The sequence below is a fragment of the Thamnophis sirtalis genome, unplaced genomic scaffold (genome assembly GCF_051295495.1).
Source record: "Thamnophis sirtalis isolate CommonGarterSnake01/CBP01778 unplaced genomic scaffold, rThaSir2_p1.2 scaffold_3, whole genome shotgun sequence".
NCBI classification, from domain to species: domain Eukaryota; kingdom Metazoa; phylum Chordata; class Lepidosauria; order Squamata; family Natricidae; genus Thamnophis; species Thamnophis sirtalis.
This window is the reverse complement of record NW_028261383.1, coordinates 152,111,727-152,183,815: the sequence shown is the minus strand read 5'-3', so window position 1 is coordinate 152,183,815 and position 72,089 is coordinate 152,111,727. Positions and strand designations below refer to the sequence as shown.

General features: G+C 39.3%; 2 protein-coding genes and 1 non-coding gene across 4 annotated transcripts in view; all 3 read left to right on the top strand.

Annotated features, from left to right (window-relative positions):
* Positions 1-25,242: 25,242 nt before the first annotated feature.
* Positions 25,243-53,701, top strand: TAC3 (tachykinin precursor 3). 2 transcript variants are annotated; one of them, XM_087707876.1, is made up of 8 exons: positions 25,243-25,572; positions 27,217-27,387; positions 36,041-36,171; positions 46,203-46,311; positions 48,135-48,164; positions 50,086-50,139; positions 51,977-52,051; positions 53,198-53,701. In XM_087707876.1, exons 3-7 carry the CDS (start codon positions 36,058-36,060, stop codon positions 52,048-52,050), a joined length of 381 nt encoding a protein of 126 aa, XP_087564002.1. In that variant the 5' UTR covers positions 25,243-25,572; positions 27,217-27,387; positions 36,041-36,057; the 3' UTR covers position 52,051; positions 53,198-53,701. The 2 variants fall into 2 exon arrangements, with proteins under 2 accessions (XP_087564002.1, XP_087564003.1); XM_087707877.1 differs by lacking the exon at positions 27,217-27,387.
* LOC148048255 (U6 spliceosomal RNA) lies at positions 37,466-37,568 on the top strand. The gene has a single exon (XR_015696201.1). It is a non-coding gene; the product is annotated as a U6 spliceosomal RNA (small nuclear RNA).
* A 13,567-nt stretch (positions 53,702-67,268) lies between the features above and the next one.
* The window catches only part of ZBTB39 (zinc finger and BTB domain containing 39), an 8,566-nt gene continuing 3,745 nt past the window's right edge, over positions 67,269-72,089 (top strand). The window contains exons 1-2 of the mRNA XM_014059730.2: positions 67,269-67,387; positions 68,933-72,089. The exon at positions 68,933-72,089 is cut by the window's right edge and continues 3,745 nt beyond it. Of these exons, the coding sequence (XP_013915205.2) occupies positions 69,031-71,130 (2,100 nt within the window). The 5' untranslated portion in view covers positions 67,269-67,387; positions 68,933-69,030 and the 3' untranslated portion in view covers positions 71,131-72,089. The remainder of the gene's footprint in view (positions 67,388-68,932) is intronic.

Below are 72,089 nucleotides of genomic sequence, written 5' to 3'. Positions count from 1 at the left end.
GTTTCTTTCCCTTCCTCTGAATTGCCCTTCTGCTTAGCACCTAGAAATGAAGGATTTGAGAAAAAGTGAGTACTTTGTCTTCCACCAGGCACGATCAAACATAAGAAACAGAACATTCTGAAATACTTTCAGCATTCTAGATTTGTTTTTATCCAGCAGCTGAAATCCTCATCCACTGACAGTTTCAACATGACAGAAGCATCTTCGTATTTTATTGCTATACACATTTTCCTTCTTTATAATTTTCACTTCGGAAGAGAAACCAGTTTTGCCTTTGAGATGAGTAATGTCAGTGTCATCGTTTTTACTTTTTTTTTTAAAGATAACAATTTATAACCATAAAATCTTATACAGTGATACTTTGATACTCCCCATTAATTGGTTCCAGGAGGCTCAATGAGTACCAAAAACAATGGGTACCAAACATTTTTCTCCCATAAGGAATAATGTAGTGAGTCACAAGGCAGCTGACACAGATATGTTATAGCTTGTGCATGTGTACCAAACAAATGATGAGTAGTGGGACAAAATTTTCATGTCAAAATGCACTGAGTGCCAAATTCGATGAGTTTCAAAGCAGTTGAATACCGAGGTATCACTACGAAGTAAAAAAAGAAAAAAGAAAGGAAAAGTGAAAAAAAGAAAAAAATGTAAAACCCCCCCACAAAATAATAAAATAAAAATACAGTAATAAAGAATGAAGCAAAATATTTTAACATTGGACATATTGAAAGATATGTTTGCATAATGGGTCCAGAAGTTAATTTTAAGAGTTTTTGCCTCTGTAAACCATCTGTATTTAAGAGATATGATGAAAAAGGAACGATTATTACCAGACATGATTTAGACCAGGCGTGCCAAACTCGCTTCATCACAGTGATGTCATGTGATGTATCGTGACTTTTCCCCCCTTCGCTAAACTGGGCGTGGGCGCATGATGCATCCGGCCCGTGGGCCACAAGTTTAACAGCCTTAATTTAGACTGATTTGAAAGTAGTTTTTAAAATGACAGACTAAAAGAATGGTATGGAAAAATATGTTGTAGTGGACATATAAAAGAAACTGACTGATGTTTTAATAATTAAAAAGGATATACAAATAATCTAAGAGAATGACCCAGATAATTTCCTTATATTGAAGTTACAAAAGAACTTGTTAAAGCTTTGAAGAATTTTGTGAGACAGGCATTGTTTTTACAATGGGGATCTCTATGGCTTTTCAGTAACTGATTGTTTACCTAGGGTGGCATTCTGGCTATGCTTGTGGCTGCTGTGCCCAAAAATCTTTTTGAATATTGGGGAGAATCAAGATTCCTGTTTAATCCTCCTCATCTTAAAAACTATACAATATCTTCTGTCATGGCTTTAGTAAGCTTCTATAGTTTAATATTTTGTGAGAAACGTTCAGCAACACTGTTAGCACGCAAGGGAGGAGAAAAGGTTGTTTATAGCTCTTTGATTTAAATGCTTTTCCCGCAAACTTTGTAATCAGTTGGAAATGGTGTCTTCAAGTTACATTTACCAAATTCTTTTCTAACTCCAACTTAAGCTCCAGGTCCCTCACGAAGTATGTAAAAGTGTTCTGACCTAGGTTTCCCAAGAGCATGAAGTAAACTCCTGGTCCCGACAAAAAACCCTTTTATTAATTTACTGTGAATTCTGCTCATTCACGTATAGCAAAGTCTTTCAAGGGAGGATTTATAGTCACAGACCTTATATGGCTTGGAGCTGCCAGGCCTATATCTGCAAAACTTGGCAAGGAGTCTTGGAGAGTTATGAACCAATTAAGCAAACTAATTGTCTCCTGCAAACTCCACTCCCCATTTGCTCCTCTTTTATTTCCTCTGGGAGGGGTCATTCATCGTCCACCTGTGGCCTTACTTACTGTTCTTTAACTGTTCCCTTTGACTGGCAATTGCGCATGTGTACACTGGGAACAGGCTCCAGATGTTCATCCGCCTCACTGATGTCTGACTCTGAAGGCAGCTGATCACTGGCATATGGCTCTGCCCCCCCCTCTGCCTCCGACACAGAGCCCTCATCAGAGCCTTCCCAGACTCCAGGATTGTCCCATGTTCCTCCCCAACTCCTCACTATCTGAATCTGTTACCAGCTCCACTGGCTGCTGGCGAGCAACAACAAAAGGAGAGTTGAGCGCTGTAAATGTTAAATATTATGAAAAACATATCAGTTCTCCCTCATTCTTATTTTAACCCATATTGAGTCAGCAGCCTGAGAAGCTTGCAAGCTATTTAGCATGATCGCTTCAATCTTAATATATAGATACGTATTTATTCACTTTATCTTCCATTTCTTCCAAGAACTCTTTTTTAAATCACAACAACTCTGCAAGATAGGTTGGGCTGAGAAATTGTGATGAATCCAGAGTCACCCAGTATGTTTCCTTGCCTAATTGTGGGCTTAAAACTGAGTCTCTTTGTTTCTGGGCCAACATCTTAACTCCTACGCTACACTGGCTGTTATGTCTATCTACACAACAGATGACATAGTGTTGATAACATTCATCAGTAGGCAATGTGCTGCCCCAGCATACCCAGCCTTTGATGCTAGAAGATTCTAGGTTCCCTCTATGTTTAGATTGTCTTAATTTATACTAGGCAACCAGTGACCCTGTCAGGACTGCAGTTATATCCCTTTTAGGATCTTTGGCCTGCCACACTCTCTCTTATTTCATTATGCTGTTTCATTAGTGTAGTAGTTGGGAGTGGGGAATAGAAAGGAGTAGAATTGTGGAATGTGTTGTTGTCATTCTTTTCTAGAAGCCCAAGATCATCTTTTGTCTCCACACCTCTGCATCTGACCGGAACCAGTTGGGTGGAGATGCCAGTGTGGGAGCAGAAGATTGGACCATGTGATGGATTTGTGGGTGTGGGGACAAGATCATGAACTTTCAACTGGGTGGAAATCCTAGGTAACTTCAGAATTGGGATTCCACAGATGTACCAAGATGTCTGATTTATTAAATTGGAACTTTAAGGATAGTTTTGCCTTGGACTCTGATTTAATTCTGCATGATACTTGGAACGCTGACAGACCCATTGGATCATTGGTTCAGAGTTATTTCCTAACCTAAACAGAGAAACAGAAGGAGGTGGAGGTAAAAAAGCTGTGGGAGTGGGAGCTGGACTAACAACTACAAGAGCTTTAATTCTTCTAGTTAGAATACAGATAGATCAGGTTGGGTTTCCAATCTACATGGGATTTTCTAATAAAAACTTGTCTTGTTTTTAAATGATAAACGACACTCTTTGAAATCCTTCTGTTAATTGAGCTATTTGTTTTATTATTAATTTTCTGCACCTATATTCTGCCATATAAAATTACTGTCACATACCCCCCCCCTTCCTGCATCTCTGTGTTAGGAAGAACATAGGTATCTCCTGCGTTTTGGGTTTTTATTGGAGCAATTGACTTTCCACCCTGTTTCCTGCTTCCCATCTTGCATTCAGCCAGCGATCGAGGACTCCTGAACAAGTTTTCAGGATGGTGACAACCCCATAATTGATGTAACTGCTGGCAGTCTGGGCTAAATGTACATTGAGAATGCAGAAGGAACACACCTCGAGCTGTGATACCTTGTGATGTGTCACAGTTTAAGGTGTGTTTCTAGAATGATCATAGGTATCTCATATCTGGTTTCTTTATGTATAAGGAAAATAGGCAGCCAGTAATATTTCTTAAAATAGCATCAGCTGTCCCTTGCATGTCTCCAGAATTAATTCCAAATAAAAACAATTCAGGCTGAATATCACTTTCATGATGATAGTGACCAGTCACACTTTAATTGAACATACAGTATAATGTGGGTTTATCAAGAAGAGCCTAAGATGTCTCTGGAATGTACTAATGGGATGAAAATGTCTGTCCATCTCATCACTTGCTAAAGCAATAACTTTCCAGTTAATATAGGAGGAAAGGGATTTGTTTATCTCTTTGTTTATCTCTTTCCATGCAAATATGTACAAGTGCTTCCCAGCTTTTGCTGTAGCAAATGATTATCTGTCTGAAACACTATTGTCCTACTGAGCTGCATGTTGCTTTGCTTTGTGTAGAACAGTGGACTATCAAAGCATATTCAACCTAAGTCATCTTCCTTTCTGTTCTAGTTTGGATATTTGAAGTCAATGGAACATATGGAATTGCTAGGAAGGGAAGAGGAGAAGGGAAGTACTTCAGAGGGGACGGCATACTTCAGAACAGGAGTAATAGAAACAATCATGTAAAATGGGAAACCCACAAGAGTTAAAGCTGCTCAACTGACAATAGCTCTTCTGAATAAAAATTGAGGTGTCAGAATTGATAATACTAGCGGAAACTTAGCTCACTGGCTTTCTTGGTTGTCTGAATCTGATGAATTTCCAGGTGGAAAAATGTTATATTAATTTCAAACTGTGAGAGATTGGGTTGATAACAGAAACTCCTGAAAATACATGAAGTTTTGAGTTGCGTTTGCCTGGACTGTAGGTGAGGGTAAACTATTATTCTGTAAATCTCTGCTTTGGAGACTATGAAGAGGCACTTGGTTAATCTTACCTTTAATTTTTTTCTACAGTTTTCTTTATTTCTTAACAAAAATCCAAAGGTAAGAGGCAGAACTAGCTCTGGGAAGTTTATCCTTCTATCAGTTCAGTGTCATCCTTGAGTTCCCTCTTTTTCTATATTCTTTTTCACCATTAGCACTTTTGTTAGCCTGCTGGGAAACCGATGGCAAACTGATTCGATGATGGATTTTTATTACTCCGGAACAAAGGAGAAAAAAAACATGGAAGCTCTTATGCTGTCATTAGCTCCATGAAGATAAGACTCACAGGCTGTAATGTAGACAAGTTAGAAATCACATAAGAGTTTCTAAGGGTGACGAAGGGTGACAGGTAGTTCTAATATGTAAGGGAAAAACTGGCTTGAGTTTATGGCTGGCCGTATCTTCACCACAAAACAAAATAAAAATAGAAAACTGATTTGTTTCCTTTTAATAAACCTGTTTGTTTCTGGGTCTTTTAACTTGTTCAGAGGGATCATTTCTCAAACTTGGCAACTTTAAGAACTGAGGACTTCAACTTCCTGGCTCTCCGGGGAATTCTGGGAGTTGAAGTCCCCACCTCTTAAAATTGTCAGGTTTGAGAAACATGGTGTTGAGTTGAGCATATCTTTCAATTCCTGAAACTGAGTCAGACTTCGGTGCAGGATGGATGCATTAGGACAGGGCTCCCAAACCCCAAGGCCGAGCCACATCCTACTGGGTCACATCCTTCAGAACTGGGCTGCACAAGCAGTTCCACTCACACGGGCAGCGCCCCAAATGCTGCTCTCTTGCGTGAGTGGAGATGCGTGGCCCAGTTCCCCTCTGCCCCCCTCCAACAGCCAGGCTGCCAAGCCGCCTGCTCCTGTTGTTCCAAATATGGAGTGGTGAGAGCAGAGGCTGAGTAGGACAAGTATGCTCAGCTTTGCTAATTCACCGATGCTGCCTGCGCAGGGCTCCTGATCTAGTTTTGGAGTGTCAGGAGCCTCAGTGAGTCTGAAGGAGCATGAGACTGCACCTCCAAAGCCTTCTCTGCGCCAAAAGCTTTTGCAAATGGATGAAAGGCTTTGAGGGAGCACTCTCGCGCTGCTTCAGGCTTTTAGTCCCTTTGCAAAGGCTTTCCGCGTGGAGAAGCTAATGGGCTACAGAACCGTGCTGCAAACTCTTCTATCTTCCGTGAGTGGAGCTGCGTTCTTGTGCAGCCCAGTTCCCCACCCCACCCCACCCCACCCGGGTCATCAAGCTGCAAAGGTTGGGGACTGTTGCATTAGAGAGGAGTGGCTGAAGGGCACTTTGAAAGATTGCCTTTAATAGATAGGTCAGAAATTCCAACAGCTAGGTAGTTGTTTAAATGAACAGCACTAATTAATACTCCTGACATGAACAAAGGAATCCCAGACAGGGTTTGCTTAGGGGAAGATTTTCCCAAGTTAAAAATCAGTTACCCTTTTTGGTACTCATACACAGCCACTACCCACTGACAGCTGAACAATCATTTAGTGATCAAGGATTCATTAAAACTGAAATCTGGGGGGGGGGATTTGGTTCCCCCCCCCCCCTGATGCTCATCTTTGCATTTCAAGGAATGCCCATGGCTTTGAATTCCCTTTGTGATTATGGAGAACATTTCCTTTTCTGCCAGCAAAATCCTGAAACTCTGAAAAGCAGCTTGCAAACTATACCTGAAGATATGGATGCAAAAGCAGGTTAGCAGTTGTTGGAATAGTTTACAACAGCATGCAAACCCGATGGCTTGGAATGTGGCAGAGGTTTTGATATGTTAGTGTAGGAAGTTAAAACCCATCCCTCTCCCAGAAAAATTAAATATCCTAGGAAATATTGAAAAGGCAGAATATTTCTCAGGATGTGAAAAGGAAGAAACATGTTTTAAAGAGAGAATAGCTCCCTGCAGCTTCCTGCCCCCACCCACTTTGTCAATGTGTCATTAATATGTCCAAGACAGTCCCTTTACATAATAAAGAGTTCTCCCCTTCAGCTCCAGGAGAATGGGATTAAGGAATGATAATATTGGCCCTTTCCCCAACTCACCACATGGCATCTGAAAACTCAACCAAACCTGTATTCAAAACACAGCCTAGAGAGTTGCCCCTGCATGGCCCCATGGGAGTCTGACAACCAATCAGAATACATTTCTTACACAGGAACAGGAAACAGAGGTGGGACTGAACACGTTATAAAAAGCCTAGCAAGCCCCTCCCTCGACCCTTCTCTTTTCCACCAACATTGAAGCATGTGATCACCTTTTTCTGTTCAGGAGCTCAAGCCATGTGGTCCTGTCCACCATTAAACCATCTTTCCAAGCAGCCTCCATGTCTCCAGTGTCTTTTTTCCCCACTTGGAGCCGAACCCAGAAGGATATTTCTTTCATCGTTAGGATTACTGGCTTCACTCTGTTGCAAATCTCAGCGGGGGAAATGACTGAAAATTCTGGAATCTTTATCAGTGGCAATTTTATCCAAGATCTCACAAATTTTACCATTGCTGCACTAGAGAAAAAAAATCTTAGGCATGTCTGGAAGAAGAAATCTTTAAAAATATATACATTAAAGCCTACATGATATCTATAGTGGGCTTTTTTATTTTAAGGGAGTAGGACACTCTTCTTTACTGGAGGTGTGAAAATTGATAATGGATGATTGGCCATCTTCTGGGGTTTGTAATAATGGATTCCTGCACTGGGAATAGTATTAGACCAGACTATTATCAAGCTCTATTTTTGTTCTATAATTCTATAAGAAGTGAACTAATGAGGATGTGTGATGCACTTGGAGAGAGTTTTTAATTAATTAAGTCACTGTGATCCTAAGTGGAATTGCACCCGCCTTCCATGCCTATTTATCTTCTCTTCAATTGAGAAACTCAGTTAAGGGGGTATTACTGAGCAAGAAAACACTACTATGGCAAACTCCAACCATTTCCCAGGTTATAATTCTGACACTGAGTTTCTCCTTTGCTGCCTCTATGAAGTAAATACACAAAGACATACACAGCCCCTGCCCTCTAGTTATGCACATTCCTACTATACATGGAGATTCCTAGTTTTTAAAATTGGGAGACAGAACCATGTTAGCTCTGCGTGTGTCCTGTCCTACTTGTTTGCTGTTGTTAGTTGTAAATCATACCAAGTTTTACATAAAGTATTATAATACAAGAAATTAAAAGACACTTGCTCCTGGGGAGGAAAGCTATGGCAAATCTAGACAGCATACTAAAAAGAAGATACATCACCCTGTCAACAAAAGTGTGTATACTATAGTCAAGGCTATGGTTTTCTCAGTTGCAATGTAAGGCTGTGAAAGTTGGACCATAAGAAAGGCTGAGCACCAAAGAATTGAGGCCTTTGAACTCTGGTGCTGGAGAAGACTCCTGCGAGTCATGTGGCCTGCAAGGCGATCAAACCAGTAAGTCGTAGATGAGATCAACCCTGACTGCTCTCTAGAAGGGCAGATCCTGAAGATGAAACTCAAATACTTTGGCCACCTAATGAGAAGGAAGGACTCACTGGAGAAGAGCCTAATGCTGGGAAAGATGGAGAGCAAAAGAAGAAGAGGAAGACAGAGAGTGAGATGGCTGGATGGAGTCACCGAAGCAGTCAGCATGAGCTTAAATGGACTCCAGGGGATGGTAGACGACAGGAAGGTCTGGAGGAAAGTTGTCCATGGGGTCTCGATGGGTCGGACATGACTTCACAACTAACAACAGATTATAATGGCAATAAATAAGAGATGGATTCAAAGATGGCCGATTGGATCATAACTACAAATGTATGATGTCTTCCATGTCTGAAAGGATTGCTCTGTTCAGACAAGAAGTCTGAAAAAGCCTTTCTCAGTAACAGAAGCAGTTATTTTGCTGATGTCCTGTTTCCATCTCTCAGAACTGAACTCTTACGTATTTTATTTAATTTTGCTTAATTGAAGGTATATTCCCATATTATTCAGTATAGGTAGAAATCTCAATTCATTTGAAGCAGCTCTAAATACACATCGCCACCTCCTCAGGCTGCCTCTTTCTTTGACAAAGGAAAAGACAGCAGGGCTCATGGGATTTGGCAGAAGATCTGTGAAGCCCTTGGAGACTTAGTCATTCATCCTCAACAAAAGTATGTAGAAAAGGAAGCAGATTCCCAAATCGTCTGCCCGAGTTCTTCCTCCTAGTTTGGCATTTACTGTATACTTCTTTGTCTTTCTTCTGGACTCCGCTGCACGTAATATATTGGATGTATTTCACTCATAGTTTCACTGCATTCTCATTTTAAGCTTTTGGAACCAATTTGCTGGTAAGCAGGAGACCACCTGCGCTAGCATCGAATCCTAGGACAGTGATAGCATGCACACACAGCACTTGCTAGCTAATTCTCCTGACATAATTCTTTCCTTAACATTCTACATATATTCAGGCAGCCTATTATTTTGGAGGGAGGGAAAGTAGACTTTTACTTTTACAGTTGGAAGATTCAATCTATATAACTGATTTGGCAGCTCCTCCTCTTCCCTGCCTTCTTTTTGCTTTACTGATAAATTGGGTGGCCATTGTCTGATTCACGGAAAGAACTGATTTGTAGGCTGGAAATATTTGTTTTTCACCCCATTTTCTATCATTGATAGGTAGAAGTATTGGCTTGAACTTGTTTTTTTTTTTTTAATTTTACCGGAGGTTCCATAGTAAATAGAATTGTGTATTGATGGTATAAATTGATGTATTACAACTTTCTATTTTTATTCTGTATCTGACCTGCACAACAGCCACTTTGCGTGGTTTGAGAAATAACCAATCCACTGCTACCAAATGTTGCCACTACCAGGAAGGATCTGCTACCAAAGCCTAGTTTTTCATGGTCATTTCCACTCTTAAAAAGAGGCTGCTGAGCACCTCCATCACCTCCAGGCCTCATAGATATTGATGGGTCCCTTGCTGGTGTCATACTGCTAGCTGCCAAATAATTGATTGGCATTTTCCCACAAGTGCTCTGCAATTATTGTTAAGGTGAAGTCAGCTAGAAAAGAAGCACCAACCACAACTCCCTTTATTGTAAGGTTATAGTAACACAAATTTGTAAGTCTGAAAATATATCTGTCACCCCTCACCTTTACATCTGAAGAAACTAAGGACAGCCCCTTCTGAGATATTTGCCCATTCCTTCTGCTTTCTTATCTGACCGTTGTCTAGTCAGTAGCTCTTCCTCTTCTTGCCTCTCAAGGACATTCTCACAGACCATTAAAGGTAGTCCTCAACTTACAACTGTAAAGGAACCTGCCCATTACAGTTATAAGTAGCAATGGTCATAAAACAAACCAATTTTTGGCCTTTTTTTTGCAATGATTTAAGTGATCACCGTAGTTATTAAGTGATTGTTAAGTGCCACAGTCATTCAGAGAGCCAATTGTTTGCTAGGGGCCAATTTTGTCAAAAACATCACAAAACACAGTCATGTGTTCTGACTGAGGCTTCCCAAGAGCATGAAACGAACTCCTTCTCCCGGCAAAACCCCCTTTTATTAATTTACAGTGAATTCTGCTCATTCACAGCCGGCGAAGTCTTTCAAAGGAGGATTTACAATCACATACCTTATCTGGCTTGTAGAGCTGACAGGCCGATATCTGCAGAACTTGGCAAGGGGTCTCTGAAGAGTATAACCAATTAGCGAACTAATTGTCTCCTGCAAACTCCACTCCCTTTTCACTTCTCTTTTATTTTCTCTGGGAGGGGCCATTCATTGTCTGCCCTTTTTCCCAAGTTGACCCTGTTCTTTAGTTGTTCCCTTCATCTGGCAACTCTGCACATGCACACACTGGAAACAGGCTCCAGTTGTTTGTCTGCCTCATTGCTGCTTTGCCTTCAACATAGAGCCCTCATCAGAGCCTTCCCCAGACTCCAGGACCATGTTCCTCCCAAACCTCCTCACTGTCCGAATCTGTTGGTGGGCCACAACATCATGTGACCACAGGACACTGCAAATGGCCATAAATAAGGGCTGGTTGCTAAGTACCTGAAATGTAGTTCAGGAAAGGGCCCGACTGTCAGAACTTTGGAACCGGGTTGTAAGTGCCCTGAGGAAGTCTGTCATAACTTTGTATTCCACTAAACAACCAGTTGTATTTATTTATTTATTTATTAGACTTCTATACCGCTTAATAGGGCTTTCAGCCCTCTCTAAGTGGTTTACAATTTTTTTTTTTAGCAAATTGAGTCAGCAACTTGCCCCCACAGTCTGGGTCCTCATTTCACCCACCTCGGAAGGATGGAAGGCTGAGTCCACCTTGAGCCGGTGAGATTTGAACCGCTGAACTGCAGATCAGTCAGCTGAAGTGGCCTGCAGTACTGCACCCTAACCACTGTGCCACCTCGGCTCTATACTCTCTTTGTAAATCAAAGACTACCTATACAGGTGCCAATAAGGTTCTTTTTCCTTTAAAGTCCTGCTAGCCTGTTCCGTACCTTTACTGTGGACATTTTAATTTAGATCTTCTATTGCAGATGTTTTTGTTGTTGATTGCTTTCTAAACTACCGTGAGCCTGGAATATTCACTGTCTATGATATACAATCATTGTGTCTTCCGTTCCTTGCAATGTTATGAAGCTAAGAGAAGAGCTCAGACTTTCCTTTCTATTTTAATTTCATTTTTATTTTAATCAGATCCTGCAATTGTGGTTGTCAAAAACAATGTCAAGGTGAACCCATTTTTTTCCTTTACCTGGTGAAGAAGGATCTGGGCTCTTTAGCGAAATCATTAGAACCACCCACCTCCTGAACAGGAGAAGAAGCAGCAGAAATCTAATTGCTGCCTTTGTAAATAGACAACGGCTGTAATGACATATTATTGCGCTAATTGACTTATGTAAGTTATTCTGTGAGGCTTGTGAGATGGAGAGCAGGATAAAAATACTGAAAATAATAATAAAACAATCAGGCTGCCCTTCATACCCCAGGTGGATCCGAACAAAGCTAAAGAAAGGTGAGAACACGCATCATGCAGAGGAATGCTTCCGCACAATTTGTTCCACCAGGTCTTAATTTAATCTAGTGGAAAAGAATGAAACTGCTTCCAAAACTTTCCAAAAGAGAAGAGGCTTTCTGAGATTATTCCATTATACTGACATTTATTTAATCATGTTGTTGAGGGGTGCTGTGTGAATGTCTTGACTTTTATTCAATATACTGATATGTTCATATCTTGTTGGGCATGGCATGGCTTGGTGGGCATGGCAGGTGATGGATCAGTGGTGGGATTCAAATAATTTAACAACCAGTTCTCTGCCTTAATGATTTCTTCCAACAACCAGTTCACCAACCTGCTCAGAAAGTTAACAACCAGTTCTCCCGAAGTGATGCAAACTGGATTAATCCCACCACTGGGAAGGATACTGTAAAATCTCCATTCCCTCCCCACTCCAGGGGAAGGTTAGTGCAAAATTCCCATTCCCTCCTGATCAGCTGGGACTCGGGAGCCAGAGAATAGATGGGAGCGGGGTCAGTCAGACGTGGTATTTACCGGTTCTCCGAACTACTCAAAATTTCTGCTACCGGTTCTCCAGAACTGGTCAGAACCTGCTGAATACCACCGCTGGTTCCAGAGCTGACAATGTGACTGTGGGATGAGACAAATGGATGTAAAAGTGACCGTGTTGTTGAACACGCGGTGTGGTCATGTGATTGTGGAGGGAGCAACTTATCAGAATTTTGGAACGGATGGTAACTCCTTTTTTCCAAGTAAATCATAAGTCAAGGACTTTAAACAGTCATAAATTGAGGATAATGTGTTATCCTTCTTAAGCTATCTTCTCTGTGATGAATTACCATACTACCATGTCAAAGAAGACTATAGACAATGCTTGTTATATGGGAATTGTTTGAGTTTTGTAGAATACAGGAATTCCCTCAGTGGTATGGCGAGCATATTTGGAGGGAAGGAATAAATTGCCATTTAAAAAGTGGCCTTCCTGATCTCTTCATCACCATAGGGCACTTGTCATGTTCATTTCTGTTTACTTTTATAGACAGCCCATTCCTCTCCTATTTAACTTTTCATATAAAATTCTCTCGTAATGTGATCAGTAAAACAGTAACAGAAGATTAATAATTAGTACCTCCTTATTTTAACAGCCAAAATGCTGGCAGCCCCCAAAACTGTTTTACAACTTCTAATTTTTTCTGTGTAGAATTTTAGAGATGAAATATAGTGGAATCCTGAACAGTTTATCTCCAATTCGAAGTAAGTTAATTGAATATTACTCCCAGGCCCAATGTGTAATATGCAACAACATGCTTTTAAAGACAGAAAATCAATCTCTCGGTGGGTTAAGACTAATATTGAAGAATTAGCACTTCGTTACCTGAGCCTCAGCATCGAAGCCATGCGGCTACTGTATAATTACAGATTGTGTATGTGCATTTTCACATCATTATTTGTTTACGGTTTGCTGCTTTGACATGCTTAAAAGGAAGTGAGACCCGCATTTCAATAGGATTTATTGCCACATAACATTACCTAAATGGTTGCCAAAATGGATCGTTATTCACCAAATTTACACAGTAATAAAAGTAATGTCTTTAAGGTGCGTTAAGATACTTGGAGGGGTTTGTTGCAGCAAATTCTCCACCCCACCCGGAGGGGCCTGCTGAGCTGTTCTGAATGCCAATGGGATTTATTCCTCAATAAGTATGTTTATGACTCCAGCCTTAAGAAGGGTTTTAATGGAGTTTTCGGTCAATTAGTTTGGGATCCAATCCCACTGATTTCAAATTAAAAACTTTTACCATTTTTTTTTTTACTGCTTTGGTGTGCAGTTGATTATTAATATTTGGGCGATGTAGCGGTTTTCTCTTATTTGCATTAATTAGGGTCCAACTGATGATAATATCCTTTTAGTGAAATTTTGTATTGTACATACACCCACATATGTACATGGCGGATAGGAACAAAAGTTGATGGGTCAAAATCTGAAACATCACAGAGCTTTTTACAGGAAAACATCAGAAGTTGAAGTGTTATTAGTTAGAAGAGGGATATATATATATCCCCAAACCTAGCCTGAAGCCCAAACCCCAGCCTGAAGATGGCAAGTGAGACCTCATCGAAATGTTGCCAAGACAATCTCAATCTTACATGGGAAAAGACCCGAATACAACAAGACCAGCATATATATAGTCAGTCATTTCTCTGTAGAACCATACAAGAACATAGGTTGATCTGGAAAGTTATGACTTATCTAGGGCAGCCAGCATAGCTCAAATCTTGGTTTTCTGCAGAGAAATCTTCTCTACCTTTTGCAGCTCAGTGATCTGTGGCCCTGTCTCACATCTGGGATGATGCACATCTCCAGAAAGGCTGGACGTATCATGTGGCAAGGTAAATATTTCTTAATGAGACAGCTTTGTGGATTGAGTAGCTATATTTGTCTCAGTAGGGTATGATGAATCATCTTGTGTTTTTCTGCTCCAAGGGAACTGGGAATCTTTCACTCAACTTGAGGACAGCTGTCTAGAATCATCCAGTTCTCAGGGTAAATACAGAATGTGTTGATCTCCAGGAGTTTAAAAGACCTGTGGTGTCAGAAGAAAACTCTGGGAGTTGAAAACATCCTTTTGTAAAATATGGCTCCCCCTGAATATAGGCTTCGAGGAAGAATGCTCCTCATCTCCATGATCCCACAGATCATTCTTTCCTCTCCATCTACTTGCTCTTTCCTCTCTTTCCATTAGTTGTGTCAAATTTGATAAAGCATGTTCTGCTCTGAAGTGTCACACTCAGGTAATGACAGCTTATCTTCTTGTCAGCAGGAGAACTCCCAAGAGGTGGATTTAGAGGTGTTTTAGTTTTTTCCTCTCTCTTCCCCACCCCCCATTCAGTGCATTTCTCTCTTTTTCTCTCTGTATGTGCATGGATTGATAAAGTTCATATTGTTTTCTCTTTTCATTGGCTTCTGACAGACTCTGATTTATTCAACATGAGACAAGTGAGTGGAAGGAGAGTTCTCTGGTTATTACCTGAACTTTGAAAAGTTACTCCCCCACACCCTCCCATGTCTTTGTGTTGTGTATATGTCTCTATGTGTGGTTCAGCAGAAGACAGGTCCACTGGTTTAGCATTTCAGATTGCACAAAAGTAATATGTTGTCAAGCAGTGTCCTATAGTTACCTCCTTTCCTCTGTCTTTCACTGAAGTAATATGCTGATATTAGATATTTTTCCTTATTTATTTATTTGTACATACATACAATACACCTTGCATATATATTATCTTTATTCATTCTGAGTATTACTTAGTGTCATAATTTTGTGGCACAAAAACCTTCTGAAGAACTAAAGAAAAGAGGGATGTAGAGCTTACTCTTTTGACTGAAATTTCTACTACTTGTCAGGAAAACAAAGAAGCAATGGCTAATTGCTGTTGTCTAGTAAGGAGAATTGATGATGGCAGGGAGGAAACTGGCAAAATGTTAGTAGTGACTTGGTAAGAGAGGAGATGAAGAAATGGAGGGACATGGGTTGGAGGTGACCCAAGAGGATGGGAGCAAGAAGCAAAGACACTGGGAGCCTTTCCAGACTGCTGAGTTAGAGTGGTTTCCACCTCCATCAAGTTGGCACAAAGAAAATATTAAGATAAAATCTAGTATTCCCATTACCAACATTCTTCTCCTTCTAATGCATTTATTCCAAATCACTAAAGCAAGGGCATCTGTTTGGAGGTGTGTGTGTGTGTGTGTTCAAAATAATAAATTGCTGCCATCTTCAATTTTTTTGACACTCTCCTGCACTGTGTCAACCCTGCACTGCAGATTGGTGTTACTCTGATTGATGTGTGCCAATTCTTATAGGCAAGTTGAATGGATTTCTCCTTTGGCTTCGCTGCTGCAAGTCACCAGCCAATGGAGTAAATGGAATCACTAGGAAAATATCCCTTTGGGCCTATGTCCTTTGTGGGCTGGAAACAAGATAAGGGCAGTCTCATGGGGCCCAGGATGGAAATTTGCCCTGTCAGGGCCTGAGGACGCTTTTCCTTAATTGCATGGGCACAGTGGGCCTGTGGAGAGCAATAAGAATAATTAAGAGGAAGGGAATTTCCTCTGTTTTGTAAGTAATAGAGTGAACATATTGAACCAATGAAGGTATTGCTTTTCTAGATGGGAATACCTGGAGAGTCAATACCTTCATTAGTTTGTTGAAAGAAATGTCCTTCTGGGTTCAGCTCCAAGTGGGGAAGAAGACACTGGAGACATGGAGGCTGCTTGAAAAGATGGTTTATTGTTGGACAGGGCCACATGGCTTGAGCCCCGAACAGAAAAGGTGATCACATGCTTCAATGTTGGTGGAGAAGAAGAGAAGGGTTGAAGGAGGGGCTTGCTAGGCTTTTTATACCATTTAGTCTCACCTCTTTGTTTCCTGTTCCTGTCTAAGAAATGTATTCTGATTGGTTGTCAGACTCCCATGGGGCCATGCAGGGGCTACTCTCTAGGCTGTTTTGAATCCAGGTATAGATGAGTTCTCAGATGCCATGTGATCAGTTGAGTAAAGTTCCAACATTCCTTCCCCCTGCAGCTGCAGTGGAGAAGTCTTTATTATGTAAAAGGGACTAGCCGGCCTTCTCAATGGCCCAGTGGGGTTGGGCAGGAAGCTACAGGCAACTATTCTGTCTTTTAAAACTGTTTCTTTCTTTTCACATCCAGATAAATATTCTGCCTTTTCAATATTTCCTAGGATATTTCATTTTTCTGGGAGAGGGCTGGATGATAACTTCCCACAAATTCAATATGTTCACTTTATAATAATTGCATGCCCTACAAGTTCTTAGACATTTTTTTAATTAGATAAGGTGATTCAAAGCCAGGAAAAGAGAACTGGCTGATTGGGTTAAGGTTACATCAATGGCGTCCTTAGATGATGTTTGGCCATGTTAATCAACTCCCACCTGCTAATTCTCTTCCCATAAACTGTGTTTAGATCTTCACAGGGCCAGAAATCCCATAGATGTAGGGATCCCTTGCGATTCACCTCCTGGGGAACTCTTTCAAATTTTCCAAGGCTTCCTGCTGTCTTGGGCAAAGAACTTTATCAAGGTCCATGAGGTAGAACTGTCTCACGAGGTGAGATTGTAACTGGATCCTCTTACATGCAACAGCGTCTAATCTTTCAGTGGGAGCAATATCTGTTTGTCAGTATCCCACAAAACGACACGTAGCAGAACCAGAACTTAACAATTCTGTTTTCCCCCAATAGAAATAAATATCAGCTCCATATAATGTATTATTTCTTCTACCAACCAATCAAGCTGAGGACAGCATTTAATTTAAAAATGTGGGTGTGCATGCTTGAGTGCTACTGCACACATATGCACATTTATATGGTTTGGTTATTTTTATTGCATGTCTAAAACATCTGTTTTATAGAAACTAGGTATTAATACTTCATGTATAATTTTTTATGCAAGAATTGCCTGTGGTTTGATTTTATATATTGTTTTCAAAAATCGGATGTCTGAGACCATAAAATAAAACCTTTTTGGCTTATTACATAATTGTATGTTGTTATTAGTGAAATAAAATAAATTAGAAAATGATAATTTAATATTTTCTATTTTTATCCATTAATAATATCCAAGGAGAGACTGCTGAAGATTGTTAAAACAATTAAAATGTTTTACATGTTCAAAGTGAATCAAAATTATATTTGTTTCTTAGTTGATGTTAGAGCGCTTCAAAACCACTTGCAGATTTCATGGTTAAAGAAATTAAAAAGTTTGGAATCTGACTGAATCAGAAGGAATGGAGGTTCAGATTCAATATCCAGATTACTAACTGTTTCATAAGCTTTTTGAGAATGAATTCTGACTGGATGTGGACAATTTTCAAAATGAAAGAAATGTATCCTTTAAAAAAACCATATTGATTAAATATCTTACATAAAATAAAAGGCATCTAATGAAAAAGACAGAAAAGAAAAAACAAAACAAAAACGTTTAAGAAAAAATAAAAAATAAATCTAAAGCTAAGAAATATAATTTTCAACCTTCTCTTTAACAGATATTCACCAACTCATCATCTCCCATCCTTCTTATATTTTCCAAAGATCTACAACTCTGTATTAAATCCCCTTTTTCTATCATTAAATCCATAAATCATCATTTCACTTTTTTCTTCTTTTAGATGATTTCCATAAAAAGTCTCCAATCTTTTGAAAAAGTACTTGTCATTTTTTCCCTAACCAAACAGGTCAGTTTTGCAATTTCTGCTAATTCTAACAGTTTTACAATCCATCGCTCCATTTGGAATTTCAAAACTCTTCCATCTTTGTGCATTTAATAATCTAGCTACCATTGTTATATACCAAGCTATTCATGAGACTTTTCTAATTTAGTATCCATAAATCCTAATAAAAAATTTCTTGTTTCTTTGCAACAATAATCCTTAAAATTATTTTTATTGTTGTATGCAATTGCATCCAAAACTTTTTGGCTTTTTCATGCCCACTGTGCATGATAAACTGCCTTTCATGTTTTTCACATTTCCAACATTGACTTCAGGCACCTTTATACATACTTGATAGGATCCCTGGTGTCACATACCAACAATCCATCATTTTATAAAGAAATTCTCTCCAGCTATAACACAATGTAAATTTTATCCAATTTATCTACGTTCTTTCCCTTGTACTCAGCTATATATCACAGCCAAAATTGGCTGCCCATTGTAACATATAATCCTTAATTTGTTCTCTTTCTTTTTTGAAATCTTAACAAAAGTTTATACATTTTTTGAAACCAGATGTTCAGCATTTGTACATAATTCATTTTCAAATTCCATTTTTACGGGGTGTTTTTTTTTCAATTCCAGTTACCCGCTTGCCTATATTAAATCTTTCTTTTAATTGTGCACAAGAAAATGATGTTCCTCTGCAGTTAATGGTTCTCTTGACTTCATCTTAAATGTACCACCCTTAAAGAAAGGAATGGTACATTTTAATGTTTTTGTATTTGTAGAGGATAATCATAGGTGCATGGTTCTCAATTTTCATTCTGGCTGATGACAATAGGTTTTTGTTAGTTTTCGAAATGACTAGAAATGACTAATACTTTCATTGTCCAGCTATATACTTTTTACAGGCTGAGATGCAGTCAGATGCTGAAGAGTGTCCTTCCCCACTCTTGGAGTTTCTATATAAAGTGGGTCTGAATCAGCCTGCTCAATTAACATGGATCAGTTTTGTCTGGCAGCACCAGGCAGCATTGTATGGTCCTTTTGTCATGAAATATGAATGTCACAAACAGCAGTCATCTCAGTGATGAGAACAACACCCAAGGTGGCTGTTTCCCTTGCAGGATATTTGAGGGGAACTGAAGAGAGACCACCACTGTGGAGCTATTATGTCCTTGCAATTAGGAGGGGCAATGCTTTTATTAATTAACTTCCCACTACTAGTTTAATTATCATCCTTGCCATCACAGATGCTCCCCTCTGCTCGGGGCTGAGAGCTGGATTTGTTCATGACTTACATTGTCCCTTCTACTCTTGCCCTGTATGTGTTGAAGTGATGCTCTAGGCTGAAGTGCTTCTGGTAACAATGATGACAATGAGGAAAGTAGTGTGAGCACTGGAGGGGGGGGGGAGGAAAGGAATTCAGGGGAAGGGAAGAAAAGAACAAAAATCACGGAGAAGGATAAGATACTTATCAAGTGATGTACTTATACTATCAACTGATGTAAAAAAAAAGAAAGAAAGGCTTTGCTTCGAAAACATAATCTGTGTGCGTTCTAAATCTTTTGTCAGATGAAAAATTTCTCAAAATAATTAGAATTGTTCCTCAAGTATTTAGAGGAACATGAAATTCATTCATTTATGATTTTTATCCCACCTTTATTTATAAGTAATTCAAGATGGCAAACATACCTAATACTCCTCTAATTTTTCCAATAACAACAACCCTGTGAAGTGGGCTGGCCTGAGAGAAAGTGATTGGCCCAAGGTTACCCAGTCAGCTTTTTCAACTAAGGTGAGACTAGAACTCACAGTTTCCTGGTTTTATTTTGCATTCATTTATTTCTCTATTGGTTAGTTAGTTGGCTTCTTGGGTGTATTGTATATCCTGCTTTTCCTTCAAGATTAAGATGGCTTCCCTGGGGACTCTCTCATCATTTTATCCCTCTACTAGCTATCTTATGAGGTAGGTTGGGCTGAGAGGAAGTCCGAGAAGTCACCCAAAGGGTTTCCATGGCTAAGAGTAGACTTGAACCTAGGTCTTGTCAGCCCAAATCCAATTTGGCTACTGGAACAAAAGTGTGCAGGGCCTTATGGACCAAGAGTTGTATTTTACTTTTAATAGGCAGAACTCAAATTTTAAACACTAGGCTTGATGTTTGTTCATTTACACTTAATTCATCAATATGAGTCATTGCCATATATTAAAACATTAAATTCAAATGTTCTTTTGGCTGCCAATTTCACCCTTTCCATCTCAACATGTTATGCTTCCAAAGACCCAAAGGTTTTTCCTTCCCAAAATGCAAGTGATTTTGTTTCAAGAAAGCCCGATTGCCTTTTAGAAAAGCACCTTTGGGACAACCATGACCTGGATGGCTGACACTCTCCACAGACATCATGCTTCTAAAGGTTTCCCCTCTCCCATCCAGCTACATGTTGCTCCTCAGTCCACTATTATTGTGGCCTGCCAGCGGCCAGCACAGCTGGCAGCAGAGTCAGACAGTGAGGAAGTTGGGGAGGAACATGGGCCAGTCCTGGAGTCTGGGGAAGTTTCGGACAACGGCTTTGCATTGGAGGCAGAGGAACAGCTGGAGCCTGTTCCTGGTGTGCGCATGCGCAGAGCTGCCAGAAGAAAAGAACAACTCAGAAATCAAGATCAACTTGGGAGTAAAGTCACAGGTGGAAGGTGATTGGCCCCTCCGATAGAAAATAAAAGAGGAGCGAAAGAGGAGTGGGCTTTTGCAGAAAACAATTTGTTTGTTCTGTTGTTAGATTCATTTTAGGAGTGTGAAGATCTGTCCGTGAATCTCAGAGACTCTGCACCAAGTCTTTCTTTGCACAGCACCTCATTTGGAAAATATTTACATGGTAGCTTTCCAAGACAGATAAGGTCTGTAGTCATAAATATTCCTTTGAAAGACTGTTTGCCAGGCCTTCTGAATGTGAATGAGAGGAATTCACATTTGTTTAATAAAAGGGTTTTTCTCGGAACCAGGACTCTGCCTCATGCTTTTTGGGGAAGCCTAGGTCAGAACAACTATATTCCCTCCTTTCCACATGTTCTGGTGGCTGAGTTTATAGTCTCCACTTTGGTATCATCTCTGCAGCCCAGAAATCATTCACTAGTCACTTAGCCATCTTGATGTCTCTGCAATTCCAAGATGACTGGTTTGATGATACGCTCTGCAATTTTCTCCAGCCCAGGCTTTTCTTGTGTGCAAAAACTCATAGATATCTCTAGTGCCATTTCATATTCCTTTGGTGAAACTCAAAAACTCCTCTCTTCTAGAATTTATATTCTAAAAGTTCAGTTTCCACCTTCTTTGCTAGGCCTTTTGTAAGGCTATAAAAATGTGACTGTGTACCCAGGCCTGGGGCTTGGAATCTGCTAAGGGTCCTGTTTATTGGCTTTACTGTTAGTTAGTTAACTAACTCAATTGCTACATAGATTTATTTTTGGATGTTTTATTGTTTTTAATTATTTTAACTGCTTTATAGTTTAAAATTGTAAGCTACCCAGTCACTTGGCTGACATGGGCGATTGTAGAAATTGAATGAATAAATAAATAGAATATTATTATTTGCCTGAACTATTAAACTCTGGGGTTATGGTTCACCTGAAATTTCCTCTGTGTGCATTCTTGTATCATCCTCTGTGTGCATTCTTGTATCTTGTGCCCCAAGATGAATGTAGGAGCTTTGGGATTATATTGGCTGCCAAAATGGCTTTTATTAGCCAACGGCTTGCTAAAGGTTGTCAGCTTAAGATCTTAGCCTAAAAAATTGTCCACAGTTCCGTACACTTTTTTTCTGCAATAGATATTTTGCCAAATGTTATTTTGAACCTTATGGAATCTTGATGGAATAATTGTATCTACTGTGACATTTCTGGTACCTAATTTGATGACAAGCCCCTAAGAAGAAATTTCAATTTCAAAAATTGTCAAGTTCTAGCTGCAAAGTTCATTTTAGTCTGACCATAAACATCTAAACCTAATTATGACAATGCCAAAATGATTTAAAAAATGCATTGTGATTTTTGTAAAAACCCCACCCCCCCAACCCCCAAATTCTGCAAATTGGTTGTACTTGCAAACCAAAATTGCATGCAAGTATGCCACAGGCAGAATTTGCACCTTGATGTGGTGAACATAATTCATTGCTTGCCTTTCCTTTTGCCTCCTTCCTGTGCATGCTGCTTGTATCCGTTACCATCCCTTTATTTTTGATACCAGCTTCCAAAAAGAAGAAGATCTCTGCTTTTTTATTTGGTGGACAGGAGATCTAGGCAGAATTCCGTGTTAGCACTATTATAAAACGGCAACATTGGGGATCTATAACATCGAATGTAATAGCTCTATGTTTCTTTATTGCAGTTTACTGAGGATAATAAGGTTTGTCAAACGAAACTCTAAGTAGCCCCACTTTTTTTCATTTCACTCTACTGAAAATAATGAGAAAGTTGAACTGGTGGTTTTTTTTTTTTTAATGCCTGTTTCTCTATGTATTTGTCAATTTCAATAACTTCAGTTTCTCTGAAGTAGGATATGTGGATGCTAAGTTTCAGTTCTTCTGTTCTACAGCTACTCATAGTTCTGGAGTTACCATCACAAATGGAACTAGAATTCCTGTTGCTAAATAAGATGATTGTAAAGTAAGTTGTGCCTGATTTCACTTTTTTTTGCCATGGTTTATAAATGAATGATACAGTTGTTAAGTAAATCTGACTTCTCCCATTGACTTTGCTTGTTGGAAGCCAATTGGGAAGGTCGCAAATGATGATCAGATGACCCCAGATTCTACAACTGTTGTAAATACACGTTGGTTGCCAAGCACCACAACTTTGATCATGTGACTGTGGGAATGCCGTCAAAGAATATAGTGACTATGATCTCTAAAAACGTATATTTGTCCTGAAGAAATCATGTGGTTATTTGTTGGCTTGCTAGGAGAAATTAATATAGCTATCTTCTAGAGCTGGGAGAATTGAAGTCAGTAAGTAGTTATGATAAAAGTTAAATATGCTTTTAGTTCCTGGTGACTGGTACGTGGTTCTTTCTTGCAGGATGCTCTTTTTAAACTTCCTAGTCTAGCCAAGAATCTCAGGATTGTCAAATATTTGCCATCCATGGACCAACTGTGCAGAACTAAGGTCAGCCAAGGTCAGATAGGTACTGCTACCTATTGAGGTTTTGTCTTCAAACTGTGCTTGAGTCTTGGTTGCTTACATAGTACACTGTGCTGTGTTCTTGATGTTATAAAGAAGTGGTTTCCCATTATCTTTTTGCAGGATGGTTTTTGACCTCCCAGTGTCACTCTCATCTCCAGTTTCCTTCAAATACCCAGAGGGCTGCTACATAGGAAAGGAAAGGAGCTGCTGTCATAGAAGGTCTTATGGGATCCAATTCTAGAAAGGTGGATACAGTTGAATGCTTGGAGAAATATCTTAATATGAACAGTTGACCAAGGAACAGTGTTTTTTTGGGGGGGTGAGTAGGTTCTCACTACCTTTGTGTAAAAGAGTTGTATCACATATTTTACAATGCTTGCATTCAAGTTCCAACTGTATGTATTATGTACACAAAATAAGGGTTGTGTGCTTTACCAAGGAAAAGTGCCCAAATATCTCCATCCAAAATGGAGGCAATTGGCTTTCAGGATGAGTGAATATGAATATTGAAAAACAAGATACTAATTTTTCTGCATGACAGGCATATAATAGTGAAAGCATGAGTAAGTATACTGAAGAACAATATGTACCGTAAGTGAATGACACACAGAGAGACTCTGTCAGAGTAACAGGTACATTATAAAACTTGGAAATGTGATGGACAGGTAAACAATGCATGTCTATTAATGAAATGGTGCAAGCATTTCTAAACACTTTGATTGTAATTCAGCAATCTTCACTGTCTTCATCTATTAAAAAATGCATCTGGATTTGTATATTTCCCACTTTAAATGTTATCATATCATCCTTTAATAATTGATGCAACAGAAGACTTCACCACTTGTCTGACCAAGATTGTCTGACCAAGATCCATATTGCATTGAGAGCAGATTAGCTTGGTGAAAATTAATTCGGTGTCTGTATTGCCATCCTAATTTTTGTATCCTCATGCTGCATACTAATAAAGCAGAAGGGAAATGCAAGGTAATACATTTCTAGGACTATTTGAAAGTAGAAGTTGTAGTTTCATCTGCTTCTTGGAAGCCAATAAATTGATAACAAAACTTGCTGTTGTTTGTGACAGATCAACATTTGGACTTACCATAAGGCATCATGCTGGCCTCAAGGAGTTAGAGCCAACAGAAAAAGATTAATTCTACTTTTCCAATCATAAGGCAGGGCTAAGACTTTTATATCCTACAGATGTAGTCCCTACCAATACAATCACCTATTGTACAAAAACTACAAGAAGATCCATTTTATCATTCAAACATCACTTCAATATAGTAAAGAAAACCAGAACACAAATATTGAAGATCCATATCTCATATATTATAAAATTATTTTGCATTGTTTAGGCATCATACGGATGGGACTGGGTCCATCTTCTGCTGATCACAGTGGTACTTCAGTGTACGTTCAGCTGTCTTAATCATTGAAAATGATACCGACAGGAAAGAGATATTTTAAAGCTAGTGCTGTAGGTACGTAGGTCAGTGTTTTATAATACTTTTTGCCAGATTGTGCATCCAAAGGCGACTTCTACGGAGGACAACTTAGTTTGAGGGACCCTTCAGACAAGTTATTTAGAGAAGAAAAATACATATATAATAGACAATAGATACAAACTTAAGGTAAACCGCTCCAAACTTGATTGTAGAAAATACGACTTCAGTAACAGAGTGGTCAATGCCTGGAATGCACTACCTGACACTGTGGTTTCTTCCACAAATCCACAAAACTTTAACCTTAGACTGTCTACTATGGACCTCACCCCATTCCTAAGAGGTCTTTAAGGGACATGCATAAGCGCATTAATGTGTATACTGCCCCTGTGCTAATATTCCTTTGTATTTGTATTCATTTCATCTATTCATGATCATGTTTATACATATCTGTTATCTAATTTATGCTTGACGAAATAAAATAAATTAAAATAAAATAAAGAATTCTGCTGCCACTGCTGTGTATTACTGACATCTTGAATATGAGTGATGACAAAAACAAAAAAACCCTGTGGTAATAGATATGAACTCCAAAATGATCTGTGTCTAAATATGTTTGAAATCCAGATGGATTAAGTAAGACTTGGCAGGTGAAGGGCTCACATGGCCATTTTCCTGCAAAGGTAAACCTCCAGCCAACGGGTGGGCATAGGGGAGACGGTGCTGTGGAGGCAACGCATTAGGAGAGGTGGGGATATATGCATGCGTGCATCGTTATTTGGTAGGTATGATGACATCTACGGGATTGGTTGCGTGTTATCAATATAGGTGCGTGCGAACCAGTGGAGAGACTTGTGCAACGGTGGGCGTGGGCGTGCGGATCGAGAAGAGGTTGCCTTTGGTGGGCCCTTCCTCCCTTTCTCCTCCACCCACTACCGGCGCTCTCCAATCCATCGCAGCCCGCCCTTTATTAAAGTGGCGGGAACGGGCGGCGAGGAACTCTTGGCGTCGACTTTCCTTCCACTCCGGTTGCTGCTGCTGCTGCTGGGCGAGAGGGACGCCAAACTCTTCTCCCGGGCGCCAGAAGCTGCGGAAAGAGCCTCTACTCTGCCCGTCTCAGCAGAGCAGCTCTCGCCGCCGGCACGGGAACGGCCCGCCAAGGCTGCTAGCGCGCTTGTCCTTCTTTCTTCATCAGGCGGCCGGGTAGGATTTTGACGGCAGTGGGAAAGCTAGCGATTTGGGGCGAGAGCAACAGAATGGGGGGAAGCGGAGGGATATGTGAAAGTTTCGTCTAACTTTATTGAGGGTGGTGGGGTTCTTTTCACTGCGAGAAGTCTTTTCCCGGCTGGCACTCTTCTCGTCCTCCCGACCTATCTGAGGTATCTGAGAAGAGTCTCACGGCATTTTGTTTGCTATACTGTCACATCATCCATCACCGATACTAATGAAAAGTGAATGACGGGAGGCGGTTTTGAATAGACTAAAGAAACCAACGCACCATAAATAATTCAGGGATGGTTTTAAAAAAGGAATTGGATAAATTCATGAAAATTCAATATTACCTGTAGGTTAAATATCAATTGCATGGGAATAACGGCGGGAGGAGAATACAGTTATGTCACTCTCTCTTGCCGAGTTAATTGTAAACTGAACGTTGGGGGCATCGTATTGGCCACTATGAGAAAATGCCCCAAATTAAATCTATACTAGTGCCTTTAATGACTAAAAGTATATAAGCATGCTAATTTGCAATTAAGGGCAGCATTTATAAATGCTGAACTGTAGTTCCCAGCAGCTAGCAAGGCAATAGATATTTAAATAACAAATAGAGTAGTGAATGAAAGGGCCAAATGATTGTGTGTGTGTGTGTGTGTGTGTGTGTGTGTGTGTAATATATATATATAAATATATATATATATTTAAAGTCACAACCCCTGGTATGCCCAAATATGGGAGGAAGGTCACACTTCCACTCTCTGTCTTCGGCTCGTCACAAGAGACCATCCAGACAGAAACCCAATATTTTTTACTGTTGCCTTTTTGTTACATTTGTTATATTTATGCTGATAAATAAATAAAGGGAGACTAGTATAGATCTATATATATAGTCACACTTCTGATGAGAGCTAAATAGCTTGAAATAGATCTATTTCAGATCTATTTTAATCCAGGGTGGGATTGAGAAGAGAATGTATCTGATGCAGAAAGCTCTTATGCACCCCAGCAGAAGACAGGGGTTATCATATAGTAATATCATTTAGCTATTTGAATTGCAGGATTGAAATTTAGGAAAACAGACTTTGCTGAATATATGGAGAAATTGCTTAACGATATAAGTTATTCAACGGTGGAACAAACTTGCCTCCAAAGATGATAGGTTCTCCTTTGCTTGAAAGTGCTGAATGGCAACCTGTTAAGGGTTTAATCATTTTCCCCTTGCCCTGGGTCTGTACCAAATGAACTGAAAAAAATTATTCCAGATCTAAAATGCTATGATTTTTCATAACATTGGATAATCGCATACCTGGTCTCATACTTTGGGCCAGAATCAGGTTGGTAGCAATTGTCCCTCTGCTTGGTAGTGCAAGAGACAAACATTTAGTAGACTGGCAGTAAGCACTGATATGCTTGCCTCTTCCTGGTCAGTCCTTTCCTGACCCTACTTGGGATTTAGTCATGCTGAGTCCATAAAAAGAGGTACACAAGGTATTAAGATAAACATTTTACAACGGTTTGTAAGGATTCTGAGTATGCATCCCCCAGAAGGCTGTAAGAAGGCTTGGCATCTTGAGAACTGCCATGTGTATGACACAAGTGTTTACATGCATGTTTTGATTGCCTTCGTAGAATAGAACAGAGGAAAGACAGTAGGTACTGAGATAAGGCAAACTCCATCCAAAGATACTGAAGGCTGCTTCACCTCTGAAGACTTTGAACACATTGTCCACATCTAGGTTTTTCACATAAAGCGGTCCTGCTGGCTACTTGGATTTCTCATCTGAAGAAACCATTTGATAGGTGGGAATAAGGACTGCTGAAAGATTGCTACGTATATTTAAGCTGTGCATGAATGGTGCTGGGTGGCTGATCAGGTTTTGAATGAAAGAAAGTATGACTGAGGTACAGTTAAATGTTGCAATGCAAATATGAACAAGCAAAAAATTAGGTGTGGGAAAGTAGATGAATGAAAGATCAAATAGCACATTTGTTTTATATGGCATTATAGTTTAATGTAAGCAAATATGTCTCTGTCTAAACTAGTCTTCACAGCATTACAGAACTGAAATTAAAATACAGATGTTTTGCTTAAATAAATATAAGAGAACTTCATGGGGTTTTGCTATTATATTATTTATATGTACACTGTACAAATCACGCAGATATAAAATTTACATGCATGTTAAGAAAAGTCATGCATATGTTATTTTAAATTAGAATTGGAGGTTATAAATGTGATCTTTAATTTATTCATCCAGCCCACGAGCTTACCTTTTGTTAGAATTCAAAAGTACTTAACTATTTATATGTAAAAAATATGAAAGGGATTAAAACCTCTAAGAAATTTAAATGCAATTTGGAGTTAAAAGAGTTCTAAAACACAACTTTACAAAGAACAAAAAAGTGTACAAGAAATTAAAAGGCCCGAAAAAAATAACAGATTCTTTCTGCGCAGAATCGTCAGATGAACCTGAAGTGTGCATTCATAGAATCCATACATTCTATAGATATTCTGTGTGAAAAGTTTTGTTTGTATTTATTCCCTGCTCTCCTAAAGCTTATAATGCAAATGGAAAAAGCCACTAAAATATGTCTGAATCATAAGGATATCTGGATTATATTCAAGAGATGTATTAAAGACACATCCATATCTGTGAATGAGCATAACATCAGTATATCAAAAGCAATGGAAAAATATGTTTCCATGAATATAAAATAGCTATGAATATAAAATGACTATAAATCTACAGAAGAAAGTTTATGATTAAAATTCTACTGAAGATCATGCCATTAGTTTAAAATATTGCACAGCTGAATACAAAAATTAATTAGTGTGTTAAAATTTCAGTTTAATACAAGTGTGCATAAAAGAAGCAAGGGTAAAAAAAGATTAACCTATGAAGATTATGATTAAAGAGAAATGAACCACAGTAGCAGCCCTGTTTATCAGTCTTGAGCAATCCAGTTACTTTATTATTTATTAAAAATACAATAGGAAGTCTTTCATTGTACAATAAACTGAAATACAAAAAGATTGTGGAGATGTAAATAGTTAGCTGCTTAAAGCCCATTGAACAGAATTGCAGCCAGAGTGAATAGTTCTTCACCTACAGTTTGAAAGTCATTGAGTGATCCCATTAACTGTGTTAGAATAGAATAACGGAAGGGACCTTGGAGGTCTTCGAGTCCAACCCCCTGCTGTTTTGTTGTTTTGTTGATTGGGAAAGGGATTGCTTGTATCATCTTTCCATATGTGCCCAGTGTTGGAAATCATCATGATAACCTTTATATATAAGACATAAATGCCCATCCTCAGAACAAAGAAAGGACTTTCATAGAGGAGGCTGCACAAAGTCTGAAAAATTAAAATGTTATACTATAAACATTGGGTAGGATTTTTTAAATTTATTTATAACACACAGCATTAATATCAACTGTGGTTTGACTGTGACAAGCTAAGTGATGTATGTAAATGACCAAAAAGGAGAACTAAAGGTAGAATTCCAAACATGTCACAAAACTTACTTGACTCTCTCACCAATCATAATACAGGCAGCCAGTTTCTAGAGTTGAGAGTAGTTACCAAGATGATGGAAAAATGATTGAAAAGATGATGATGAGGAGAGCTTTTATTATTATTATTATTATTATTATTATTATTATTATTATTATTATTATTTTAAAACTTGAAATGGTCCTCACAAGAGGTAGCTATCATCAACTAGAGCCATAGACGGGAATAGCAAAAGATTATAAAGAAGGATGAAGCCAAGCCAAGATCACAAATTTGTCCCCCTCTCCAATTAGACCCTCTCCTAACTCTTCTGTAGACAATGGCTCAATTCCTCCAAATGAAGGCCCTACAATGAAGTCATTTCATGACTGTCATTAGGACCCCACTGTATGCTTATAGCTTTGCTGATTGAACTGGAGTAAACCTATCCTAAGAATTTTCCCTCCTGAATCAACAATTTTATGTGTTGACAACAAATGACATTCCCTTGAAGAAGAACTGGACTATTTTGGGAAATATGGAAACTGAGGATATAAATGACCCTCCAATTCCAGGCTTAACAATTTGAAATTCGAATGAATTATTAAGATTAAGTTTGTTAAGGTTAACAGAGATATGATAACCTAGTGGTTTCAATTGGGGAAAGGAATCATAGTGTTATGCCCTATGCCCCCATCGGAGTCTGAATCTGAGATGGAAGGTGAACAGTTGTCAGAGAGCAGGAGAGTTGGCTCCGTTTGCTGTGGAGGAAACTGGGGAAGGGCAAAGTCAGGCTGGGCAGAGCAGGGGAGAGGCAGAACAAGGGAGAGGGGGTTCAGACCAAGGCCCACCCCCTCCTCATCCTAGGGCACACAGGGAAGAACACAGAAGAGAGCAACATGGGTTGCATGGCTTACAAGGAAGGAAAGGGCCCCGATTCCCTTCACAAGGCACACCTGGGGATGGAGTTTAAAGGAGAGGCAGTTGCGAGGGGCGTTTGTCAGGAACAAATGCTGAATTCATCTAGTGTCGAGAGTTGTGGCCTGCATTCCTAGCATGCCTCCTGACTGTTTGAATTATTTCTGTGCTTCTGTGTGCTTGTCTTGCTAGAAATATTGCCGTTATTCTTCGCTTCTGGGACTCATTATCTTCCCCTGCCAGAGGCTGCTGCAGATTTGCAGGAGAGGTTTTCTCTAGGCCAGAGAGCAAACCGGACATTGGGGGCAAAGTTAGTGTCAGTGAAGGAACTCATACTGGTTCTCTGGCTGTGTTGCCTTCGTGCCACGCCCCGGGTCATCACACATGTGCTCTTCAACTCTCTGCAACTTAATGGCATACCCAGACAGAACTAACTCGCATGATAGTATAACGCTTGATGTATATCACAATCTCACAGTTAAGCTCCAATACTTTTTTAATAAAGGCAAAATAAAGGCCATCTGATCAGGAAGGATTAACACTCTAAGAAATTGTTTGATTGACTTCATTGCTGTCAAAGCTGCACTACCTGGTTCCTATGCTATCCTGCTCAAGGTCAACCCACCAGATTCCATTCATATTATAAAGGAGAAAAGAAAATGTAAGTCTTTACTAAGAAAAAAAAACTCAGATCAACAGAAAAAGTGGTCTCTGTTAATTGAAGCCACAAGGTCCAAAAACCTCTCCCTAGTCTGACTCACCATAACAAACTGTTCCAACAACAACAACCCACAACTCCATTGTAGTATCCACCTTACTACCAAGCCCTTTATTGCAACTGGTGTGCTAACACCTACATGATGCATATATCACCATTGTCATTACCATTACCGCAGTGGCCCCCTATCACATGCAATGAAGTAAACAAATACCATCAACCAGCTTAACTGTGGTAAAGCTCCTTGGAGTGACTGTATTTCCTCCTGTGCTAATCAAATCCAACTCAAATTGGTGGGCTCCTCTATTGGCATTTCTGTGTGGTTCTACATCAACCACACAGTCAAAATTCCAAAGGTTTTGGGGGAAAACCCTACTAATCCCCCCTGTACAGAAAGGGTAGAAAGGGTGACAGAAATGACCCAGCCAATTAAAGAACAATTAGCTTATTAAATATCATTAGCAAATTCTATTCCAGATACTTGTCTATGGAGATTCTCAGTCCTCCCAAAGGTGCTTTTTCAAGAGGCAACTGGATTTTTTGGAAGATGTTTGGCTTCTTTTCCAATAAGCTTCTTCAGCGCAGCGAAATGTCTTCAGTGAAAACCCGGAAAATCCAGTTGCCTCTTGAAAAAGCACCTTTGGGGTTCCAGGTACTTATTTACCAAACTCCAAACCTAGGTAACCTTTCAACCAGGATGTTCTACTATAGATCAATGTCTAGTGCTCCAACATCTGGCAGATAAATATGTAAACTACTTTAACCTGATCCTATATGCAGCCATTATTGATATCAAGGTAGCTTTTAACAACATCTCCAGGGTAAGACTTTGGGACATCCTGAGCAGATCCTCCATAGGTAAAAGACTCCCACTCCCAGTTCATTAATTATATGATAAAACTGAGCGTAGAGTAAGATACAACTGGGAAGAGAACCTTTTTGACTTTATCGAGTCCGTCAAGGAGGTGAAACAAGGATGAATCCTTGCACCATTGCTTTTTACATATACATCAATTCTCTGATCAAAATCCTCCACAGAGTGGACATCCACAGTCCAAAACTAGCCAACAGACATCTCCCAGTTTTGCTTTATGCTGATGATGCAGTTCTCCTCTCCTTATCTTTTGTGGGCATGAAGCAGGTACTGAGAGAACCCTGGCATCCTACTGTAATGAGGAACAATTAATAATCAGTTACGGCAAATCTAAAGTGCTAGTCTTTTCTGACAGGCGCACAAGTGGACAATTGATTCCCATGAACTGGAGCAGGTCAAAAGCTTTAAGTAAGTGGGCACAGTATTTCAGACCTCGAGAAAATTAACAGCCCAGGTAAATTATGTTTCTTCTATTGCCCAAAAGAGTTCACAAGCAATAATTAAATTTCGTAGGCAACAAGGGACAAATTATATCCCAGCAGCAGTTCAATTGCTTACGGCAAAAACAGTTTCCCAACTGTTATATGGCATACAAATCGGGTCATACATAAACCTGAAGGTTTAGGAAGCAATTCAATCAAATGTTCTCAGGACTTTGATTGATAGCCCAAAATGCACCCCCAATGCAGTAGAGTAGAATAGAATAGAATTCTTTATTGGCCAAGTGTGATTGGATACACAAGGAATTTGTCTTCGGTGCATATGCTCTCAGTGTACATAAAAAGACAATATACATTTGTTGTCCTGAGTACTGAGGCTTCAAACCAATGTGCCTAGTATTAAGGCTCAGGCCTGAACTAGGATCCTAAGCTCAGGCCTTAGAATCATGAGCCTACAGGCCTGACGTTTTTGCTGTTGTTAAACAATTACCAATCCTATTGGCACCATTTGTGCATAGAGGAAAAATCTGCAGTCTTGGCCACTCTCCTGAGTAATTAGGCCAATTAACTTCAGAGAAGGCCAAATCAATAGTAAAAGAGAGAACCAGGCACATTGATCGACAGAATGATACCACCAACACCCCTGAATCCTATCACCAATTGTTAAGGCAATTGTGGGACGCTTGTACAATTTAACACCAAGCAAATATAGATGGGCCTTTTCTAGAGTCCATGTTGATGCTCTTCCATCAGCTTTACTAGAGGGAAGATTTCACAGGACCCTTTATTCACAGAGACATTGCCCCCGAGGTTCTAAGGAGGTACCCTGTTTTCCCGAAAACAAGACCTCCCCGGATAATAAGCCCAATTGGGCTTTTGAGCGCATGCGCTAAAATAAGCCCTCCCCTCAAAATAAGCTCTCCCCCAAAATATTGCAACAAGCAGCAGCCATGAGGTGACCACGCTCGCTGCCTCCACTTCAAAAATGATAAGACCTCTCTGAAAATAAGGCCAAGTGCTTTTTGGGGGGGGGTCAAAGAAAATAAGACCCTGTCTTATTTTTTGGGAAACACGGTAGATACTCTCACCTCTTCTACAGTGCCTCAAGACATCCTTTGATTGCATCAAATACAAGGCCCAGGCAGATAAAGGTTGTTCATTATCTTTTAAAGGGGCACTAACACACTTAACATATCAAGTGGCCAATTTTTTTTACCAACTGTGCAAAAAAATTAAATTAGACACACTGTTTCATTGTCCCATCTTTTTCCCTTCCTCTAACAAGTAATAATTGTAGTAAACTTTCTTTTTTACTGCAATTTTTATTTTTAATTATTATTAAATTGAAAAGGCTGCTCAAAGACCATAATAAATATATTTGATTTGAAGGAGAGGAAATAGAAACAATAACTGAAAAACAAAAAATGAACAGTTATTATAAAAAGAATAAAAGGGGAAATCAAGTCAAGAAAAATAAAACACTAAAAATCCGGAGTTGTTTAAATCAACAAATTCAAGCTAAACACATTGCTGTACATCATGGAAACTGAATATAAAAAGGGAAAAGAACCAGAAAAGTTTCTAATTCAGGGAGGAAAAAGTACAAATACAAGGAAAATCAAGAGAAACAGAACAAATTGAATATAGAGTTGTAGGGACAAGCAAGTAAGGATCATTCAATTAGATATAGACAATAAATGTAAAGTTTAATAAATGTAACATATTGATTCCATTGAATCTTACTCTTTTAATAGCTATTCAATAAATACTGAGATTGAACAAAATACTTGGCATTTACAATTGATCCCTACCAAACTGACCTTTATTAGCTACCCCAAACCCAGTAGTTTACAGACCCAGTTTGATAATATATATAGTGTAAAATAATTTTTTATTAGGGGTAACAGCAAATCTATGTGCTGCATAATAGAGTGAGCTCCTGTTACTTGTCCCAGCTTCTGCCAACCTAGCAGTTCGATAGCACGTAAAAAATGCAAGAAGAAAAATAGGGACCACCTTTGGTGAGAAGGTAACAGCATCCCATGCGCCTTCGGCGTTTAGTCATGCCAGCCACATGACCATGGAGACGTCTTCGGACAGTGCTGGCTCTTCGGCTTTGAAATGTAGATAAGCACTGCCCCCTAGAGTCAGGAACGAATAGCACATATGTGCGAGGGGAACCTTTACCTTTAACAGAAAACTTCCAAAACTATACACTCGGTGAAATTTATGAAAACTACCGGGATTAATTAACATTGGAAATACAAAGAACTGAGAATCCATATACCTCACAAGTGGAGGATATTGAACATAATGACCCAGCTAGGGATAATGAAAAGAACACAGCTGGTGAAAAGCCTAATTAATGCAGAAGTAAATCTCCCAATAACGTGTGTTATCAAAAGAAAGAGCTCTGGCAAAGCAATATACAGTACTCATGGTTAATGATCATGAAGGAAGTTATGTAAATGGACATAATCTAGAACAACCAGTGATTCACAGAGCACCACAAAACCCATTGCCAGCTCAGATGGATAAGGCAATGAAGACAAATAGTGTAGGAGTTTACAATTTACTGCAGAAGTGCACAACACAAAGCAACCAGAAATAGAATCGAACTTGAGATTCTTTAAGGAACCTTAGGATGTAACACACAGGTTTACACCAAATATCCCTGGGGTTAAAAATAATTATGTTTACAAAGATATTCAATTTTAAATTTTAAACGTAATTGAATATATGAAATGGCTAGAGGATGATTCAAACAATTAAAAAACTAAACAAAGAACAAAAACCGAAGTGACCAAAAACCAGATATGTCATATTCCAACACAATATCAGGAGTCTGCAGGAGAATAAGGCAAAATACTCATCTGTTTCAAATTCAAAATGTGATTACATAATGAACAATGTTTACAAAAAACTAACATGACGACTTCTATAATTAAATGCATCCTGGAACATCACTGAGTAAATGCATAGGTAGGATTTTTTTTTCCATTTTCTACAAAATTATATGATTTTTCTCTAAGAAATTTAGTTAAGAGGAAATAATCTGGTAGTATTATCTAGCTACACATGTTTTTATAAATAGACAAGGAAGAGCCAAAAAAAATATGAGGTGTGCGAAACGGGGTTTAAATGAGCCTAATGTTATTATCTTGATGTGAGAATAGAAGAAAAGAATCCTGGAAATTATTATAAAGATGAAATTCAAATGCTAAGACTGAAATCTAAAGGGAGAATGTTAATATGTATTAGTATTTATAGGCTTCCCAGACAAAGGGTAAATTGGAATAATCTGGGTTATTGATATTTTATGTGAACCTAGTAATGTAGATTTAATTATTTATGGGGATTTTAATGCTATAATTAGCCCAGGTTTGTAAATATTGAATTTAAGACTTTTTGGAAATACAGGCAATTTTCTTTCTGGGTCGCGTGTCATACAATATCATCCGGAATAAACACAGACTAGAACTACTTAATATATAAAGAAAGAAAAAGAAGTTATCTTTAGATGAATCTAACTTAGAGTAGAACTAAAACAACCAAAACAAAATAAAATCCTGAACTTAGAAGAAAGCAAAAACATTTATTGTTAATCTGCTGCATATAGAGAAGTACAAAAAGATAAATGTAAACCCCTCAATATTTGCTTTTTAAAAAATACTTGTGTTCACTGATGTACATTTGATGAACATGTTCACTAAATAGAGAATGGAAAGTACGTGTTCTTAATACTTAGACTTTGCTTTCCTATTTTCAGAAAGTAAGTGACTTAAGTTCTGTTCTGTAGCTGAAATCTCATGATAGGGGATGAATTAATTAATTTTCTAAAAACAATAGCTTAATTTTATACCATCACAAAAGATAGAATGGTTGATATTTCCTTGCACCTGCAGTTTTCTTTTCTGTGTTGACTTTCCCGCTTTCCACTATCTATTTCTGAATTCCCCTGCACCCTTTAATTGTGTTTTTGTCCCCTTTCCAATTTTTTCCTCCCTCAGGTGAAACCCCCGCCACAATGAAGTGTTCCCTTGTTCTGACAGTGCTGCTGTCCTTATTAGTGGCAAAGCTATGTCGTGGTTACTGTATTGAGTCTCTGGAGCAACAGATGCCCAGCGGAGTGCAAACAAAGGTGAGATAAACTGAAATATATGGTGTGGCAGTTTGCTAGAGAACAAAAATAAATAAATTAATTCCTGTGGCCCATCTGCTTTAAATCTACATATAAAATTGCACTGGTATACTGTAGTTCGGGAGGATGTCTCAGAGGGACTATAGAATGAAACTTGTCTACAGATGGAGGAAGACATACCCGTACGACCACAATTGGGACCAGAATTTCTATTGCTAAGCAAGGCATTTGTTAAGTGAGTTTTTTTGCCACGGTTGTTAAGCAAATCACTATAGGAGTTAAGTGAATCATATAGTCGTTAAGCAAAGGCCACGCCCCGCGTCAACTTTGTTTGTGGGAATCTGGCTGGGAAGGCTGCAAATGGTGACGCTGCAGCCATCATAAATACATGTGGGTTGCCAAGTGCCTGAATTTTGATCATATGTTCTTGGAGGGGGGGGTTGCTACAATGGTAGTAAGCCCAAGGACCGGTCATCAGTCATTTCCTTTCAGTGCTGTTGTAACTTTGAATAGTCACTAAATGAATGGTTGTAAGTTGAGGACTATCAGTGTAGAGCTGAGTGCTCCCTCGTTGCAGTGATGGGCAGCTCTGTTACTACTATTCACCTATTGTTCCTGATGAAGCTCCTGATGAAGCTACAGTGATAGCAATAGCAATAGCGGTTAGACTTATATACCGCTTCATAGGGCTTTCAGCCCTCTCTAAGCGGTTTACAGAGTCAGCATATTGCCCCCCAGTCTGGGTCCTCATTTCACCCACCTCGGAAGGATGGAAGGCTGAGTCAACCTAGATGGAAGATGAAAGGGCCTGCTAATAGAAAGAAGACTAGGGGAGACATGATAGCAGTGTTCCAATATCTCAGGGGTTGCCACAAAGAAGAGGGAGTCAAACTATTTTCCAAGGCACCTGAGGATAGAACAAGAAGCAATGGGTGGAAACTAATCAAGGAGAGAAGCAACTTAGAACTGAGGAGAAATTTCCTGACAGAACAATTAATCAGTAGAACAGCTTGCCTCCAGAAGTTGTGAATGCCCCAGCACTGGAAGTCTTTAAGAAGATGTTGCATGGCCATTTGTCTGAAACGGTATAGGGTTTCCTGCCTAGGCAGAGGGTTGGACTAGAAGACATCCAAGGTCCCTTCCAACTCTGCTATTGTATGGTGTTGTATTAATACATAATGCAAAAAACCTTGTAGCCAATACTATTCCCCTCTGGAGGGAAGGAAATGATCTGGAACTGGCTCAGTTATTTTCCTACCTTTGAAATTAGATGTGAAGAAGTTAATTAAAAACAAAACTTCGGCAGCACATATACTAAAATTGGAACGATACAGAGAAGATTAGCATGGCCCCTGCGCAAGGATGACACGCAAATTCGTGAAGCGTTCCATATTTTTGATCTTAAAGAGGAGATAAAACAGGAGATAAAACAGGAGGGAAAAGAAGAAATAAAAGAAATAAAAGGGGAAATAAAAGAACTTAAACAGGAGTTGTATGATAAAATCGATGCCAGGGTTGTTGAAATTAAAGATGAAATGCTGGGACTTGTAACTGTATTGACAGAACATGTTTCCGGAATTGAAGATAGTCTAGAGGATCTTAATGAGGCTAATACCAACTTGACATTGAAAACAGAGGTGGTGGAACAAAAAGTTGAGAATGCTGCAAAAGAAATTATTATGATACAAATGGAACTGGCATTAAGAGTAAGGGGGCTGCATGAGGAAAAACAGGAGAACCTGAAACAGATCCTATCAGAAGCCTTTGACCGTCTGGTGGGAAGACCAGGGACTAAGCTTGACTGGCAGATCGACAAAGTTTATCGCAAAGTTTGGGTGGCAAAGCAGAAACAGCTTCCTCGAGACATCGTTATATATTTCACTACAAGAGAGCTCAGAAACATGATACTACAAGAGTCTTATAACACTAAGCTCCAAATTGGTGGTCAAGACCTGATTGTTTTGAAAGAGATACTACCTCAAATGTTAAGAGCCAGGAGAGACTACGCTTTTTTAGTCGAAGAACTCAGAAACCGTCAGATACAGTATAGATGGGACGCACCATTTGGTATTATACTTACATTTGATAGGCAAAGATATCGTCTCAACTCTGTATGGAAAGCCCGAGATTTTTACCATAATATTTTGAAGGCTGGATATCCTGCATCATCTGGACCTGGAGAAAGACCACAAGAAGGACAGGACAGACAGCAAACTACACAACTATCAGATAAGATGGAGCATCTTTCTCTTCTAGAAGCGCAAGGTGTTATGGAACAAAGACCTAGCCGTATGATTACTAGACGAATGGAGAAAAAAGCTAAAAGGCAACAACCTCAACAATCACCGGCCATCGATCAAGGAGCTACAGTAACAAGTCTGGAAGCAGTGGGAGGAGCTAGGCTTAAGGTTAAACAGGCCATGCAGGATGCTCTAAAAAAGCTTCAGCCAACCAAAGATGACAACTAAGATCTTAACATGGAATGTCAATGGACTGAATTCTCCACAGAAGAGAAAGAAAATATTTCACTATCTCAAACAGTTTAAGAATGACATAATTTGTTTGCAAGAAACTCATATTAAATCAACTGATCAAAAATATCTGATTAACTCAAAACTTGGTCAACATTTTGTAGCTTCCGCTATGGAAAAGAAGAATGGTATAGTTGTATACTTAAGAAAAGATACATGGATACATGGGAAAGAATATGGGTAACAAATGTGAAATTTACACAAGCTCAAAACTTGAGAGAAAATTTTTATAAGATGTTCTATAGATGGCATTTAGATCCTAAAAAGTTGGCTTCTATGTATCCGAATGTACAGCCTAAATGTTCTCTCGATGCTACATATTTTTATATATGGTGGACCTGCCAAAAGGTTAAGGCATTTTGGATAAAAATATGGTGGATCATGCAAAATATCTTTAAAAGAAGGATAAAGTTTACTCCTCAGTTATTCTTACTAGGTATATGTACTGACTTTACAGTGGTAGAGACTAACTTGACTCTGCACCTAATAACAGCAGCAAGACTGTTGGTGGCGCAATACTGGAAGAAGGAAGACTTGCCTACAATTCAAGAATGGACATTGAAAGTTACAAACTTAGCCGAGATGGCTAAAATATCGGCATATCTTAAAGATCACTCAAATGAGAGATATAAACGAGACTGGAAAAAATGGATTGACTATATACAAAATAAATACGGGACCAAGAAATTCCAGTTAGCCTATGCTTAAGATCAGAAATGATTTAAATTGTTTAAAGTTAGCTCAGCAAGAAGAAGCTAAGATCAATGTAGAGATGTCATTAACTTCTTTATTTCTTTTTTCTCAATAGATTTTAGACTGTGTTTGTTAAAAACCCATACAGTGTACGAGTTCTGGGAAGTCGGGGAGGGGGAAGGAGGAGAGGGGTTGGGGGGAGGGGGGAGGGAGGGAGGGGTATACATTAGGCTAGACAAGAATTTAGTGGTAGACTAGAACTATTTTGACACACACAAAAATTGTACTCCGATGTCTTATTGATTGAGGAATGATGAAATGTTTGTTTTAAAAGAAAATAAAACTTTTGAACCAAAAAACAAAACTGGTTCTACTTTCACACAATCAACAGGCACTGTAGAGTTTGGACTAGCTTTTCTGATATTTCTCCTTAGTCTCAGGTTTTATTTTTTTAATTATCTTTTTAAAAAAGAAAATGGATTGACAAGATTAAGCAACTGCCAATCTGTTAATTGCTCAAGAACAAGGTAGGAAAAGTAGTTTAAATTCACATTTAATAAGTCTGGTTTCAATGTAATGGTTTTATATGTACAGAAAATCTTAGCAGTGCTCTATAAAGCACCCTATTTGTGGCTTTTTTAGTTCTTCAAGATTACATTATCCAACAACCCCACTAAATATCTCCCCCCATGTCTCGAATTGTTAGTTTTGGGCTGATTTTGACTCCCCTCCCCACTTTTTAGATGTTTCTTCAAGAGGTTGAGAAGAAAGTCTTGAGGAAGCAGAAAAATCTTTGGATGAATGGGACTTAAAACTGTAGGAAATAGTACTAGGAGAAATTAACACAACAGATAATTTCAAGTTAAGAACTTTGAAGTTAAGGATCATTTTACTTACATTTCATCACCACTCTTTCAATACTATTAACAAAATAATTCCTAACTTCACTATATCTATATCATATCTCTATCTCTCTATCTCTCTATCTATCATCTCTCTCTCTCTCTCTCTCTCTCTCTCTCTCTCTCTCTCTCTCTCTCTCTCTCTCTCTCTCTCTCTCTCTCTCTCTCTCTCTCTCTCTCTCTCTCTCTCTCTCTCTCTCTCTCTCTCTCTCTCTCTCTCTCTCTCTCTCTCTCTCTCTCTCTCTCTATCTATCATCTATCTATCTATCATCTATATGCCTTTTGAGGACAGAAATACTGATTTTAGTTTCAAAAAAATGTCTGTTCATAGAAATCTGTTCCCAAACAGCATTTAAATTGAAAATAAAATCTCTGTATAATTTTTCTGGGAGAGAGCTTTTTGGTTTTTTAAGTTACGCTACAGTATTGTTTAATTTCAACAAACTTTTATTTAAATAATATTTTAAAGTGAATTTAAGAAAGTAAGATTATATCATTAAGATTAAGCAGAAAGAAATGTTAACATGACTGAATGCAAATGTGCAAAACGCAATGTGGCACTGGCACAACAAATAAATCTGTTAGCTTTGAGTATGGACAGGATAAGAAGAGATACAACAGTTGCTTTTGTTGTGTACAGCTACTATTTTTCCTTCTGTTCAATCGTGCCTGATTCTCAGAGGCTGCCTGAACAAGTCCCTATAGTTTTCTTGGCAAGGGTTATCCAGAAATAGCTTACCATTACCTCCTTTCTAGGGCTGAGAGAAAGTGACTGGCCTAAGGTCACCCAGCTGGCTTTGTGCTTGAGGTGGGACTAGAACTCACGATCTCCCATCTTCTAGCCTGATGCCTTAATCTCTACACCAAACTGTTTCTCATAGCCTGTATATAATTGTACTACATGATAGGTATGTTGTTGTGTCTATCCTTTTGTCCATTATTGACAAGATAGTTAATCTTCCTGTTGCTTATGTTTTTTTGTTGTTCATCTTGAATTTATTTAACTGAGATGTACTAACACAAATGTGTTGATGCCACCAGGTAATGGAATATCTATGTTTGCCTTCTCTCAGCTCTTCCTCAGTTTATAGCTATATTTTAACTACTGTAGTTTTTAAATACAGGACTCTGGTAATCCTCAGCAAATTAATAAACTGAGGTGGCCCAATGGTTAGAGTGCAGTACTGCAGGCTACTTCAGCTGATTGCTAGCTGCAGTTCGGCAGTTCAAATCTCACAGGCTCAAGGTTGACTCATCCTTCCAAGGGGGCAATAGGCTGACTCTGTAAACAGCTTAGAGAGGGCTGTACAAGCAATGTGAAGCGGTACATAAGTCTAAGTGCTATTTCTATTGCTAATAAGGGGCTCCCTTGAGTCCCTCTATTTTTCAAACATTTCCTTGGAATGCTCCTCCTGAATGTCACTTTAACAATCTACAGAATAGCTCATTAAACAGAGATTTGGCCTTCTTTTTTTAGAATATCTTGATATTTATTTTAGCAAGGAGACTTTAAAAAAAAAATGTTCCTCTTCCCATCCTGCAAAATCTGATGGGGCAGACCACTCTGAAATTTCTTCAGTCTATAGGTAGTCCTCAACTTATGACAAAAATTGAGCCCCAAATTTCTGTTGCTAAGTAAGTGAGTTTTGCCCCATTTTATCACCTTTCTTGGCACAAATGTTAAGTGAATCACTGTAGTTTGTCAAAAGGTTGCAAAAGGTGATCACATGACCCCAGAACACACCAACCATCATTAATACATGCCAGATGCAACCATCCGAATTTTGATCACATGGCCAGGGGGATTCTGCAATGGTTGTAAGTGCAAAAAATAGCAATAAGACTTAGACTTATATACCACTTCCTATTGCTTTTACAGCCCTCTCCAAGTGGTTTACAGAATAAGCTATTGCCTGCAACAATCTGGGTCCTCATTTTACTCACCTCGGAAGGAAGGAAGGCTGAGTTAACCTTGAGCCTGGTGAGATTTGAATTGCCAAATTGCGGGCAGCCGGCAGTCAGCAGAAGTAGTCTGCAGTACTGCATTCTAATCACTGTGCCACCTTTAAAAAATGGTCATAAGTTATCTTTTTCAATGCCATTGTAACTTCAAACAGTCACTAAACAGACTGTTATAAGTAAAGGATTACCTCTACAATATTCACAGACCACACTTAAGGCCTGCCATGTATTTATATTGAATTCAATACTCCCTGACAGAATAAACTAAAATTCACATTAACTTTCTGTGTTCCAAATCTGTCATCTTGTAGGTGGGCCAGAATCTAATCTGATACAAAAGGGACATTTATTCGTAGGTATAAAAAGAGGAAGTTCAATAGAGGATGAGATACAGTTTTCTCCCTCCTCCCATTTCTGTTAAAAAAAAAGGGGGGGGGCTTTATGCAGTGTAAATTGCTTTTGGGGGCAAGGCTTGCAAGGAGTCTTAAGTAGCGTCTTTTGTCAAATCCCTTCTGAATTAGATCCGCTGAGGATAAAAAGCTTCGAGAAATCCAGTTCTGTCCTCAGCCATCATAATCTCTTCTTGTTACTTCTGTGCAGTCCAAAATAGGACTCAAATTACCATAGCGTTACCGCTCTTAACAAAGCAATTCCTTATTTTTGGATGTTCTTGCAATTTGGACACACTTTGCTCTGTCCCCTCCTTCAAATTGCTTTACTTACTGCAGCAGCCACCCCCAAATTAAAGTAGTGTTCTCTCCCTTTTCTTCTCCTAGGCTGATTAACATATTGTATAAGGAGAGGTAATTGGCAGCTTTTTAAAGTAAAAATCTGCTCTTACCTGGAATTAGAATGGAATTGGCATCGGAAGGGAGAGATTTCATTAGGGTTTAGAGACATTACTTGTTTAGCTAGCATTGTCAGTATACTGGTAGCTACTTCTCACAAAGGATAGTCAAAGACAGATGGATCTTAATACTCACATGAAGATTTCGAGGCCTGGAATTTGAGAAGGGGGTTTAGTTGTGGGAATTGGGGTTCTATTCTCAGAATATTAGGTGAGGAGAACAAGTGAGGAGCCAAAACATATGGAAACGTATGGCCACTGGAAGTGCCCTGTCAGAAATAAAAGAGAGAAATCCTTTGTTACACTTCCTATTAAACCAGGGATAAGTCGGTCAATTGCAGAATTTTGCATTCTCTAATTCAGTGGTGGCGAGCCTTTTCGCCACCAAGTGCTGAAGAGGGACTGCGTATGTGTGTGTGTTGCGCTCTCTCTCGTCGGGGCCACACCCTTGAAGAGGAGCTGCCCAAGGGACATGCGGGTGCCGGGAAAGGAACTTCCAGTTTTCGGTGTGTGTATGTGCACTGGCCAGTTGATCTTCCGGTTTCTGGTGTGCATGTGCACGCCAGAAACCGGAAGACCAACTCTTTCAGTTTCCAGCACTGCCACATGGACAAAAGCCAGCTGATTGTCGTGCGTGCCTGCGTGCAAGAAATCCAGGAGAGAAACAGGCAACGCCATGCATGCCAGGCAACATGGCTCTGGGTTGACTAATTGACTGGTGATCAATCCACTTAGAAATTTTTAAAAATGGCTGGGTTTTGATTCCTCTAGGAGAAATAGAGGGTAGTTTCCTGGCTGCACTGAGACTGACAAAATCATTGGGACCCACAGTTTCCCCACATGGACCATTTCAGGTTACCCCTCCCATTTATGACAACATATTGTCCCTCAATTGCGCAGAGCATCTGGAAGTGGGATAGAGAAAAAAACTTTCAGAGCGGTGGGTGGACAATAAGATGCAGGAAGTAAGTGAAGTCCTCTGGAAATGTCTAGCAGACCATTTTTTATCCTGGGGCAAGGAGATGGCAATGGTTTATCCTGAGTGGTTAGATCTTCAATTCATAGTACTTATGTGGGATTTGATTTTTGTAGCACCTGCTGTCAACTCTACTAGGGACACCAGACCGGACCAAGAAATCATCTCCACACGAAGGCTAAAACTACTTTGACTGAAATTGGCTATAATAACAGAATATTACCGGTCTGAATGTGCTGTACCTTCTCCTCCTTATTGTTCAGTGAATTAGGGATGCTTCTGCCTGAACTGCTTCTAAATGTTAACTCTTTGTCCTAGACTTGGAAAAAAAATGCTTCAGCACTTTTTGTCTAGATAATGGCTTCTTCATATCCCTATCGAGGTTAGTCTCTTGACTCACTTCACCCGTTGAGGAATCTCATAGCTTTTCTTGCTACTTATCATTCTGAAACATTTTCCCCCTAGTCCAACACAACACTTATCTCCAGAATGTGAGATAACAGTAAGATCTTTAGAACAACAATAGCAGTGATTTATCTCTATGGGGATTCTGGCTCTTTTGTCATCTTCTAATTCAAGACTTTCTCCAAAATGGGTGCCTTCTAAGAGTGTTGGACTAAATATCCTTCATCCCAAACCTTTCATTGGTGGTGATGAATTCAAAATTTCAACAAGTCTGAAGAAGTTCAAGTGCAGGGAAGGCCATGTTTTTGGGGGGGATTTGAACTATGCAAACAAAATGCAATTTATCATATGATATCCAAAATCCATAGTGGGTAATATTATTTTGAGGGTCAATCAAAGCGAGACACAAAAATGTGTATTTACAAGATATGACAAAACATAGGGAATGGGGTGGAAACAAAGCTCTTTTTATAAAGTTCAGGATCAAATCAATAAATCTTAATGAGAGATGTGAGGGTATCATTTTATACCTTTTCTTCAGGGATAAAAAATAGTGTACATAGAACATTTGAATGCTGGAAAAATTTGGGGCATAGGCTGGAGAGAAGCCTATTTAAGGAAATTAATATGACTGATAAATTGATTCTCAGTGTCTGGATGGCATATACGGCTAAACGCTCAATACAAAACAATAAATAAATACCCCTCCCACAACAATCAAGTGAGCCATTTGATGGGTGCCATCCCACTCTGGGGTCCCCAGGCCTATTGGCAAAAACAGGTCCTTTGGGGCCTTATGAAAGATTGTTAAAGTGGAGGGCAATTTATCTCTGTGGTGATGATGATCCACAGTGAGGGAGCCACCCTTCTTCTTGGCCCTACTAAATGGACCTCCTTAGGAGAGGAGGTCTCCTAACATTCATTGCCTCCATCCTCCGGTGGTTTGGGTAGTTGTAATTGGGAAAAGATAATCTTTCAAATAACCTGGTCCAGTGGTGGAATTCAAATTTTTTCTTACTATTGGTTCTGTAGCTGTGGCTTGGTGGACATGGCAGGGGAAGGATACTGTAAAATCCCCATTCCCTCCCCACTGCAGGGGAAGGTTACTGCAAAATCTCCATTCGCTCCCAATCAGCTGGGACTCGGGAGGCAGAGAATAGATGGGGGCGGGGCCAGTCAAAGGTGGTATTTACTAGTTCTCCAAACTACTCAAAAGTTTCTGCTACTGGTTCTCCAGAACTGGTCAGAACCTGCTGAATACCACTTCTGTCCTGGTCTTAAGTCACGTAGGGCTTTCAAGTTGACAATCAGCAACTTAAATTAAAGGCAAGAGTTTGGTAATTTCCTGGAATGAGGATGTGATTCTTTGTTTAGCAACTACATATTGCATTAAAGAAGTTTACTATGTGTTTATTTTACTGAATAAATGAAGCAAGATAGCATTTACTTTTTTTTTGTCCTCCATTGGGCTTAGCTTCAAATAATTAATCTAGAGGATCTGAGAGGTTGCATTAGGCACTTTCAACTATTATTTTGCTACCTGCGCGATAAAGATTATGACAAATTATGCATTGAAAATACTTATTGCAAAAGGATGTGCTTGCATAAGAGATAAAGTCAAGATGGAAATAGAATGTTGAGGACAAGGGAAATATTAGCTTATGGATAGCTATATCAACTTTGATTGATGTCATGTTGTTTTTTCATTTCAACAGAAGAACCCAGAACTCTATAAGCTGCCACTATCCTTGCTCCGACGATTGTATGGTGGCCAAGGGATATCCTATGAGGCACTGCTCAGGCTGTCAGGCAAAGAAGAAATCAGTAAGTATCACTAAGAAAACAGCCCCAAAGCAATTCAATAATGTTTGATAAGTTGAAAGGTTTTTGTCTATGTTTTAAGAGTTCAGCCTTATAAGGTAAAAGTAAAGGTTCCCCTCACACATATGTGCTAGTCATTTCCGACTTTAGGGGGCAGTGCTCATTTCCGTTTCAAAGCTGAAGAACCAGCGCTGTCCGAAGATGTCTCTGTGGTCATGTGGCCGGCATGACTAAATGCCAAAGGTGCACGGAACGCTGTTACCTTCCCACCAAAGGTGGTTCCTATTTTTCTACTTGCACTTTTTACATATTTTCAAACTGCTAGGTTGGCAGAAGCTGGGATAAGTAACGGGAGCTCACTTGGTTACGCGGTGCTAGGGATTCGAACTGTTGAACTGCCGATCTTTCTGATTGACAGGCTCAGTGTCGTAGCCACTGAGCCACTGCGTCCCTAAGTCAGCCTTACAATAGCATGTAATTTTAGCAACAAGATAGTCTGTACATGTTTTTGAATGGAATATGAGTATTTCCTTCACAACCTCAGATTACATGAGGGAGAGATTTTCAGTGAAACCCCAAAACGTACAACTAGGCAATTCAACAAGTCGTCGTAGAAGCAGGTTACAATGGTATGAATTTTTTCTGAAACGGGAGAGTTCCCCAAAAGGGTTGTGAATATTTCTAAGAGGACTACAGAATGCAATGTATGCAACTACAAAATAATGTTCCTCTTCTTGTTTTGAAATCTTTATGATAGTGTCAATATTTTAATCCCTCAAATTTAAAGCTCATTTATTTCAATATATATCATTCTGAAATCATAGATTGACCAGCAGTTTAAATACACAAGGGGTTATAATACAAAAAACAGAGAGAAAAATGATAAATGTATAATAAATAGATAAAGAGGCAAATGTGTAGAAAAGGAATCCTTATTATTTCTAAAGTCTTAGTGCCCACCATATTATTACTTTGACAAACAAATCTCATTACTTTTAGAGCTTAATAAGGTTATTCCCGGCAGCTTTAAATATAACTTTATGTAATGTGTATATAATAGTCCTTGAATTGCAACCATTTGTTTAATGACTGTTTGAAGTACAACAGCACTGAAAAAAGTGATTTACCACCGGTCTTCCCACTTACCGTTGCAGTATCCCCATGATCACGTGATGCTTGGCAACTGGGATGTATTTATAACACTTGCTTGGTCCCTGGATCAGTTGATCACCTTTTGTAGCTTCCCAGCCGGCTTCCAACAAGCAAAATCAACGGGGGAAGCCAGATTCGCTTAATGTGACTGCATGGCTGCATTAACAACTGAAGGGTTAGGGTTAAAAGTTATCCACTTAACAACTGTGGCAAAAGGGTCATAAAATAGGACAAAACTCACTTAATAACTGCTTTGCTTAGCAACGGAAAAATTGGGCTTAATTGTGGTTGTCAAGTCAAAGACTACCTGTACACGTTAACCCAGGATGGGAGGGGTTAAAAATGGAGCAAATTTTCAGCGGTAGATCATTTACTCCAAGGACTGGGTTCACTTTAGAAATAGTTTCTTCTATTTTAAATATGCTAAGCTTGGTTTGTGATCAGGTAAATGTTGTCAACTCGATCTGTTCAAAAGGAGTAAGTGAAAATAAGAGAATGGAAAGAGAGTAGAAGTGGAGAGAATTAAAATAGGAACAGAGATTGGGAAGAAAACAAAAATGTTGGAAAATTTATGATAACTTGCAGTGTGTATCTGTGTTCCATTCTACATTAAAATCTGGAAAGGGATATGGTTGTGGTGCAGTTAAGCCTTCTGCTTTGTATTTTTTTTCCAGATCCCCAGACCCTTGCCTCTTCCCAGAAACGTAAGTTGATCAGTTGATCTGTGCAATAAACACTGCTTTCTCTATTATTGTTTCTGATTGAATAAACTTTAGTAGTACAGGTCCATCACTGGAAAGAAAGATAAGATGAGAGGTGGGTTGTTCCCAGTTTGGCTTGGTTCAGCCGAACCGGTAGAATTCAGGCCTGGGTCGCAGAACCGGCAGTGACCCAGGCCTGCCACGTCCCCGAACCGGTTCCCTCGCTGCTGCTGGGCCGCCACCATTTTGGTTTTTAGTGACTGTGTGTGCACATTCATTGTAAATTGCTCTACGCATATGCAAACAACAATTTACATTGAACAGCGCATGTTGCGCACGGGTTGCGAACAGGTAGTAAAACTGGCAGCAACCTACCCCTGGATAAGATGGAAGGATAACTTCAGCCATGTAGTAAGATAAAGGCACCATTTGAATTGAAGAGAAAATGAGTTTGGCGCTATTTTAAAGGCACACCTCCTCTTTCAAAACAAACCAGCTTTGCGCTATCTCTAGCCCGCTCTGAGTTTAGGAATTTTCTGTTTCACTTTTCACCCTTCTACCATTTACTGAGGTTAAGATTTCCAGCCACACTACAGTTTGAGTACAGAATTCAAGTCTTAGAATGACAGATGCAAGAATTCTTTCTCATTCTTAGCTAGGTCCAATGGAGGATAATGTAGAGAATAAGATATAGGGTTGAAAAAAGAAGGCATTAAGTCAGCATAGTAAGTCTTCAGTTCAGGAGGATTTTTAGATTATTAAGTACATTTCTGATTTTCCAGTTTACAAAAGAGACTTATCTGCACAGCAAAATCCATTTTTGCCAGACATTTTTGTAATGTGTGTGTCACAATTTAATGTACACATACAAAATTGCATATCTTTAAGAAAAAAATACATATAATAATATCTACAGAGTGTACACAGATCTGAATTTGAACTATGACAACTATGAAAAAATGTTTGGAAAAATGTTTCAAAAATAGCATCAATATTAACATTAATATTTGAACTGACTTTTTCTGAGAAATGTGTGCATTATGGGACTAAAAACGTTCACATGGAATGGAATTACGAATCTCTCTTTAGATGTTTCCACAGCTACACCTCTAATATTATTAAAATGCGAAGATGTTCATGAAAGGAGATAGGAAAACATGACCGCGATTAGCTGTAGACAGCATGGCACCTGGATAAGTCCAAGGGCCTTGACATCAGAATGTACCAACCAGGACAAAGGATTTTTCTAGCCTTATTCTTTTGTTCTAATTCTAAGTTACATTTAGTTCCATTCAGCTTATTTGCCTCTTAAAGAATAGGTGTCAAACTAGCCGTGCCACATTGCTGTCACATGACATATCGCAACGCTTTTCCTTTTGTGGAGCTGGGGTAGGCGTAGCCTGTACGGGATGCATCCGGCCTATGGGCCACCAGTTTGACACCCCTGTGACTTACAATATGTGTAGGTTTACAATATTAAATACAAAATTAGTCCCCCAACATAAAACAACTCTCTTTTTAATTAAATGATTGAAGCAATCTGCATTCAGTTCCACTTATTTTATTGATTGAATTACTGCAGAAGCTAAGATAGGATTGTGACACGCCTTGAGCCAAAAATAGTTCAGATGATGTCTCTGAGTGACACTTCTATTCATCCCCAATACTTTGCAATAAAATAAATATTCTAGTTTGTTAATTAACAGCCCATTCTAGAAACATATTTAATACAGGTAGAAGTGGACTGTTATATACAAACATGTGTTTAATACCAACGTGCCAGATTCAGAATTATCTCTGAAATTCAGAATGCAGTAAATAAGCCTACCAGGTGATTTACAAGCGCTACGTTAACTCAAGACTGTTGCTTTTTCCCCAGTTGGTTGAAAACTGTTTTGTCTAATAAACTTTAATATTTCCATAGGAGACATGCATGATTTCTTCGTTGGACTGATGGGCAAAAGGACCATAGAGCCAGGTAGGTGTGAACTAAGAATGCTAAGTGCGATTGGACACAAGAATGTCCAAAGTGAAAAAGTGAAAAGTGAGGTACAAGCAATTCTTCTACCTGCTCCTAGAAATAGCTGTTTCCTCCCTCTAGCTGTGGAGGTGTTTGTAGATAAGCAGAAAAGGGGCTATGGTCCTCATTTATGGACAGGAAACTGGATCAGACAGGCTTTGGGTCTAACCTAGCAGAGTGGATTTGATTTAAATCAAGTCGATTTAAATCATGATTTAAATCACTAGTAAAAAGGCTTGATTTAAATCAGCTCGATTTAAATCATAATTTTTAAAGAGCAACCGTAATTTCTCTGCCACAGCGGCTTCTCCTCTGACCTGCTGTTGACTCACCGACAGTCCCAATATTGCAGAATATACAGCCTCATGCTACATAAACTAAGCTCCATTTCATGCTGAATACACTAAGTTATTAATATATCTTAAATAGAAAACTATCTTTAGATAGATTTTTAACTCCAAAAGCATTTATTAAAATAAATTTAATTTTAAAAAATCTGATTTAAATAAAAACCCAATTTAATTTTTTTTAAATCTGATTTTAAATTTTTTTTTAAAAAAATCATCCATTTTTATCCTTTCTGTAACCTAGTGATAATGCCTGTGTCATATTCCAAATTAAATTCAGGCTATCAGAAGAAAATTCATGTACCTATCATGGCTATTTAAATAATGAACTAGAAATGCTGATGAGTCATATAATTCAAAAGAGGCATAAGAAAGTAAACCGTACTCTATTACATACTTCCATAAAGGGGAGTCAGTCTTAGTCTCCAAATGCATATGTAGCCCCTCTAGCATTTCCATACAGTCTGGGAACTCCCTTCAACAGTTGAATTTAATTTCCTATTGCTTTGAGGGAATAGTAATGTAGTACAATGTAATGTTTATTTCACCCAAACACTATATAAAATACTTCTCCCTCCCTCCCTCCCTCCCTCCCTCCCTCCCTCCCTCCCTCCCTCCCTCTCTCTCTCTCTCTGTGTTTGTGTGTGTTAAAAGGCTGCCTGTATGAGGCATTCTATTACTTTATGTTACTTTTTCATATTAAAACTTTCATCTGCCCAAAATCTTCTAAGTGCAACTTATAACAACCAGAAGCATCTGCAGGGGAAAGGGACAAAAGTAATGAAAAGTTTGTTACAATATTGTGATTCAAATTATGTACTTGTGTGTGACATGCAACACAAACATAAAAAGGTGATGCCTGCATTGTTATATCATGATGCATATTTTTTTAAAAATCATTTTTGTTTCCTCTTGATTAGGAATGGCTATCTCTGCCGACAACCACAAGATTATTGTAATGGAAATTTGATATTCCTACATCTTTTCTTGATTACATTTTATGCTGCACTATAAGAAGAAAAGCCTCTTCCAATTCCCCCTTCTTTCATGAACAATTTTTGGACGTTAGAAAAGGACAAATCTAGTTCTGTATTTTCCCCCTTCTGGTTCCTTTAGTTTTGAATTTTCCTTCTTGCTTTAACATTACATCTCCCTATTATCAAAGTTGAGCAATCAGGTAGCGAATTCTTTGCTTGTATCCTCTATCACAGTGTTTCTTAACCTTGGTGACTTTAAGTCCTGTGGACTTCAACTCCCAGAATCCCCCAGCTATGCTGGCTGGGGGATTCTGGGAGTTGAAGTCCACAGGACTTAAAGTCACCAAGGTTGAGAAACACTGCTCTATCAGCTATAGGAAAACTCAAACCGAACTGAATAGGGTTCCCATCAAACTGATGGGAGCTAAATGATTCTGCAGGAAACCAACTTTCCTTATTCTTTAATTCTAGATAATTCCATTGAACTCAGTAAGGAACCATTCACTGGTTTGAGGGACGTAGACTACTTGCCGAATGCAGAATGAGGTAAGGAAAGAGGGGTCAAAACTCAAAACTTTTAAATGGGGTGAAAAGAAAAATTCTTCAGTTTTCTCTTACATAGATTTTTTTTTTACTGTTTACAAGATTTTAAATATTCAAGCAACTTCACATATGGTAAAAACATAAACAAGCATTCATACAATTTATTTTTATGTATTTGTTTGTATGATTTAAGTTGAAGCAGACGTGAACAGTGTGTGACTCTGATATTAGTGGTCTTCCGTGTTCATCTAACCTACCCTTTTTAGGTAGGTTAGATGAACACTGCTGATGCAGCAGCTCTGGTAAGTAACTTGCCAGCGAGCAAAATTGAGGGGTCGTGAATTCTCTAGAGCTGAAGCAGGCAAATTTGTAAATAAAATGTAAAATACTTCTAATGGTTTCTGCCTAGAGTCGAATTACAAGTCTAATTCCGATGTATCCTTTCAAATACTCATTGACCACAAGATGGCACTGCATTCAAACAGTTTTCTCTATATCTTTGTTGCTATCTAGATATTACCTGGATTTTTTTCTATCCAGATAGGGTCGGCTTAACCACTCGGCAATTTACAAGATGTGTTTTTGGTGAAAGTTCTTCTGTCAAAGTCACTTTTGGCAAAAACATGGAATTACATCCAGAAAATTGGACAGTATACAATGACAGTGTACTCTTTATACTTCCCCGAGCAATGAGTAGTTCCAGGGATAAGCTTTTCAGGCTCAATGAAAAAGCATTAGAGACTTATAAAGTCTTTGCAAAAGCCACTTAATATTTTAAAAGGTAACAATAGGGAACAGAGGCAAGCAGACCCCACAGCATAGGAGAAGGCAACTTGGATAACATATATTCTATATAATTTTTGATTGAGAGCTGCCCATTTGGGACAGGCTACCTCAAAATAACTGTTTGATGCACAAAATGGCTCTTGCACTGAATTTTTTTTGAACAACCTAACAACTGTCTTGACTTTACATGCGAATGCAACCTTGTTCTTTTTGGTTTGGTTTATTATGTCAAAAGAACCTTTGCATCTGTGTGAAGCCCTATCTACCTAATCTTCCGTGACTTAAGTTTTTTTAATGGACAAGTTTTTAATAATGTATATTGCACTCAGCTTAGTAGTTTTTGCTTAATCTTTTCTTGCACAGGTTTCATGCAAGAGTGAAGACAGACAAGCAAAAAGTCTGCAAGACTTCAAGAAACCAACCCAAATTAGATTTCACCCACCAAAGCCACTTTCAGCCAAACCAGAAACTTTGATGTACCATGGAGCTTCTTCATCTTGTCCCAGCCTCCTCCCATGTTCTTTTCCTTAATTATGCTCTTAATTCCAGCCTATAACTAATTGTAATGCTTTAGTGTTCACTGTTCGAATATTTTGACAATTATCTCTAGTCCTCATAGTGCTTTGTCCCCCTGTATACATGTGACTTGAAACTTGCAGAACTTCTTCCATGTAAAACCATGCTTCTGCACATCCTTTTGTGGCACAGAATAAGAACACCTCAGTCTTCTATATTAACAGGGTTTTTACTTATGACCTGCCACTGTGTGTGTCTCATTCTTTGTTTGATATTTCAGCTGACTGCTGTCATTATTGCAGAGTGGGACACTGTTTTGACAAAAATCAATAAACCAACACATTTACAAAATGGCACAAATTACTGGCACAATGTACAGTAGATATCCAACTCAGTGGTGGGTTTCTATTTTTTTTTCTATCGGTTCGCTTGTGTGTGCGCATGCACAGAAGTGTCGGGGCGGGTGGGCGAAGCCTCCCACCGCCGCTATTACCAGTTTGCCCGATTCGGGCTGAACCGGGAGCAACCCACCTCTGATCCAAATCTGTCTGCTGTTTAGGCGATCATGTTTTAGGATTGCATTACACTTTTGCATTGGAGGCCGTAGGACGTTACTCGTGCCACAGGTGTCCCAAAGGTGCTTTTTCAAGAGGCAACTGGCCTTTTTTTTCTTTTTCCTTGAAGACGGTTCGCTTATCATCCAAGAAGTTTATTCACTGAAGTAAAACAAGGAAAGCAAAGGAAGCCCAATTGCCTCTTGTAAAAGCACCATGACCTGGATAACTGAGAATCTCCATAGACATTGCGTCATAGGTGTATAAAAAGCCACATTCATACATGGTCCAAAAACATCCTACAACAATCTTGGGATCTTTGGAAACTGCTGATTTGTAGAATAAAGACTGAATTAGATTAGTTGGAATGTTGAGCTGATGTAGCATAAGGCAGGGATATATGTCTGATAATATACAGATGGTCTGGGCAACCCCCCAAAAAGAGTAATCTTTCAAAATTTGGAAACAGAACTACAAGTTTACAAATATTAAACTGGATAGTCGTAGATATGCCATCGTCAGTATCCTGTGTTGAACTTTCAATTCAACAAGTTAATAAGCACAGCTTATTAGAATTGTCAAATCCAGTGGCTTTAGAAAATAAGTGAGAGCCTAAAGTTGGTAACTAAACAATAGTAGTCCCAAAAGTGCTTTTTCAGGAGGCAACTGGACTTTCTGGTTTTTCTTTGAAGATGTTTAGCTTCTCATCCAAGTAGTTTCCTTAGCTCACAATAGTAGCATTCTTTCTATACTCTAAATGAGATCTATTATTATTTTTATCCATCTAAAGAAATGCATGTATCTTACTGGACAAAGCAAGGTTTAGGTCACCATTTTCTTAGTAATTGAAGGCCTTTTGCAGACCACCTGATATCATTTCTGTTTACAATTCTACCTAAATCTGAGTGAAAAACCTTTTGGGCCCTGGGAGAGTTTTAAAAGTGGAAATGGGGGATTTCATGAAAGGGAAACTTGATACTTAAAACTCCTTTCTCAAGTTCCTCCAAATTCCCTGATATAATATTGAAATTTGCCAGAACAATCTTAGTGCTGAAGAAACTGTGAGCAGCCCAGTAGTGGATTCCAAAATTTTTACTACCAGTTCTGTGGGCGTGGCTTGGTGGGTGTGGCATGGCTTGGTGGGCCTGGCAGGGGAAGGATACTGCAAAATCCCCATTCCTTCCTCACTCCTGGGGGAAGATCACTGCAAAATCCCCATTCCCTCCCCACCTCACTGACCTGCTTTCCCACTCTGTTCTCCTGTTCAGGGCAACAAAAGAAGATCAGCTGGGAGGCAGCAGGGGCGGGGCCAGCCTATTTGCCGGTTCTCTAAACTTCTCAAAATTTCCACGTGGTTCTCTAGAACCTGTCAGAACTGGTTGAATACCACCTCTGAAGCAGCCCTTCCTGCATGTAACAATAGGGGAGAAGTAGAATTGATTTCTGCTTATTAATTTACATGAATTCCTCTTCATAATTATTTGCTCTGCTCCAAGTACATTTATTAAGCTTTTGAAGGGATTTAACCCAAGTAAATGTGCTTTGTCATTTAAAATGCCAAACTTAGTATAACCGGGTAAATTAATCAAGAGTCAATGAAATAAAGAGAGCCAGTTTGGAATAGCGGTTAAGGCACCAGGGTAAAACTAGGAGACTATGAGTTCTAGTCCTGCCTTGGGTACAAAGCCAGTTGGGTGACCTTGAGAGTCACTTTCTCTCAGCCCTAGGAAGCAGGCAATGACAAATCACTTCTGAAAAACCTTGCCAAGTAAACTGCGAAGACTTTTCCAGGCAGTCACCAGAAGTTAAGGTTGACTTGCAGGCATAAAAAGGAAGACTATCCTTGCTAAGCATCAGATTATATACAATGAAAGAGCTATTTCTTTTAATCAATGAAATATCCCCACTTTTAACACTATACAAGTAGAAGCAAGTGCAGAGTGACCTCTGGACTCTATCAGCTCAAAATTATGTCATTTGGTTTGCATAATGTCCAGATTTTGTTCCTCCTAAAGATGCCAAGTTCAGCCCTGAAAAGCCAACCTTTTGTGCCAGCACTGAGTGACTCCTGGAGCTATCTTTGAAATAGGGAAGGAATTAGAACAAGACGAAGATTTTCCCATAATCTTTGCTTAGAAATGTGCATATACAGGAAGCCTATACAAATTCCTCAAAAGAGCCGTGGTTTTTCTCTTTAAAGCAATGGGTCTCTTTTTGGAGGCGGAACAAAAACTGTTCCTGATGGTTTTTGCAGCTATGTGCAATGAAGTGGCTGGACGTGCAGAAGGCAGCCGAGAGCACCTTTTGAACCAGTCCTACAAACTCGCAAAAAGACAGTCACTTTATTGATTTCAAGAGGGGCCCCTGCAGAGCCATATTTGGAAAGCCCTGTGTGAAGCCCATCATCATTTTCCATTTGACTTATAAGAAGCCAGTTGCTTCGGGGGAAAACTGACATTTCCCCACTTTTACGAACAGTATATAGACTTGAACACAAGCTCTAAACGGTGTTTCTGCCACCACTTCTGGGTTTCTGCTACCATTGTTCTCCGAACAATGACATCCTGGGCTTGACAGTATGAAAAATTCAGATAGATTCTCTACTTCGAAGCACAGAAACGTCTAGAGCGGAGGTGTCAAACTCAATCTTATGGCGGCCAAATCAGGATTTTGTTTGCCCTTGGAGGGCCACGGTGGGTGTGGCCTAGCCATTGCAGCTGAATGGGTGGGCGTGGCCATGGTGGCACAGGTCAGTCCCTCACCGTCTCTGGGAAGGCCCCGCGGGACAGCTCTGGGCCCATTGCAGGCTGGATCCAGCCTGTGGGCCATGTGTTTGACATGAAATTTGGACACTTAGCAACTAGCATGCATTTTTGATGGTTCTAATGTTCTGGTGTAACGTGATTTCCATTTTCAGCCTTCCCAGTTGGCTTTGTATAAGCCAGTGTTTCTCAACCTTGGCCACTTGAAGATGTCTGGACTTCAACTCCCAGAATTCCCCAGCCAGCATTCGCTGGCTGGGGAATTCTGGGAGTTGAAGTCCAGACATCTTCAAGTAGCCAAGGTTGAGAAACACTGGTATAAGCAAAGTCAATGGCGGAAGGCAGATTCGCTTAACAACTGCATGATTCACTTAACAACCGCTGTGATTCACTTGGCAAAAAGATAATAAAACCAGGTGCAACTCACTTAAGCACCACATTGCTTAGCTATGAAAATTCCCACCTCAGTTGTGGTTGTGTTAAGGACTACCTGTATCTTCCTTTGAGAAAACGAGTAGTAAAGGGTGTCAATTTTTCAGAGGAGGAGGAGGAGGAGAAGTAGTTTGTCTCAGAAAAATTCTGATTAGAATTGAGTACAGGTAGTCCTCAACTTACAACTGTCCATTTAGTGACTGTTCAAAGTTACAGCTGTACTAAAAAAAAATGACTTGACTGTTTTTCATATTTATGATCTTTGCAGCATCCTCATGGTCACATGATCAAAATTCAGACTGTTGGCAACTGACTCATATTTATGACCATTGCAGTGTCTTGGGTCATGTGATCCCCTTTTGTGACCTTCTGACAAGCAAAGTCAAAGGGGAAGCCAGATTCATCTAACAGCTGTGTTATTAACTTAAAAATTGGAATGATTCACTTAACAACTGGGGCAAGAAAAGTCACAAAACGGGGCAAAATTCACATAACAAATATTTCACTTAGCAACATAAATTTTGGCCTCAATTTGTAAGTCAAGGACTACCTGTAGTAGCAATTGACTGAGAACTGATCTCTCATAACACGATTCACTGGTAAATCTGAGCAGCTAAGTGGTGGAAGGAAAGTTTCCCTTAGCATTACACATAATAGCTCTCCAATCCAAAAGTTTAAACTAGAAGGTATTAAAGAAATACGAAAAGGGAATCCAAGGGAAATTCAGTGTTTTTAAAAACAAAAATACTTGGTATACAGCAATTATTAAAAAGTCTTAAGAGTCACAAAGGACTCTTTGTCCTCTAACATCTACTCTCCTATATGGCTTATGATTTTTAACTTTTAATAATGATTGTTTTGATATGTTTATTATTGTTTTATATCCTTTCTTCATGTCGCCCAGTCACTTTTTGCTAGATGGGTGGCCATATAAAATGGATACAAATAATAAATAAATAAATATATAGCCAGGAAGAACAAATGAGCACTAATCTTACTACACCATGGAAAATAACTTCCAATTCCATTAGTTTCAGTTAGCATTTTTCTGTGGAGATGCTACACAAGACTACGGTCGCGAGGCATTGTTATCTCAAATCCGGTTCTTCAAGTCCCTTTCCATCCTTTTTTTAAAATCAATTTTGGAGTGAGAATGGGTGGAAATTTTCTTCACAATTTCCCCTTCTCTGTGCAGCTCTTCATACCGGTATTTGTAATAGTTCTGAAATAACACAGCCAAAGGAGTTAGCAGGGGCCTTTGAGGGAATGAATTCAGTTCAAATGGTAAATAACCAGGAGTTGCACAGAAGAGAATCAGTGAGACTGATTAATTAGGAGAAGGATTTTCTGTCCTTTGGGCATCAGGAGCAGTGGGCCCCATGGGGAATTTCTGCATTTATTTATTGACACCCTGCTGCAATATAAAAGCCATCTTCATGAAGAATAAATAAATCCAGTTTGGATAAGCAGCAAGAGTAATTGAGTATGGCAAACACCCTTATGCGCTGCCTATTTGGGGCTTTCTGAATAGTACATTACTTTTTAAAAACCAAGGGACCTCCTAGCGAGACCAAAGGCTTTCTACAGTATTTAAAATAAACTTCTTGGAAACCCATTTTCCTTTTTAGTTCCTGCTCTGCTGCCTAGTAGTGGCTAGATAAAGACTGCCATCTTGTGAATTGCGTCTTACCCTGCAACAAAGTGATAATAGGAACAAAATTAAGAAATAAAATAGGTGGTTTCTGATATGAAGTAGGGCTCTAGTCAGATTGTCAGCCCTCATTTATAATATTGAAATATGTTTGAACAGCTAGGGCTTCTCCTGTTATCCAAACTAGAAACTATTGCTTAAATGATTAAAAAAAAAAAGCAGTTTGCATGGCAACCATGATGTTTTTAAAGGCTCTCACAGTCCATCATAGCACCACATAACACATTAAAATACTGGGCTGAAGGAACCTGATTATTTATGCAATCCCAAGTGAGAATCTAAATGTTTTACCTTTCTGGGATTTGGAAAGTGAGCAGGTGGAAATGACTGTACTGGTAGTGCTTGACTTATAACAGTTCATTTAATGGCCATTTGAAGTCACAACATCACTGAAAAAAGTGACTGTTTTTCACCCTTACAACCATTGCAGTATCCCTGTGGCCATGTGATCAAAATCCAGATGTTTGGCAATTGACTCACATTTATGATGGCTGCAGTGTCCTGAGGTCATATAATCACCCTTCTGATGAGCAAAGTCAATAGGTTGGTTCAATCTCTCCCTTTGCTCATCCTTAACTATGGGTATTTTCTCTTTCTCCAAGTATTGAACAACCAATAACTTCGGAGGAAATCCTCCTGGTTATTAAACAGTTAAAAGTTGGGAAAGCACCTGGTACAGATGGACTGACAGCGGTTTATTATAAAAACTTACAATTAGAAATGGTAGAACCCCTTAATGAACTATTTAACAGAATTCAATTGGATGGAAGAGTACCTCCATCTTGAAGAACAGCTTTCATCTCCCTGATTCTGAAAGAAGATCAAGACCTCAGCCAGCCAAAAAATTACAGGCCTATATCATTACTCAATATAGATTATAAAATTTTTGCTAAAATATTAGCAAATAGATTGATGTCAGTTATACAACAATCGATCCACAATGATCAAACTGGTTTTATTCAAGGAAGACAAATGAGAAGTAATGTAAGACAAATTGTTAATATATTGGAGTATTTGGGAAAGAACAACCACGTCCCCGCAGCGCTCATATTTCTGGACGCGGAGAAAGCATTTGATCGAGTCAATTGGGAATTTTTAATGAAAATAATACAAAAGATGCAAATTGGAGAGCACTTTACACAATCTATTAAGGCAATATACCAGGAACAAACAGCACAAATTATAGTTAATGGTAGTTTAACAGAACCCTTTAAAATTGAAAAAGGTACAAGACAGGGTTGTCCCCTATCTCCATTATTGTTTATTCTAACCCTGGAGTTATTGTTGAATAAAATACGGGGGTCAGATGACTTACAGGGAATTAAGATCAAGCACTACGAATACAGATTACGGGCATTTGCGGACAACTTGGTTGTAACTTTAATCCAATCAGGGAAATCAACTATGGGTCTAATGAATATGATTAATTAATATGGTTAAGTATCTGGGTTTAAAATAAATTTAGGCAAAACAAAGATGTTAGTTAAAAATATGAATACAAATCAAAGAGAAGAATTAGAAAGAATAACAGGATGTGAGATAGTAAAAAAGGTTAAATATTTAGTAGTTTATATTACAACTTCAAATGGGAAATTATATAAGTATAATTATGAACCATTATGACATAGAATACAGGTAGATGAAAAAATGGGAAAAAATTACAACTGTCTTTGTTGGGAAGGATAGCGGAAGTAAAAATGAATGTTTTGCCTAAGTTTTTATTTCTTTTTCAAATGATACCAATACTGAAAAAAGATGCAAATTTGGTAGAATGGCAAAAGGGTATTAATAAATTTGTCTGGGCAGGGAAGAAACCGAGAATAAAACTTAAAATAATGCAAGATTCATGTGAGAGAGGAGGTTTGAAAATGCCAAATTTAAATTTATATTATGCAGTAGTATTGTTATCAATAATTAGTGATTGGATCAACTCAACAGAGCTTAGAATACTGAACATTGAAGGGTATGATTTGGTATATGGTTGGCATGCCTATTTGATATATGACAAGAAGGTGGATAAGACTTTTAAAAGTCACATTCTAAGGAACGCTCCATTGCGTGTCTGGAAAAAATATCAACATAAATTAAATGATAAGATACCTATGTGGGCAATTCCCAGACACACAATAGAGAATATAAGCACAAAACAAAAACAGGATGTAACCACATACAGATAGCTTCTTACCATAGAGAGAGGTATATTACAGCTAAAACCTCTGAATGTATTAAAAGAGGAAAGGGTAATCCAAACATGGTTTCAGTATGGACAGTTACAGGCCAGATGGAAAAAAGACCAGAAAATTGGTATTACGCAAAATGAGGATAATCTAGTAAACAAATTAGGGATCAAAGTGAAATGCATATAAAAAGGTTATACAATATATTGATAGAAGTAGATTCTGAAACTGAATTAGTTAAAGACTGTATGATAAAGTGGGCACAACATTTTGAAGAACCAGTAACGATGGATACATGGGAAAAGATATGGATAAGAAATGTAAAATTCACGCAAGCCCAAAATCTGAGAGAGAACTTTTACAAGATGTTTTATAGATGGCATCTAGAACCTAAAAAATTGCCTTATATGTATCCGAATTCACAGCTTAAATGCTGGAGATGTGATTGTGTTGATGCTACATATTACCATATATGGTGGACTTGTAAAAAGGTTAAAGCATTTTGGATAAAAATATGGTGGATTATGCAAAATATTCTTAAAAAGAGGATAAAGTTTACTCCTCAGTTATTCCTGTTAGGTATAATTACAGACTGTACAGTTATAGAGACTAATTTGATTTTGAACCTTACAACGGCAGCAAGACTGTTGGTGGCGCAGTACTGGAAGAAGGAAGAATTGCCTACTGTTCTAGAATGGACACTAAAAGTAGCAAACTTAGCAGAGATGGCTAAAATATCAGCATATCTTAAGGACCATTCAGATGAGAAATACAAGCTGTAATGGAGAAGATGGATTGATTATATTCAGAATAAATATGGGACTAAGAAACTCCAGATAGCTTATGAGTGAATGAGCAAGAAAGGATACAACTTGTTTAAAGTTAGCTTTATAAAAGGGGAGTTAAAGTACAAGTGAGGGATGATGCTAAAGTCTGTTAGTTTATTTTAGAATATAGTTGTCAATGTTTATACCCTATATTTGCTTTGGGAGGTTGGGGGGGGGGAGGTTGGGGGAGAGATGGGTTCGGGGGGGGTATATATCTGTAAAAAAATGTTAAACTTTTAATTAAAAAAAACAAAAACAAAGTCAATAGGGAATTCACTTAGCAACCGTGTTACTAATTTAACAAGTGCAGCGATTCACTTAACAACTGTGGCAAGAAAGAGCGTAAAATGGGGGCAAAATTCATTTAACAAATGTCTCGATTAGCAACAGAAATTTGGGGCTCGGGGTCATAGGTCGAGGACTACCTGTATTGCACTCTGGCCATGTTTTTGGAAATTCAGTCTAGGAGTTGGATCTTTTCCTAAATTCAGATTTTCTTAAAACTGGAAGAAGTTATTAAGCCCATTAAGTCTAAGTCCCTGCTCAGTGCAGGAATCCAAATTAGCCATCCCTAACAGATGGTTATTTAGCTTCTGCTTAAAGATACTAAGTGAAAAGGAATTCTCCAGCTCTCCAAGCAACTGCTTCACAGCCCAGCTACTCATCATTTATGATTTTTTTAAAATCATCAAGAGGAATCTGCCTTCTGTGTCTTTCACTCTGAAATGGAGAAATTTTGAGTGACATCTTTTCAGGTGTTTGAATACTGCTAAGAAAGTGCCTCCTCCCTCGCCCACAATCCTCCCCCATATGAATAACCATACTTGACTCCACCTCCCTTCTTTAGTCTTCATTTCTAGTCCCCGATCATCCTTCACACCTTACTCTGGACTTCTTCCAATCTTAAAGTATAATGTCAAAAAATGGGCACAGTATTGAAAGTTGTGTCTGATCAATATCAAATAAATTACAGCTATTAACTTCTTGTGATGTAGAGCATATTCTGCCCCTGGGCACCAATTTTGTAACCATAACTCACTGCTGATTTCTAGTTTGAATATATTCCTTTTAAATATATTTTGTTATTTTTATTTACTTGTAGTCCACCTCTATTATTTTACTCAAATATGTCCAACACACCTTTTCCCTTGTTTTACCACAACAAAAACCCTGTGAAGTGGGATGGACTGTGAGATACTGACTTGCCCAAAATCATCCAGCTGGTCTACTATTGAATATCCAATTATTATCCAAGTGGCTTACTACTGAATATCCAATTATTCCAAGCCAGCTATCTCATAACCTACACCTGTGCACTGATTTTGTTTCCTAAGTGAAGAACTTATTGTTTGTTTTTGTTAAATTTCATTTTATTACTTTTAACCCATTTTATTAATCCATCAAGTTCAGTTTGAATTTTTTCTTTTATAGTGGTATTAGCTATCCCACTCAGTTTTGTGTCATTGGCATATTTGTTAAGCATTCTCTCCACTTTTCAACTAGTTCTGTAATAAAAAATATTGAAACGAAGAGTCCACAGAATTGTATCCTACGGTATATTACTTGATGCTATTCCCCATTTTAATAAGAGATGATTGATTAGAATACTCGGCATGATTTTCGGCCCAACTATCTAGATCATACTTCTCTAGTTTGTTAATTGTGGAAAGAAATTATTTCATCTTCTACATCATTAGAAATATGAACTGTCTTGCTTTTGAATCTGATTATAAATCTACTACTGCAAATTTATGCCCACTTAATACAGATTAATTCCACTAAACTTAATGAGATGCCACAATGTACATGTCTTGCATATGTACAAAGAAAAGAAGTAAAAGCAGTACCTTACTATTTCAATAAAACCAATAATTTTCTATCAACTCAGCCTGAAATGTTGGAGCCTATTTCTTATCTCTTCACCTTTTTGTATCTCTCAAATGCAGATACTCTGCCTATTGTCAAGGTGTGTCTCTAATAGTTTTGTAAACATGAGCTCATATTGGATACAAGCATAAAGTGGTACAATGGGGACTATAGTGGGGACTATTGCCTTATTCAGCTTGTTTCAACTGTCCAATATAGCTTATAATTCTAGGATTTTCTAATTATCTTCCATCCAAATATATTTGGACTCTAAAATATATTAATTGGGTTTAGTGATGGTTCCCCCCGTCAGCTAGATATCAGTTATGGGTGGCTCATTTAAACCTATATGCCAGAAGAACAATAAAACTTAAGTTTTATCTAAAGCAAATTTACATTGTTCTAATCAAGCATACTGTTACCTGCAGTGGCCACTCAAAAGTAAAGTATGCAGGCAAAGTTATTGTTTGTTTTCGGGTATCTTCAAGTCTGTGATGAGTCTTGGCTGGTTAAGTCCCTGCTGTTTCCTTGGCAAGATGTTGAAAGTGGTTTGTCCTTGCCTGCTTTCTGAGGCTGAGAGAAAGTGACTGACCCCTAGTCACCCATCTGGTTTTGTGCCTAAAGTGGGATTAAGAATTTACAGTCTCCCATTGATCTAGAAACTGTAGAGCTAACATAACATTTCAAACAGATATTATATTAAGGTAATTATATTTCTATAGTGCCTGGTAGACTTTAGAAATCAGTTAGAAACAAAAACAATATTGAATTCATTCAAAACAGCATTTTTATCTGAATTAGTGTTAGAGGGAGGGAGGGAATCTCTCTCTCTCTCTCTCTCTCTCTCTCTCACACACACACACACACACACACACACACACACACACACAGAGAGAGAGAGAGAGAGAGAGAGAGAGAGAGAGAGAGAGAGAGAGAGAGAGAGAGAGAGATTCTCTTCTACAGAATGTGAGAAACTCTCAATTGCTAAGACAAATGCTTATCCACACTAATAATCTAACTTTACCTAAAAATATTGTTCACTAGTTTGTGTGCTACTCACACCTATATGTCACTTTAATGCACAAAGAAAAACACATTTTCAGCATGTTTCAAGGCATGGGAGAAGTTACAGCCAACTTGCACAGTGGCAAATCAGACCACACTAGCTGTTACTATGACAAAGAACTAAGTGGGCATCTCAGGCAGATTATTTTAATGTACTAATTAAAAAATAATAATAGCAAATGGTTATACCATTCATTATTATCATCACATATTTACTGACATGAAGTGGGGAGTTTTTATATATTGACTGTGCAGTTTGCTAGACCATGAAGAAAAATTTGCTGTTTTGTTTCGGAGAATAAAATTCTTGAACTTAACATTTATATTATAGATATTATAGTAGTCATGTGTGCTTTACATATGCTGTTCCTGAGTATTAATCTTATTCAAGCACCTCTTTATTGCTTCAATTTACAATGAGCTACTATTTCTATATTTTTCTTATGTGCATATTTATCACAGACACATCCACTATTCATTTATTTGTATCTTGCTTCTCACTAAGAGAGTTCCAAGCAGAGGACTTCGATAGGACTAGCCTGGATCGGATGCCTTCAGGTGACATTCAATAATAATATAATAAAAAATATAGGTGATTTAGACCATGGTTAAATTATTGGACTACAGAAAGCATATGTTTTGGGAGGCATTCCCCAGTTTTTCTTGACTCCTGCTGATTTTTCAGATCCATGTGATATTTATGTATTTTATTTATCATACTGCCCATCTCACTCTCAGAGTTACTCTGGGTATAGCCATAAAATATTTCAGTGACCTACACCTCAAAAACTGATGCATGGTCGCAAGCAGGCTTTAGTGTTTAGATCATGAACCTGGCATATGTGGCATCCAACACACGTACAGTTACAAAATGTTAAAATAATACTCTTCTAGATCGAGACGGAAGAGCTAATTTGATGTCACGGTTAAAGTACTAGACGAGAAACTGGGGGATCGTGAGTTCTAGTCTCTCCTTAGGCTGGGCGACCTTATGCCAGTTCCTCTCTCTCTCAGCCCTAGGAAAATACAAAGGGCAAATCTTTTCCCAAAAACCTTTGTCAAGAAAATTGCCGGGACTAATCCAGGCAAGAATCCAAGAATTATAAACTGACTGGAAGGCTCTCACACAAACTGAGGTGGAGAGAACATAAGTTCTACCATGGGGCAGAAGACATCAAAGTGTAGCCAGCAGAACAAAGAGGTTTAAAAATAGTTTCTATCCTTGGGCTGTCAGACTCTTAAACACAACCACGATCAATCAACACACACACACACACACACACACACACACACACACACACACACACACACGAAACGTATGACCAGTTTTTCTTTTTCTTTTCCCCTAATTACTTGCATTGGGATTATTCTTTATATCCGTGATGGCAAACCTATGGCATGCGTGCCCAAAGTGGCACGTGAAGCCACGTCACCCAGCACACGCAGCCTTGCCTCTTTGTCTTCCAGGTTTCTGGCCCGCATGCGTGCCCAACGATCAGCTGTCCTTTGTGCGTGTGGCAGTGGCAAAAATTGCTATGCGCATGCATGCTGGCCAGCTGATTGTCAGGAGTGCAGGCACTCCAGAACCCGGAAGTTTGGCTTTTCCAGAGTGCGATCCTTTCACAAGTGTGGCAGTGCCGAAAACCGGCCGGCACATCGATGTTAAAACCCAGAAGTTCGCCTTTTCTGGAGCGCAGCCCCAACGAGCACGCGTGCGATGTTTCCACGCGACCTTTTCGGCACTAGGTGCCAAAAAGGTTCGCCATCGCTGCTTTATGCTATTTATGTTGTTTGTATTTGTTGTCATGGATCGCACCAGTGAGGCTAAAATCAATTTCGTTGTATTTATTTTATAAAATAAAGACTATACTAATACTAATAAGGGCCTGACTCATGAGAACCCTGCATTTCTTTCGAGATACGCTGGAAGCGGCTTGTCGCCCTCTCCCCCCATTGACACTTAATTGATTCCTGAGCAGCACCCTTGCTTCCCGAAGGCAAATTCATGCATACACCGTTATCCTCGCATTAGAATTATTGTGGTACGATCTGGGCCCTGTCGGGGCTCCATTGTGGGTGGGTGGTGGAGGCTCCACTAGCGAAGCGGAGACGCTGAAAAACATTAAGCGCTCCTGATTAATAGAGCAGAAGATGTCGAGGGAGGCAGCGCTCCTGGGCTTAGGTTCCTAAAGCTTTGCGCCTCGCAGCGCGCCCTTCTCCTTCCCGCCGGCTTAGCGCCGCCTCTCGTGCGCCTCCTTCCGTGGGCTCTCGGTGCCCGGCGGGCGTTTTCCGTGCCACCCCGCGGCTGCCATACCCGACAGGCAGGGCTCCTTTTTTTTCTGCCTTCCCAAGCCTCCCGTCTCCCCGGCGGCGGCTCCATCCTCCTCAGCCTTGGCAGGGCTCCCTTCTCCCGACCCGACACCGGCGGCTGTTGGCTTGCCGCAGCGTATCCCCTGAAGCCGGGGCTGCTGCAGTGCCCCCTCCGGGGCTGGGGGCGGCGCTGGGCCCGGCCGTCTCGGGGCCGGATGGAGCCTCTTGGCCGGGGCCGGAGCAGCACCTCCTCGGCGAGGCCGGGCTGGAGGGTAGGGGAGGCCGGAGCCCTTTGTGTATGCGAAAGCGGGGATGCTGCCCACCGCCTCCCGGGTAAGGGGCCACCTTCCCTTCCCTTCCCTTCCCTTCGGGGGAAAGAGTTCCTTTCCGCCGCCTGCAAAGATGTGAGACTTCCCCTTCAGCATCAGGGATTCCCGGTCGGGGCCGCCTTTCCTCCGTGCCTTGCAGCCCCAATGCCTTCACCCCGTTCCCTGCGACCTCATCGCCGCCCTCTGCCCTTCTTGCCTCGGGAAGCCCTTCTTCCTCTCTCCAGGGCTCCCCGAAAGATTCCCCGCCCTTTGTACCCATTAACGGGTCGACCCAGAGAAGCCCCATCCCGACGACCTTCTTTTCTCTTCCTATCCCATACCCATCGACTGACATCCCCTCTGCCCCACAAATGCGTGCCTTTGCAGACTGCTCTCCATCGACTCCAAATCAAAACTGCCCCTCTGCCTCTTTTCTTTTGCTCTTCTTCCCCAATGTGGGTGTCCCATCATCTCACCTCATATTCCAGATAAATAACAACTTTAAAGGGTCACCATTCCCTCCCTCCACTCCACCCCACTCCTGATTTATTGGCACTCAGTTTTAACACTGCCTCCACTTCTTTTTTCTTTAAGAAATTAAAAAAAACATTCATAAATAACTTGCTTTTTTTAACTCATCCAATTTCTAAAGTAATGCATTTGTTTTGGAAAAAAACAAAGGGAGGGAATCTTTTTTCTACAGATATGAAAAATGATTACTTCCATGTTCTTGATTGAAGGGTTTTTGCATAGAGAGCATACTTTATTAATATTGATCTTTCCGATCTATTTTGATAGCAGGCATGGTCCCTGATGAAGGGCAGAGTGGGATATGTGGGTTAAGGTGATATTGTTGACTGTTGCTGAAGTTTATAAGAAAGCACAAACTTCAGCACTCTGCTGTGCGTATTTTATTTTATAATTAGCCAATTGAGGCTCATAAACAAAGATGCAACAGGTTGGGTTTGAATAAAATATGAAGGGAGAACTTAAGGTGTTTAGGACTTATCTTGTGATCAATTCCATTCTCAGGTTTTCTGTTTGCTCATCTGTTAAAAAGAGTCAGTAGAACATGCATCTTGAGTAAGAGGTTTTCAGAGGAAAAACAAAACAAAACTCTAGTTATAAAAACCCACGATATTGGATTGGCAAACCAGTTTTGTTATTTATGAAACTGCGTGTCTTTAGAGTACAGATATCTGGTAACTAGTTGCACAACTGGGAATAAGAAGAGAGGAAAATAGAAGTACATGATAACTTTCTAACTTTAATAATATTGCTTTTAAACATGAAATGATGCTTCTTGTGGCTCTGTGATTTGTAATTTTTGCTTCTCACATGCACACATTCATTTCCCCCCCTTCCTATTGTAACTATTAGACCAAAGCAACTATGTTTTTCTGTTCTGTGAACAAGACATTTGCTTATATCCTGCAATCACTTTTATCCTTGTTTTTTTTTAATTTATAGTGTTTCCAATGTGGATTATAATGTAATAAAAATATGTCTTAGATTGCATTCTAAATCAGTAAGAATCAAAACTGTGAACTTCATTTCTCTCTCTCTCTAGAGCTTCTCGCCCAATTGCCCCCCCTTCGGTGCATCTGAAAAATGTGGCAGTAGAAGTCAAAAGTGAACAGGAGAAGGAGACTTTAAGGAATAGTCAAGATGGGCATGAGGATCAAACTGCATAGCACTGACCATCCGAATAACTTGTTGAAGGAACTTAACAAATCTCGATTGACAGAGTCTATGTGTGACGTCACCATTGTTGTGGGTAGCTGTTCGTTCCCTGCACACAAAGCAGTGCTGGCATGTGCAGCAGGCTATTTCCAGAATCTTTTCCTGAATACAGGATTGGATGCTGCCCGCACTTATGTAGTGGATTTCATTACTCCGGCTAACTTTGAAAAGATTCTGAATTTTGTTTATACATCGGAGCTCTTCACGGATCTTATAAATGTGGGTGTCATTTATGAGGTTGCTGAAAAATTGGGCATGGATGATTTGCTGAAGGCTTGCCATTCTACCTTCCCAGATTTGGAAAACTCAGCTGTCACTAAACAGCCTTCTGCCTCAAATGAAAGCCGGCCTAGTGGTGCTTTAGCTGAACCAAACCATTCTCTAGGTGAAAGTCGAAATAGTGGGGAACAGCTGGGATCAGAGCGAAATTGCAATATGCATGGTGAAGCAGCCACTGGCTACAAAGAAGATCCTACCAATGAAGCTAGTCACACTTTAATACATCCACAGACTCCCAAAGCTGAAGAGCAAGAACCAACAGGACCATTTACTGGTGCCATGAGTATAATGACCCAGGGTGGTCTCGGTAATATTAGCATGGCTGTTCAAACCCCTGTGAACTCTTGTCAGCAGTATAAGGTCCAGAGCAATGGGGATTATAACAAAAGTAATCTTTTTGCCTCCGATGTCTCCTTAGATATATCAACAAGTAGCAATTCCTGCCCCAGCAATAGTGACCATTCCAAAGATCATGGTTTTGGGCCGATGGATGAATTGCAGCTGGAGGACTTGGGGGAAGAAGATCTGCACTTTGAAGATCCCAGTGAAGAGCTGGGTGCTGCAGAGGAAGTGATAGAGCTGAGCGATGATAGCGAGGAAGAGCTATCCTTCGAGAACGACAGCCGGGAAAACAAGGCCATGCCGTGTCAAGTGTGCAAAAAGGTTTTGGAGCCCAACATTCAGTTGATCCGTCAGCATGCTAGGGATCATGTAGACCTTCTGACCGGCAATTGCAAGGTTTGTGAGACCCATTTCCAAGACAGGAACTCTAGAGTCACTCATGTCCTATCACACATTGGGATATTCCTTTTTTCCTGTGATATGTGTGAGACTAAGTTTTTCACCCAGTGGCAGCTGAATCTTCATCGCCGAGAAGGGGTGTTTGACAACAATATTATTGTCCATCCCAGTGACCCTCTGATAGGAAAGGTCAATTTGTTCAATGGGGATTTGGCATGTGCTGCCTGTAGGAAACCACTGGCCAAAGATTTTCATGTGGTTCGTGGCCACATCTTGGACCATGTGAATGTGAAAGGCCAAATATGTGGTATATGTGACCAGCAACATCTTAATCTCTGCAGCTTGATGTGGCACACACTTTCCCACTTGGGAATTTCTGTCTTTTCTTGCTCTATCTGTGCCAGTAGTTTTGTGGATAGACATCTTTTGGAGAAACATGTGGCTGTCCACCAAAGTATGGAAGAAGCTCTCTTCCGGTGTCATTACTGCGGTCAGGCTTTCAAGCTTGAAGCTGCGTATCGCTACCATGTTAGTCAGCACAAGTGTAACACTACCTTGGACCTCGTCCGGCCGAACTTTGGTGACCGTCTTCATCAGCAAGCATTGCAAAAGCGGAAGCTGACGGAGAAGTTCCTAAATGAGGACGTGGCTCTCCAGAATCAACCTGGGAATAGTAAATATAGCTGTAAGGTTTGTGGGAAAAGATTTGCTCATACCAGTGAATTCAACTATCATCGGCGGATCCACACAGGGGAGAAGCCCTATCAGTGCAAAGTGTGCTACAAGTTCTTCCGTGGACGTTCTACCATAAAGTGTCATCTGAAGACACATTCTGGGGCTCTCATGTACCGGTGCACCGTTTGTGGCCACTACAGTTCCACCCTTAACCTTATGAGCAAGCATATAGGTGTGCACAAAGGGAGCCTCCCGCCAGACTTTACCATTGAGCAAACTTTCATGTACATCATCCATTCCAAAGATGCAGAAAAAAACTCAGAGAGCTGATGCAGCTATACTGGGGAAGTAAACACTACTTGAGATAGCAGTGAAACTTGTTTCAGAATTTTTTAAAAATTACTTTTAATGGTCTGTATACTTTTATTTTCTTACATTTCTTGTAGAATTTTCCTTAAAATCACTGTCCTGTGAAACAATATCACATTAGATGTGTTACTGTTCTCAAAAAAACGTTGTGTTTACCTCCCGAGTTGCTTCAAATGTAAGAAATAAGATCTTCTGTTCTTCATCTATCCCATCTCGTGACTTCTCTCCTCCTCTCACAGGCTTTATCTGACATCATTAGAAGATTGATGTTGCTAAGATGTATCGATGATCCATACCAGTAGGGCTAGCAGGGGAAAAAGTGGAAAATATGACAAAAAATGCTTCTGGTTTATTGATGACAAGGTTTAATTTCCAAAATTTAATCCTAAGCATACTTACTCAGAAATAAGGCTGCCTTTGTTTTGAAGGAATTATTTCCTGTTGGTTCATGTATTGTAGACACATCTATGTATTCTTCCTTTCAAAAGGATTGCATTTTCTTATATAGTAAATTTAACTGTCATGCCAGTCTATAGACTTTGAGAGAAAGATCATCTCCCTACAGTGAAAAGCTGATTTCTTTGAATGAAGCTGATATTAAAGGTACAAGGGCTGGATACGTTAGGAGATTTAATCAGTCACCAAATCTACCTTACATCTAGCCTTAATTTTCATTTCCCTCTTAGTTTTGGCAAAGCACACTTATTTTAGTTGTTCAAACAATAAAATTTGATCTGAAGTACCTCTTTCAAAAATTCTTAGGGCATGAAAAAAATTGCAAGTTGGCAGTGCTGCCTTGATGCCAATGTGAAATTCTGTCATTAATATTTGTCTTGAACAATAAGGTGTGTTCAGAGGGTAAAACATTTAAAGCAATTAATATATTATGCTAGTGCTTGGAATCTTTGTTTTGGTCTACA

Bases quoted from the DNA above. Each gene is read 5' to 3' on its own strand.
- TAC3 (XM_087707877.1), top strand. From the start codon at position 36,058: ATGAAGTGTTCCCTTGTTCTGACAGTGCTGCTGTCCTTATTAGTGGCA. The intron at 48,165-50,085 runs GTAAGTTGATCA...ATATTTCCATAG, and splicing joins CCTTGCCTCTTCCCAGAAAC to GAGACATGCATGATTTCTTC. The intron at 50,140-51,976 runs GTAGGTGTGAAC...CTTTAATTCTAG, and splicing joins CAAAAGGACCATAGAGCCAG to ATAATTCCATTGAACTCAGT.